The sequence below is a fragment of the Strongylocentrotus purpuratus genome, unplaced genomic scaffold (assembly GCF_000002235.5).
Source record: "Strongylocentrotus purpuratus isolate Spur 01 unplaced genomic scaffold, Spur_5.0 spur5_scaffold_7, whole genome shotgun sequence".
In the NCBI taxonomy this organism is placed as follows: domain Eukaryota; kingdom Metazoa; phylum Echinodermata; class Echinoidea; order Camarodonta; family Strongylocentrotidae; genus Strongylocentrotus; species Strongylocentrotus purpuratus.
The window spans coordinates 30,751,907-30,819,176 of NW_022145613.1; the positions used below are offsets into that span (position 1 = coordinate 30,751,907).

A 67,270-nucleotide genomic window follows, 5' to 3' on the forward strand; every position below is an offset into this window, starting at 1 on the left:
AATATAAGAAAAAAAATCAACACTGTCTGAAAAGCATCCTTAAAAAAGTTATTGTTCATTTTGACGCAGTTGAAGTCAGACAATAAAGATCAGTTGCCTTTGTAGCATGGTTGCTTGCAAAATATAAGCAGAATGAAATTCGCGAATCAAATCTTGTAGATTTCTTTTTATTTAAATTTAGTTCTTTATGATGTATGATTTATATATATAACCATATTTTGTAGGTAGGTGTTTTATACAAACGAAACTCAGTTCTCACGCAAAGCCGATCTTTATCATCGTTCCACAAAATAGATCGTTAGTTTTTCATTGTGATAATGATCATTGACAAGTTTTATGGCTAAGTTTGGTTTGTGTGTATGTTTACTTGTCTGTTTGTTTGTTTGTGTGTTTTTCTTCGTATTTATTTTTCAAAAGCGCATTCAGCATAGGGATGGCGCCGGCATAAGACACTGCCAATCTCGTTTTAAGGCTCAGAAAATTAGTTTCCGTTTCGAATCTCTCAAGCCCCGCTAAAGAAAAGAAGGGAGATATGAGCATTTTTTCCTATCCAGATTCTCCTAAACTAGCTTGAGAAGGGAGGGTTGCCAAAACATGCCGAGCTAAATTCTCAGATAATGCTACCCAAAATAAAATGAAAACATAGAGATTTTGTGTACAAAACTTACCTGAATAAAATGGAATTATTTAATGTATTCATTTCATAAGATACAAAGATATAATTATTATAAAACTGTTCCTCAGAAATCACATTAGCCCTAGACTTGTAAAGGCCAGTGGCTTACACACAAAAACCACCACTGTGTTTCTGCTCCCCTGATTTCCCTATTAATCTTGACCTCATGTTAAGCCCACACCTTCTCTACCCTGTTCTCCACCGTGACCCCCTCTGTCTCTTTCTCTCTCCCTCTCTCTCTCCATATATATTTCTCTTTTAATCGCTCTATTATCACCTCTATCTGCCTGTCTCATTTTCTGTATCTCTTCACAGTTTGCTCTTACGAGGGTAAAATTCATAACTTTGATATTGTTGTAAATCAAAATGAAGCTGAAAAAGCTCTTGAACGGTCTTACCACCAGTTCCATAATATTCTCTTTTTAATTTATACCCGTATTTGTGTAAACGATTATTTAAATTGATAGTCATTCGATAACCATTGGTAGGAAAAATTGAGGCTAATAGAATCAATCAAGTACGAATCAATGGAAGAAGAAACAATTATTGATAGGACAATGTATATTCGTCCTCATAAAGCAGGTCCTACAACCAATTCAACTGATAATCGTAGATAAGCCATTTATCTAAATTATATTTTTGATAAAGGGAAGCCTTTCAAAACCTTTTCAAGCTTAGTAATAGCGAAAAAGAAGGTGGGCTCAAATGTAATATTTCATCTTCTTCTCCATTTTTTTTTTGGCGAGACACCCACGAAGATACACAAAAAGGTAGAGGTTGTTTACCTGTTAAACAGTTTTCATGTATTTAATATTGTCTGCGTGAAATGTATAGCCCCATTTAGGCTATTGTCCAGCAAGAGATTACACGTGTGGGACTATTATAGCAGGCGATTGAACCATTCGACCTTGTGCCATTCAAACGCCAATTGGCGGTGCTTAACTGGTACGAAAAGGAGCCCAATTGCAGTTACAACTCCACAAAACTGACGAAATCCGACTTAAATTGGCATATTTAAGTACCTTATTCCCAAATGATATCCAAATATCCTGCCTTATGCTGATTAATGGTCTATTATCATTTCGTCAAACTCATTAACGTCCCATTTTCCACGTCCGATAGAAATTCTTTTTCCCGCCATAGGTGTCGAGGGATTTCAACTAAGGAGTGATTTTAGGGAGATAAAAATGAGGCTGGTCAATAAGATATTCTAGAACTTCTTTTAATGACAGTGTTTACCCCCAGCTTTACGAGGGGGTGTTTGGGTTCTTGTTTAAAATTGTTTTATTAAAAGAAATTGGGGATGGTTGAGGGAGAGGATATAATTACATCTTTAACTCCCCCACTTTGATCGTCGTGAAATTTCGTTTGAAGTCTGCGCGCATGCAAGCAATTGGCTTTAAGACGTGGGGTGTGCGGATTTACCTAGGAAACTGTTGCAACTTCATTATTTAAGAAAACGCTATAGATGTGGTTTCCAGCCTGTAATCATGTTTTTCAATAATTTGTTTTGTCCAAAGACCTAATGAGAATGAAACTCTGAAATGAAATGAAATTATATACCAACCCCAGAGGACGATGAAAAGGTTTATATTTAAGAAAATTACCGTTTTCGCACCCTCTTAGGAATAATTGGATAAAATCTAGGTTCATAAGTGCCCTCTATTAGGCAGACCAAAGGGGGCATTTTCTTTCTTTCTTTTCTTTCTTTTATTATTGTTCGACTTTAACTAAGAAATAATTTACCCTATTTTTTTTTTCCTTTTCTTTTTTAAATCAATATATCATAACAAACATGCATCACTCTACTGGGCACTAATTGATTCAGTATATGGCAAATGCGTATAAAGTAAATGTAAAGTAAATGCGAGATATACTTATCTCTCCGTTTGGAGGCAAAGGAGGAACATATAAAGACACTTCAAGTATTGTTTATTGCCCCTGTCCCTGTTTCGGAGACATTCGGCCCCATCTTTTGATGGAATTCTGGTCCCCCTCTCCAATTGGAATCTGCTACCTTATTTACAATATAGTTTCTGTCTTGTTGTATTTTGTTGACCTTGAGTAGGCCTACTCATGAAATGCTTTAAAGATGACTTGAATAATTATTATCACAGGATCAGTCGTACCCATGCGCGATATTGGATTTTAAACTCTTTTAACTTTTATTGAAACACAAAATTTCATTGAGCACATGCACTGCGGACATTTATGCTAATAAAATTGTGATGAAATTAATACGTCATTGATATTCCGTGCTTGAGAATTTTCATATTCCAACCAAAGACAAAGCAAAGTGATAATTAATTTCAATTGGTTAAGGAAGGTGATTCTATAAATCTATGCAGCATATGTTCTCCCTCATATAAATCTGAGGGTATCAAAGCCATTTTAGTAGTCAATGAAAACGGGAGTTAATAGGTTTGTCATTCTTCTATCATTAATGATTCGTTAAGTTAGCTATACACGATGTGCTTGAAAATGTAATGGGTATTCGTTTAATTTCCATGCATTTGTGTGAATAAAATGGCTGTATCGATGTTGGCCTAGTCATTCAGTCACTCTTTTGATGTTTGTCGGAAGCGCTTTTATTTATTGAGTTTTAACCAAGAACAGACGTGATAGTGCCTGACGTAGGCCATGAGGTGTGAGAATTTGACGAGTTTATTCATAAATAACGAGACGCGAGGAAACGGAGAATAATTGTCCTGAATAATCCAAAATCACAGCATTTTCCCGCGGGACTATTTTGTGGAGACATGTTAACTCCGCCAGGGACCCAAAGCGGTCCTTAGTTTTCACACCCCGCCCCTCACGGGACTCCACGGAGTTACCAATGCGTGTCCAATCGCATGCTGGATGCGGTGCGCGAGTCGACCGGGTTTTTGGAAACGCTGGCAAACCGATAGCTAGCGAGGCGGTTCCATGGGGGCTGTGCTAGCCGGCGGGTCCGATACGCCATCAAGTGCCCCTGAGTTGGGATTGGGCGAGACCGAAGGAGGCTTCGGGTCACATCAGTTCACGAAGCTTGATGCTCAGCTGTCTCTTAAAGATACAATCACCTTTTCTCTTCTGACATCCATGTTACTTTGCTCATAATTCACATTTTCTTCTTTTGCACTTTCGATTTCGTATTATTGATATCCGTTACAATTTCGAATTGTCCAATCTTTCAATATCACCTAATGGATTACCATCCCCAGGCAATGGGTTTATTTCATTTATCTACAAAACTACTGTTGCCTTACACATTTGATGACTGGAAATGCCAAATAATTCTCAGACCTGGGGGGTGTTTCACAAAGATTCTAAGTCAAACTTAACTCTAAGTTGGACTTAAATATTATGGAGAGCCATTTGTAGCTTTATAATGAAATACATTCAAAAGCAAAATTCAAGTATTTTAGACTTTTCATAATTTCCACATCAAGAACATGAAATCTCCCAAGATTATAGAAAATATGAATGATTCGAATCAACATTTTATGCCTTTAAAATGATTTTTAAAATTTTATTTCAATGATGCTAACAGCTCTCCATAAGTTTTAAGTCCAACTTAGAAATAAGTTCAACTTAGGATCTTTGTGAAACACCCCCTGACCTAAACCAATAGACAATGATTCCGGTATTTACTCCAATTTAAAATAACGTTCGATTTTTTTTCCTATTTGATACCGTTAATCAGACCTAAATCGAGCAATGTTATAATCAATCTATCAATCAAATAAGTATTCACCGACAATGAAAACAAACAACAAAATGGCGTCTTAGTAATCGTCATTATAGTGCTCAGATATTTAATCTTTCATTTAATTTTCCCATTCAGTTTTCCAACTTTTATATTCGAAATTGCTCGTTTCCTCAATTTTCACATCTATCTTTCCGTTCTATGGAATCAATCCCCGTAATTAGCACTGAATACAAACAGACACTGTTTCTTTCGCTATACATCCCCTTTGGCTAACTATTAACACAATTGCAGGCAGTCACAGCGGCGCGTGAGGCGTGAGCCCTTTTCTATCATTCCTCTTTAAAATATGGCTCCGTTACATACTGAATAGAATTTAATTAGAGTTAGATTAAAACCACAGGTTGACCACTGCCCCTTACTTCTGACCACCACGGTCCCTTTCTTGACCATCACCATCTCCCAAAATGAATAGCCCAGAGACAAATATTGCCCTTAATTAACGACTTATTCGATTTAAAAACAATTCATTGTGCATGTAATGTGACACCGGTTCCAAGTGCAAATAGATTTCTTATTAATTGTGCGGTTTTCCTCGGTTTTCACGGTGTTGGTGTTATTAGCTACGTTAGTGGCTGTCCTTTATTTTTCGCGAATCGTCACAAAATGCTTTCATTTATCATTTTGATATATTCAGTTTGTACGAAAATTATGTTTCGCATGAACCTTTTAGTCTTGAAGGTCCGAATTAGTGTCAACTCAAATTATTCTTCTCAAGAACTCAATCACTTTTCATATGAAGTACGATACCATAAAGGATTGATATAAGATATTTAGGCTAGTTATGTTACGTTTTACTTAATGAATATTTATTATTTTGTGAATGATTATTTTCATTACGGTCCGAAAGTGCCAATCAAAATTGTCTTTGTTTTGTACAGAATTTGATGAGAGTAACAGGTTTCAGGATTCATGCTAGATGACAGCAGACAAATACGCTAAAAAGGCTTTTTCATCTTGAATGGTCATTCGAAGCAATCATGCGATTTATATGTTTTTTTAATAATAACATTTTTGTATTGCTTTTATTTAGCTAAAACAGTGGGTGCCTGCTATAAAGAAATATAGCTTTTTTCCCCCACTCTCATTTTTCAGCAAGCATCAGCCTTAATATTTCAAAAATTGAAGAAAATCTCAGACTCTGTCATCTCTGATTACAGAAGTGAGTGTATGGTAACATTAAAATGCATGCAGACTTTCCTTTTAATCGACCAAGTAGTAAACTTTAAAACGTTACAATATTCTTTACCTATTCCAAGCAAGATAGATCTTTTTCGACATAGGCACATTTAATGAACAAAGAGAAATATACATCGTAGAAAGGATAGGAAATTTCAACATAACTGGAAGGCAAAATTAAAAAAACATAAATGGAAATATTGGGATGTATTTTCGAACAGAAAAAAAGGAGAAGGTCACGGTTTTAGGAGAGCACTCCTCACCTGTAAAAATAAAAAAGTAAACGTTTAGGTGAACATGAAATAATATGACAGGCATTTTTACGGACAAAAAGACCGAGAAAGTAAGAATAACTGAATGAGAAAGATGTAATGAAGAAAAATGAATGAACGAAATAAAGAATAAATGCATGAATAAAGAAAAAAAAGAAAGAACTAAAGAAAAAATGAATGCATGAATGAAAGAAAGAAAGTTAAGAAAGAAGAATGAAAGAAGGAAGGAACACATTAAGAAAGAAAAAGAAAATGTAGAAATGATGGAAGACTGAAGGAAAGAAAGAAAGAAAGAATGAAAGAAAGAATGTTAGAAAGAAAGAAAGCGGTTATAGGAGAGCGCTCGTCACCCTTACACCTTTGGGATTGCGAAAAAGTCAGCGTATCTTGGCTACGGTTCCGGACGGTGTACGCCGCCTAATGCAATATTAATATATTCATGATGCCAGTGCCTTGCCCATTCCTCCTGTGGGCTATATGTTAACCGCGTAAGGCGTATCCTTCTCCCGATCCTTCTCTTCTTTCTTGATCAAAAATAGAGTACGACCCCTCAACTGCCTGCCGATTTTTCCTTCTACCAAAGCTGAATAATTGTTCGCTCTGAGATTCATTTCGTCACCCTCGTTTTCTCCCTCCTCTGTGGATAATATGTTGTTTGTACCGTCGTGCTTTCTCTTTTAACCTGATTTTATATCTCTACCTCGTTTTCCCTTCGCCTTTTTTTCGTTCTCTCTCTCTCAGGCTTCTCTCCCTTCCCCTCCCTCTTATTTCACTCTCTGTAATCTCTTTTCAGTGCATCTATATCTAACAGTATGGAACAGAAACCCTTCTAAAACTGTATCATGAATACATTTAAGAATATATACACACAATTTCTCCTCGAATGGTAGACGTGCCAGTGATAAAAAGAAAAAAAAAGAAAAGGGATAATGAAATAGGTTTTTATGTTGGAAAGGAATATATATTTATTTGTGTAATTCAGCGTATTCCAATCTTGAAGCAAAATGTTCGATTTACAACTAATAAAAAAAGGAGTTATTCAGGTGATGACGATGAAATGTTACAGGGATGATACTCTTTTCTCACTTTAAAATATATACCATGGACCGCTTTTGTCTACTTTTGTCATACTCACAATGTACATCGACCTTAAATAAATAGGGCGAAACGGGTCGACTCTTTTTTCAAGCCAGGGCCCCGTCGTATACGGACTTGCGATTGATCCAATTCAATCGCAAGTTTACAGTCCCATACCTCTTATGTAAATATTTATGATTAATATCAAACGCAAATAATTTTGCGATTAATGTCATCTCCTTATAGAAGACGGGAGCCAGATCTCTCTATTTCATCTTTCATTATACGGTTTTGCCCGCAATTTATAAGCTAGGACGTGTCATCTTAATTAAGACACCGATATCTTAGACCACGAATGCATATCTACGTTTAATGAATCATGGACCCGATATGTTCTTTTATTGGTTCATTATCAAGGCGTGCACTACACGATTCAAGCCAGTGCCTCCTTCATCATCCCATCCCGTTTAGATCCACCTTAAACCCTAATTTCGTCTCATCTTTAATAAACATCGTCTTGCCCTCCTCGAGCGTCTTTTCATCTTCCTCACATTAAACGTTCTCCTTGAGCGATCTGATACTTAATATCACACACCTTGTCAGAGACTATTACAAGCTTGCTTAGTCTCTGGTGACGGTTAATTTCGATCCGTTGGCTGTTCTATTTTTCGAAGTCTTTATTGTTACTTGTTATTATAACAAGAGCTTTCGCCGAACTCATTGGGCAGGCGTAAATGTACTTTGTATTTCATATGGTCAGAATGTATTGTGTAGTTTATTGGTATTGAAGTTATTAGCAAAATACAAAGAGTGTTGTGTGATTGAATTGTACAATTAATTTCCCACAGGCTTGAGTAATTTTATAATGGTTAGTTTTTTTAATTCAAACTTTGAAACCAGTACTGAAGTGAGAACACAAATATTGAAGGTGCTTCTTACTTTCTACTTTATCTATGCGCTTATTCCACTTCAATATTATTGTTTTCATTTAAAGAATTATAAATGTATAGGGTACGTGAAATGTTCATTGCATGCTAGTTTAAACAAAATTTAATTTTACCCTAAATCATATACATCAAAACAGCTATTTCCACTTCAACTTTATGTAATTGTTTTAATTCAAAGAAGTGAGAACACAAATATTGAAGGTGCTTCTTACTTTCTACTTTATCTATGCGCTTATTCCACTTCAATATTATTGTTTTCATTTAAAGAATTATAAATGTATAGGGTACGTGAAATGTTCATCGCATGCTCGTTTAAACAAAATTTGATTTTACCCTAAATCATATACACCAAAACAGTTGCCACATCTTAAAAGGGCTCTGACAAGTGTAAAGTAAGCTTAGAATATGGCATTGAAAACAAAGTCAGCGGAGGAAGTGAAATAAATGTTGACCTTTAAATGGAAGGAAAACATGTTCAAATTGAGAAATTAACAAAGAAAATGAAATGGACCTCCCAAAAGGTATCGATAAAGATAAATACAGAAGAAGTACATGGAATCGTAAAGTAACGTATTCCTAATCCCTCTCGTGCACAGGTGAGACATGCATTACCCGGTCCGGTGCCCCTGATTTTCATATCCACCAATCAAGCCATCTGCCCCCGTCGACTCGCCCCTCGCCAGATCAAGGTTATTCGATGTACATGTAATGGTCCATTTAATACATTATCCCAACATGGTCGACAGTCATGGAAAGTGAGTTTCAGAGGTAGAGGACGAGGACTGTGAAGACAAAGGGGATGGAATTGCAGACATTGTAGTAGGAAAGATAAGTACCTATTAATGGACATGTCGTAGTTGAGTGGTTTACACACTTTAATCGAGAAGGTACATTGTAAGGTCATATGTTCAGCCCCAAGCACGTCACTTCTATACGGCTTTTCTCTACCCAGGTGAATAAGTGAAATGCCCAGTAGAATGCAAACACAACAAAGATTGTATTAGTGTTTAACTGGTATATAACGTGATCGCAAAGACTGAATCAAGCCGAGGGCAATTTCAATACCCTAATTTCATTTCACTTCATTTGATTATTTGTTAAGTCCAGGGGGGTGTTTCACAAAGATCCTAAGTAGAACTTAACTCTAAGTTGGACTTAAAAATTATGGACAGCCATTAGCATCTTTGAAAATATTTGGTAAAAATATTTTTGAAAGGCATAAAATGTTTATTCAAATCATTCATATTTTCTATCATTAAGGAGATTTCATATTCTTGTTGTGGAATTTATAAAATGTCTAAAATACTTGAATTTCTGCTTTTGAGTATATTTCATTTTAAGGCTCCAATGAATACATAATAAACTCAATATGCATTAAAACAAACATGGAGAAATATAAACTTGTTTTAAAAAAAACTGGCCAGGGTTTCAAGATAAGCGACGCTTAGTGCCTTGTGAGCCCTGACAATTAAGTTCAAGCAAAAGGGATATATTAATAACTAATAATAATTATAACTATTTCTTATATGGCGCTTTTTCAGGAGGGCCCTATCAAAGCGCCTTACAGATATATATACTATTACCCCGGTCATCGGATTCAAGGCTTACCCGCATACAATGTATGCACATTCTCCACTCCCTGGGGAGCATTCCAGCCAGGCGTCATTTTTAAAAGCGCAAACACTTGCTAATCTAAGCACATTAGCTTTCGCATCCTACCGGGTATTAGATTCAAAAGATGCAAATTATTGATTAATATTGAATATGCCGAGGATTGTCTATTGAAATCACTTTACGATATAATTGTCATGCTCGCGCGCACAAAAGCTATCAAAATTGCAAAATGTTATTTCTTGAAAGTTTTGGCGATCGTGTTAAATGACGACTGATTGGAATGCTCTCTTTGGCAGCCGAGATGTTGGAAGGATGTGCGGAAAAGCAGATGAATCTAATGACCGGGTTAATAACAATTAGTTGTAAATCCGTTAGAAAGGAAGTATTAAACGCTACATAAATATCTAACTTTTACTACGTGTTTGGCACTGCCCATTGGCGCACAGAGAGTTCTTAAACCGAATTATTAAACCTCGATAATCGTTTTTTCTTCTTACAATGTATAAGTAAACAGTGACAAAAATGACAGGGAATGAGTATTTAATAGGAGATAACTATCAACGAAAAATTAATATAAAACTTTCTAGTGATAGATCAAATTCTACAACACGCGTTAATGTCTAGACCCATGACATGAATTGAATGTCTGAAATCTGTACAATAGACTTTAAAAGTAACTAAACTTGGTGCAAAATCAAATAATCGTTTATTAAATAAGGAGTGGACCAAATATGATTTTAACACTAAGTGTTGCCAAAAATAGGCAATGAGAAATCAGAAAAGACATCAAAGAAAGCAGATAATATTTGAAAGCAACGAACAATCAGGACATTCACTTTAAGCAACGAACAATCAGGACATTCACTCACTACACATTTTTTCAGTAAAATAAAAAGGGAGACACATGCGACGTAAACTTTAGGTTAGATATAAAAGAATAGATGTATAATTAGTAGAAGGCCAATAGATAGAGGCATAATTAGTATCATTCATCCTGACACTTTATTGTCTTAGTTACAGGCCAACATCTTTAACAGTTTCTTAAATAAATTCGTGTTTTTTTCTTCTCTTGGAATTTCACTATATCTCCAAATTTGATATTACTCTCCGATTGACTTTGATTGACTTAATATGTCTCTCCATTTTCCCAACCGCACTCCCTTCTCCTCTTTCTCTCTCACACTCCTCTCATCCGCACACTTATTTTGACGGAAACTGCATGTATCTATGCTTTGTTCGTTTTGAAAGGGAAAAAAAAGATCAATTTTCGTATCTCTTTTGACACTTATATTCCCCTCTTTTTTTTTCTTCTTCTTTTCAACTCGCACGTACCGTATGAATCATGAGCCAAGCTTATCGGATTGGACAAGCGTGCTCTGTGCGGTTAACACTTTCACTTGCTCCCCGTGTCAGCTGGCCCAACAAGCTCTCACATCCCCGCTAAGCCGCTTGCATCACCGCTATCACACGGGCAGGCGAGCGCAGCGCACACATACAAGCAGGCAAGGCAAGGGGAGAGTGAGGGGGCATCGAATGAGGTTGATAGATCGCGAATCTTAGTGGCTCGTTATCGCATTGAATAATACGGTGATTTATCAAAATGATGAGCCACCGCCATATCATGATAGATCATGGTGGATGACATTTTGAATAAAACGCCGAAGCAACCGTAAGATTTTAAGGGTAGGATTACGTGCTGTGAAAACTGATGCGCCCGATGCCGTTCTGGAGAAAAATAAGGGAAGTTGTTTAAATGATGTCCCTTTTAATTAACAGGTGCATTCTGTCACGGCCTTAAACTCGTTCCTCATGTAAATTTTAAAGTGATCTATTCACTTAGAGACAGTTGTTGATTTTCTCTCCTCGATTTGTTTTCAGTCTAGTGTCCTGCAAATGCCAGACCACAAAGTGAAAAAAACATCTCCTGACAGAAAAACGGACGACAATTTATTCACATTAACATCTGATAAGAAATCTACTTATCGGGAAATCCTTTACGCAGCACACACTATGTCTGCAATTTAGTGATGTATCACTTATGAAGTGAACCACTGAACTATCTTAAATTGGAGGATAATATTTATACATTTGTATTGGGGGGGGGGGGGAGAAAGAGGGAGTGGAAAAGAAAAGAGATTATCTAAAACGAAGGGCATCTTATATGCTCCAGAAATGTATCTCACATTCTATTTTTTTAAAGTAATAAATTAGCTTTTCTACTAGTTTAATTCTTAAGATTTCAAAACGTAAATAAAAGACAGCGTACTGTCTGTTGAGAGCCAGAATGACGTTGACTCTGTTTTAAAGTATATGCTTCAACGCCCTTCTGGCTCCAAACAAAAACGTCACAAAGGAATTTCATGTGGCATACATAAAAGTATTGACAACATCTTTTAGAACGAGAGGCAAACATAACAGAAGAAGAAAACTTGGCCTAGCGAGTTGTTTTGAAGAATTGTAATATTAGACAGAAGAAAAAATTTGGCCTAGCGAGATGTTTTGAAGAATACAAATCAGACAGCTATTGATTTTTTTCATGACAGGGGAAAGGGTGCTCTCTTTCGTTGCTTAAAAATGAAATTTTTCATTTTTACAATAAATGTTCAGCTTTTTATATTCATGAAAGACAGACAAACATAATATAAAATCAAGCAAAATTACGGAGTCTTCGTTCAAGTCGATAATGTTGATAGTCATCCTAATTACATTTGTATCCACCTCTAGCATCAATAAGTTGTATAGGACAAGAATATATGAGAAAATAAGATTTGGTTGATTAATTGCATTAATTCCATGTGTAATATTCCTGAATCTTCAACGTGTTTTAGTTTCTTATTGATATACAAGAGTACAGTGGTGGATATAAGTGGGGACGATGGGTGCACAACCGACCCATGCCCTTATTTAAATCCATGATGGCAAACGTTTTGTCTACAAATAATACCCCTACCGTTATGTTTTAGAGTGCCCTTCTAATTTTAGACCAAATTTAATTATGGCGGTGGTGATGATGATAATGACGATGGTGATGATGATGATGATGATAATGACGATGGTGATGATGATAATGATGATGATGATGGTAAAGATGATGAATATGGTGATGATGATGGTAATGTTGATGATAATGATAATGCAAATGATGATGTTGAAGATGATGAAAATTATAACGATGATGATGATTGTAATGATGATGATAATGATGGCATTTTATAAAGCGACGGTATCCGTTTCTGCTGGCCGCTCACGGCGCTTTCTCTACAGTTTCTCACCAAATGTCTTAGTCAGTGTCTACATACAAATTTATGCTGACTGAAGTGAAGTGCAGGTTGTGTTTGATTTTGTGAAAGCCCTTCTTTGTGAAAGAAACTTCATTAGAAAAGTAAAAAAATTAAACATCAACCTCATTTTATCTTTATGACTAAGATTGCTATAATCGAATTATTAACACATCTATATTTTATTACAGACTCCACATCATTTCATCAGTTGATTTCTTATGTTATGTTATGCATAGGCGCAAATACTTTTTCCTTGGTCAATGCCCGACTTGTTTAACTTTTACATTAAAACAAGCTTTTATTAAAAGGTCGAAACGTAAATGCATCCAAAATATCATTAATTCATCTTTTTTTTTACATAACGAAAAATATTTACTCATCTAGCTGAAACCAACCATGTTTGATTGAAAAGGAATACGAGCTGAGACGGTGTTTAAAAACGCGTCATAATGCCTTTAAGTTTTCTCACAAATGTCGATGGGCTAGTTGGTTGCGCTTGGCCGAGCCCCACGCGTCAGAAGGCGTCAAAAGAAGTAATTACTTCATCCTCATACCATGGAAGAGGGCTGAGACGAGAAGCTCCCCATTACTAAATCATTAACTCCCCAACTTCTCATATCACACAGATTTACATTTCCTCACTCCGCTCAAAAAGAAACTGCCAAAATGAGAAATGTGAAAGCCGGCGAATCATCATTACCACAGACGTTTCCACGTTATTTTTCATCGTTAACGGATGCATTTTTTCATGCGCGGTAATACACTCTGGGGAATATTTTCCACTCATTTTCATACATTTCATTTGGAGAAGTTTGACAGGGTCGTTAAAATCAGATAGCTCTCGTGCTGCGCTTGAACGATTAAGCATATGCTTCTCACCGACTGGGGTTTGGTGATTGGGGGAGAGAGCGGAGAGAAGCTGGGTTTGACGGGGCGGCGGGGTAACGCGACTTGGGGCGTCGTGGTTCCCCTACGCGCATGATAACCCCTTGGTGCGTGAGGCGTGAAAACTCGTCATGGCCGCTCCTCGGATAAGGCAGCAAGAAAATACACGCGGAATGTCTTTATGGGGAATGAACGAACGAAAATCATGTATCATGCCTATGTCATCATCGAATATGATCATTTATTGAGGAGTTCACGTGCAGTGGTCGAATGCTGGCGCTATTAGCCGATACTTTAAGACCCAAATAGCAATAAACGTTAAAAGAACATGAAAAAGCAAAGTGGACGGGTAAGGGCGGGTAAGGTCAGCTTTTTTTGGTCACCCATTACCACAAATTTTTTTTCGCAACCACTCATAAAAAAGTTAAAGGGGAGGTGTTCTTGTTATCAAGAAATAATTTTATGTTGTAAAGCAAAGGTAATTCTTGATATCAAGAATTCGATTTCGTGATATCAGGAATTCAATTTCGTGATATCAAGAATTTAATTCTTGATATCAAGAAATATGTTTTAATGATAAAACTGCTTGCCATAAGATCGCGCCAGCTCGCCACAACTCGAGGCTCCAACTCGGCTAAGTGGGAGCCCTGCTTAACGTTTGTCAGAGACAGACTCGTAGTTCGCTCGTTATGATCGACAGAGGGCATTCTACTTGAAATGACTAGGTGTGAAATTGATTCGCAGCAGATCTATTCAAGTTCAAACCCCCCAATTCATGAAGGGTGTTTAAAGTCAATGATTTAAATCACCGATATTTGGTCGATCAATATTATTGAGACAGACTAAACAATAACAATCACAATACAAAAGGAGGGGCAAAAACAGAACAGACTAAAAAGAACACCCGCAGACATCTTTGCCCCCCCCCCCTTTTTTGTGTTGTTGTTCTCCTGTATTTCTGACGTCAAAGTGTTTTTCACATTTTGGGGGACTTCTTTGCTGGGTATCTTAAACTTCATTATCAGAGTCTCAGTTTAAATCATATTCTTGAATTCGGATCAAAGTATTTCGTCTTGTGTAAATATTTCTTTATTCTATCGGACAGCTAAGGGTGTTTTATTTGATATCATCTTGATTGCAGAGGATTGAATAAAGGGATTAACCCACCTCACAATGACAAGTATGCATACAAATAAAATCCCTTACAAATTGACCTATTTCGGACTCGAGAAATGTTTGTTAGCACTACTTAATAGGTCTACATGTATTGTACATTAAGTCGCCTTTCCAATTTGACATCACTAACAAGAGAGAAAGTCATATATATTATAGAAATAATTAAGTAATGGTGAATCTTTGTTCAATACTTTCTATTTCATATATAAGCCTTTTAATAATAAACCCTTATTGAATTGAATTGAATTGAATTTAACTTCCTTGCTCAAAGCGATAACTCAGTTCGGTCCATGTGATATATAGTTTGATGTGAAAGCCAACTAAAGGAAACTTAAAATGACCGAATGGGTGTGGTTAAGTTTGTGTGCCTGTGTATAAGAATGAATGGGTATGTATAGAATGTGTGGTGTGTGTGCGTTTAGTACGTGTGTGCGCGTGAGTACGTGCGTGTGCGTGAGTGCGTGCGTGTATCTGTGATTTGACTTTCATAGACGTCTACCAATCAGATGTGATCATTGTCGGTGTACGCGTGTGTTGGGTTTGCCTCTTATAGACGTGTACAATCAGAGCTGACTATTTTCGTCTGGGGAACAACCTTTTAAAGTTGCTCATGTGGGGGTATATAGAGGGCAGAACAGGAGGCAATGTTTGCGAGATTTCAAAAATTGACTTGCGCCAAAGTGATGCCTACAGTATGTGATATGTTGGGATTAAAGTGAGAGAATGAGATGCATTGCATATGCTTTTTGCAAAAGCAAAGTCACACATACACACACACGCGCGCACAAAATTATGTTCGTCAATATTTGATATTCGATGTTTGATATTTGTGGCATGATCAATTTTGGTAGGGATGTTATTTGGATCTGCAATAACCGAATTAATACCCAAATCCCCATTGTTTTATTCAAACTACACATAAGCAACTTTGCGGCAAGCCGATTTTTGCACTTTAGCAAACAATGCGTCCTGTTCATCAAAGCGTGAACACACACCACACAAAAATGATACTAAATTATTCCGGATAAAACACTCTTTCATAAAATGTATAATAATTTACTGTTCATAGATGATTGATAAAATAATAAGCAATTTCCTAGGTGTAAACTTTTTTTTTTGACTCACACTGTAGTAAATCTCTATCATCAGAGTAGCGTATATCACGACCTAGGATGATATGGCATGCAGGCACGCCTTTGGATACGCTTCTAGCTTTTAGTTTTTAGTTGTTATACAATTTAATACCAAATAGTTATAATTTACTTAAACGGAAATTATGAAACAATCCCTTATGTTCATATGATGATGAGTAACACGAAAATCTTTCATTTGTTCGTAAAATGCAAACACACAAGATTGTTTTTGTTCAGATCTGGAGACTTAGATCGAAAACTTGACAATGTTGATTTTTTTTTTCTCAACAATTTCGTGTTAATTAAAGGTTATGACTTGAAAAACAAAATGTTCAAAAAATTGAATTTTCTTATCATATATTATGCATAATACGTAATTTATCCAACATTTATGCAAGCAAAAAAATCGCAAACTTATGTTTCACAGAGTCTCTGTTCTTAGTTTTTTTTTCAAAAGATTAATCTTAAACCGTTTAAAGATCGTAAAGGACTGTAAACCAAAAAAGTTATGAATTTTTGAAAACACTGTAATTTAAGAAAATGAAACATGTTTTATGTGAATTATGTGAAGATGCTACGATGTTATTTCAATTTGATTGTCTATGATTGTTTGATTAGTTCAAAAGCATATATTTATCAAATTAAATTTACAAAAAACAAAATAATGATATGATCTGGCAAATATTGATAACGATTTGATTGTCCTTGAACAGCAATACCATATAATCAATAAAATGTTTGTCATATCTTTTATGCACATATTTAGCCCACAGCATAATTAACAGTAGCTTAGCTCTTAAAGTTAATATTCGACCCAAAATATGCAATTATGCTACGGAATATTACGCTAAAGCCTCATTAAAGCCTTTTATTAATGACATTATAACTCAGTTAGTTAACTACGAGTAATATTATTACTCTTCAAAATGTTAATATTTATAAGTAATGTCATTAAATACTTAGAATAGCCTTTAAAATATGATAGTATATTGTTGTGTCATTGCGTTTCTCTAAATACTGTATATATATATATATATATATATATATATATATATATATATATAAGATAAGATAATTTCTAGAATCAGAACGCTCATATATATATTCAATTTGATATCATTTCATTATGTTTCTGAACCTGAGAACATGTATTTGCTTCTTGCATGGGATCCGTCATACATATATCAGTACGAATACAATAATGACATAGTTACAATGTCAATTCCTGATAACCTGTTGTAATACCATTTATGTGTCGGCGTACGAGGAGGATATTTGTCAAAGCAAGTTATATCAATTTTCATTATCTTGTAGGAAGATTCTCATGCACTCCTGACTGATGTTCCCACCGGAAAGGATCACACCAACATTAATGACCTCTGCCGGAAGTGACGCAAACTTTTCGCTAAAGATGGCGGCCAAAGGGACTCCAGCACACGGTTCAACGCATTGTTTCAAATAATGCCAGACGAGGAGAGTAGCATTCTAGGAAGCGACGGAAGGAAAGACGGAATTTTGATTAATTGATGGCTTAAATTCAAGTCATAAAGGATTAACGCAATCATAGTCACAAGTCACAACTTTTCCATGCCCCCTTTTAAAACACAATGTATATTAATTAAGTATACATTGCCCCAAATGCGCCAATTGTTAAATATCAACCCCAAAATAGCATCCTTAAAATATGATTTTCTTTTTCTTTCTCTCCTTTAATAACAAAAGTTATTTTTTATAAAGCACCTTCATCACTTTTTTTTTTAATGCACGAATCAAGTGGAACCTCTCCATTTTTTAAAAGACCTTACGTAGAAAAATGAGGTTATTTGTACCAAATCTTAACTACGAACTGATCGGTTAGAAAATCGCACGGGCATCACCTTGATTTCATCTTCGGATACCGATATGACGTCATCGACGTACTCCTTGATGATTGGCCAGGTATTCGAACCAATAGAAACTCTCAATCCATCTGCAACGGTTGAGTTTGCCTTTTCTACATGATTTAGTTGGCAGAGATTGCCGTTACGGAGTGAAAGTTCGCATGAGTTCGAGAGTGAAGGCTCTGCTCCAATGATCAAAATATTGGGTTTTATTGCCTGGTATGAGAGAAAGTAAGATAAGTGAGTCATCCGTAAATAGATGCATTATATAGTTTTTTACATGAAAATATCATATCAAATTCGGGTGTAGAGTCTTTTCTCATTCTCCTAAAACGAAAAAACTTAGTCTGGCTGTGCTCTACGTTTGCAAGCAAAATTATTTTCTTAAGGGTAATACAAAGTTTTGGGAAATTTTGAAAAATGGGTTGATAGTGATTCTTTACAATTTTGATATATTTGGATGCCCCTGTGGATGTATTAAAAGCACTAGAAAATTTAGCCCCTGAAACACTTCTGCTTTCGAGAAAAATTGAATATAAAGATTTACCGGTGCTCCCGGTAAATTTTGATAAATTTCAAATAGCTTCTACGGCCGTACAATGGTAGCTGCGACCATGAAAATCTCAGAGTATGTAGTTGTGGTATTATAATTTCCAAACGAGAATAGCTAATCGGTCGATTTTATTCAATAAACATTGTTTTATAGCTTAATTAATATCTTGACCTTGAGAGGGAGCTATTCAACATAAAGTGTTTATTATTTACAATTTCATATCTTTAGAGTCGATTTCGACCGCGACAACGATCACTGAATATTGTAGGATCGTATATGCTTCCAATATGATCATTTGAACCAAATTCATGACCCCATACCAAAACTTTGTATTACCTTTAAGTTATTTATGTGAATCTCAGTCATCATCAATTAAAGATATTTACAGACAACAAAATCGAATATTTCTATCAATACAAGGCAAAACCGTTATTGGATTTGTGTGGGGGTAAGGTAAGGGTGTGAAGGAATAACATACATGTGCCTTTTGTGTAATAATAGTAATAAAAATAATGGTAATAACACTAGATTGCTTAGTAAACGCAAAATACCAACGAGGTCTCTCTGTGTGTTAGAATATCACCGTATTAAATGTCACGAAAAAATTAGATTACACATTCAAGAACGATAGCGTTTTCAATTCGGATTTAAGTTCATCTAACTGAGTGATATTCCTTAAATTCCGTGGGAGTTTATTCCAAAGTTCTGGTATCTTGATCGATATGTGTCTCGATCCGTATTAATACGGACTAATAGGTGACACAACCGAAACAGCACTTTTATTTTACCAAATATATTATCCTCACCTCCATTTAAATCGAAGCATCAAGACCTAGGCGTGGGGTTTGAATCCCTATCGCAACATTATATTGTCCTTTGTATAGTCATTAATCTTTATTAGCTATGCTCTCTATCCAGGTAAGTTAAATGGGTACCTGGCAGGAATTAATTCCTTCAAATGCTTGAGCGAATTATATGGCAGCCGTGCTAAACCCCGGGTAATAATAAAAATGAAGCGCCAGGAGTAGCATTGTGCCAAATACAAGAACTCACACTAAATATTAATAACCAACCTTAGCAATCGTTGCTATGCCAGATATAAGTCCTCCTCCACCTACTGGTACCACAATCGCGTCCAATTCAGGGACCTGTTAATAACATTGAAATCATAATAATAATAGCAACAATATTCCGGGGTTATATGGCGCTTAATTAGTACACCGAAGATATCTCTAAGCATCTAAGATATATTATTACCCGGTCATTAGATTCAGGCTCGCCCGCACAATCATAATGTATGCACATTCTCCGTTCCCTACGGAGCATTCCAGCAATAAGCTATCTTTTCAGACTCTCACAATGCTGAGCAAAGTACAATGCCATTGGCATCCCAGCGGGTACCCTTTTTAACGCCTGGGTGGAGAGTGGCGAAAAGTGGATTAATGTCTTGCCGAGGGACGTTAGTGTCGTGCTGGGATACACAAACCTTTGATTGAGGTTCAAGTGGATGAGCCACTGTACCATGATGCCTCCACAAAGACAAACCAAGATAGAAACAAGCATTGCCAGGCTGCAACAATGTAATCTGAGATTCAGATTTTTCAAAATACACAGTAGCTATAACATGCCTAGGCCTATTTATATTTTAGAAAACTCGAGTTGGAAACAAACATTAAAGGTAAAGACCAGTTATGGTCATGCGATTGCATTGTGAAAGAAACGTTGTGGAATCGATCAGAAAAGGTTGATCATCTAGCATCTAGCATCTGCAAGGTTCTGGAATCATCAAAATGATAAGAAATTTGGCACATTCTTCGTAAAGTTACAAGCGCTATACACAGAAAGATGTATATGGGACTACCCTATATCTCTCACAGACCATGAGAGAAACAAATTTACCAAATATATGAATTAGTAGGCGGTTTCCCGGCAAATTTTTTATCATCATGTATTAGTCAAAACATGTTCTTTCACATGATTGGTAATGAGAGCTTCCATTTTCCAATACTGGTCTTTACCTTTAATTAAGAGGAGCACAATCCATTCATGCTAACACATTTTGATAGGGCCCGTAATTTGGTTAGTTATTTTGTATGTTGTTATGTGCTCTGTCGTTTGGATCAATCCACAACAGCAAAATCAAATTTCGTTTGTTTGTTTGTTCGCACTTGTGTACCGAATAGGAAAGCACTGTGTTTACGTCATCGACTTTCCTCAATAATCTAGACCCTGTGACAATGGCAATACCAATATCGCACAAATTTCAGATTAGGCGGATTTCCTTAACACAAAAATTAAGACGATTTGTGCGATTGCCTCTGAAAGTAGGCCTACATATAATGAAAAGTATTCAACAGTTTAAAAATGAACTTTTTAAATATTTTTTTTAATTCATTAATATAAATGCATAAGGAGTGCTAAAGAATATCAAAATTAACTAGAAAGAAGAGAACATATTATTGCTTTCAAAATGAATCGAGTATATCTCCTTGAGAGGTAATGGCAAGCGCTTAAAAGTTCTATCGTTCTTTTACCAGACAAGTCCTTCGTGCTTTGTAATCATTTGTTTTTCATCTGCGTTTTATTATTTGTTGAATAAATAGTGAATCGTGAAATAAAACATGAAAACAAAATGAGATAGATAACATTTTGGGACTTTCGAACCTGGCTTAAGAATTCCAACCCAACAGTGCCTTGACCAGAAATGACGTCATAAGTTTGTCCTGATGATATGTATAAAGCCCCTGCCTCGACAGCCGATCTTGGCTTGGCAACCTAACAGTGATGATATTGTAAAATACAAATTCAAGTTTAAATTTATTTTGTCCACATAACTCACAAAAACAAATTACAAAATGGGTAAAATATGTAAAAAGATAATCATAACAAAATATTAAAAATATTAAGATAAAAACCGAAACATGGAATAAAGAACGGTACATGTAACGGTAACAAATACACGGAGTATGCAATTGTATAGCATACAAAATTAATATACACTGTCTTGAGAGGTTCTGGTTTAAAATATGGCAAGAGGTGACTCCAATAGTACTATTGGAGTCATCGAGAGCCATAGTTTTAACCAGTACCTGGAAAAGAGGGCATGGTATATTTGTTTTATATCCTGCATCAAAACATTGTTTAAAGAATTATTTTAAGAATTTGTTTATATAAAAAAATCAGAGTTTCCTTGACTAATATTAAAAAAGCGCTCCCGAATGGTGTTATATTTCACCGAGGCCGCAGGCCGAGATTAAAATATCATCGCACGTGAGAAATTCTGAATTTGGAGTTGAATAAAAGAAGCGCCATAAATATAAAACTGGGGGTATTAGCGATCATTTGGAGTCAGTTTCTCTCGATTACACTTTTGGTTGCCTTCGCGTCAGATGCGCGCGAAAACAATGCAAACAATGGGTCCGCAGGGAAGAGAAGTGCGCAGTTTAATTCACCTTTTTAAATGAAAATAAAATACATAGCTATGTGCATCGCAAAATGATGTATGTGCCACAGACGATCACGACAAATAAAGAATTGTTTGCCTGTGGCCTCAGAGGTGTTTCTCAGTGTTACAGACTTCACGGAAAGATAGGTATGACAACTTCCTAGCCCCCCCCCCCCCTATGTTTGAAAACAGTCTTTAATACGACGACCCTGTCTAAAGTCTGGTTATACATTATATGAAGCTCCTGTTTACCCGTTCTTGGTCTCCGGTGAAGAGCTGTACTTTAGCTCCTAGTGATTCAACCAGTGTCTTCTTCAGGGGCGAGCAATCTCTACTCATAAGGATCGTGCAATTCTTGATGCCTGTGGATCCGGCGGCCACGGTCAGTCCTGCTGCAAAGTTCCCTGAACTGTATGTCACAAGGTTGACGTCAGAGGGGTCGATACCTGTCTCCAGTAGTTTTGTAAGGGCAGAACGAGCACCACGAACCTGGAAAAGAGATCGGAGAGGTTTGATATAGTTGGGCACCTGGTACGGGACTAATTTCCTCGTTTCAACAATTCCTCGTTTCAACGACATCCCGCCGGGAGGAGATCGTTTTACCCTCAAGCATTGTAAAGGGAATATCTGATAATTCTTTTCTACGGTTTATTTTTATATATATATATATATATATATATATTTTTTTAAAATTTATTTCTCTATTTTTTCATTTTTTTTTTTCATTTTTTTTTTTTATCATAACCCTTCTTTTTTTCTCTGAAGGAAATTTAATAGGAAAAAAAATATTGTGGAAAAGAAAAGAACAACTTGAAATTTATACGCAAACTGGTCATAGTACAAACTTTATTTGCGATTTGTTTGAAATGTGAAAATATAATTTTTTTAAAAATATTTTTCATCTGTAAATGTGCAACTTTGTTTGTAACTTTGTATGGAAATGTAAAAGTTCAAATTTATTTAGACCTATGTGAAGATTATTTTGTTACTTTGTATACAATGTTATAAATTATGTACAATTTTCTTTATGAAAGGAGAGAATAAAAAAAAGAGTTTATACTGATTTGTACATGTTATATGGCATGAACGCGGTGCGTTTCTTCTTTAACCTTGCTACAAGCCCATGTATAAAATATCTTATTCACCTACAATACTGTGAAATGATATAAAGAGTGTGCCAGTCCATATATTATGGTATACGACTAATGGGGATCGGATATAGATTTGTATGATGATGATAACGATGATAATTGCTATCATTATTATCATCATTATAATCATTATCATTATTAATATATTATTATTATCATCAGCGTCATCAACATAATCATTAATACCAGTTAATATTGTAGTAGTACTACAATAGTAGGCCTAGTAGTAGTGATATCATTTTACTTGTTATTATCCTGAGGCTGATTATCACAATACGTCATGTGCCAAGGATGTATTGCTATATACTACATCCAAGATGTCTACCAAAACTCTCGATTCGTTGGTGAAATATATTATCAGGAGAAAAGAAGAAACATTAGAATACACATTTTTAATTCAATTAAAATATAAGGAAGGAATAAGTAGAGAAAATCATGACAATAGACATTATGTCATAAACTGTTGTCTTTAAGCTTACCTTTATTTGCATCTGGTATGAGATTTGCTTGGTCATTTTCAAACTTGACCGACACATAGGGTTCTAACTACATGTAACAGGAAAACATCATTTAAGATTGTGTCTAAGGATGTGGGGGTCATTCCAGTTGTTATCTTAGTTGTTTCGGTTTGTTTTACCATTCAGTGTATGGTGTGTTGGCTCAGTCAGTAGAGCGTCCGCCTCACAACCGGGAGGGCGTGGGGTTCGAACCCCGGCCGCATCATACCAAAAGACGTTAATAGACGGGAGTTGCTGCTACCTTGTTTGGCGTTCAACAATAAGGGATAGAGCAACGTCGATCTGGCGATGCTCAGTGGCTGCCCGAGTGGCTGCCAGGCTCACGATCAATTGGGCAAAAAGAATTTCCATTTTCGGTTTAACTTTTAAAAAAATTGGAGTGGACTTTAAAAGATTATTATTATTATTATCAAAAGATGGACAATACATCCACGCAATTTTGGAAAGTTGATCTAGGCCTAATCACTCTGTGATATATCATTTTAGGAACCACTCTCTACGGTTATTGGCGCTTGGGTTTAGAGGTATGAATGAATGGCGACACAGCCCTACCTTAAAAGATCCTGTCTTCTGTAAGTGTTCGCATTTAAAAAACACTTTCCTCCCTCGGGTCTTCTGATCCAGCTTCGACGACGTCATCACCGGCGTCTGATGGATTTGACCAGCGATTCTCTTCGCGCTTGCCCGGACAGATTCCTCAGTAACAGAAGTCGTAACGCTGAACGGCAATGGTGAGCCCTGTCGTTCTGACGCCATGACTGATCTGAAAACAAACCAAATATTCTAATTTACTATGTCTAGGAGAATTTCGTTTTTGTTTTTTCTTTCTATCTTATGTTTGTTACATGTATTTTTCTCTAAGCGCCATGAGTAATGAAAGGTGGACCTGGGGGTGTTTCATAAAGCTGTTCGTAAAGCACTTTACGAACAGCTTTATGAAACACCCAGGCGCGGATCCAGGGGGGGGGGCCGAGCGGGCCTTGGCCCCCCCCCCCCCCCCCCGGCAAAAAAAAAGAAGAAAAAAAAAAGAGAAGAAAGGAAAAGAAGGGAAAGGGAAAGAGGAGAGAAAGGGAAAGAAAGAAGAGGAAGAAGAAAAGAAAAGGGGGAAGAAGGAGATCGGGGGGGGGGGCCAAAGGGCCTTGCCTCCCAGGCTGTCGCCCCCCCCCCCCCCCCCACCCATCAAAAAAATAATAGAGAAGGAAGGAAAGGGAAAGAAAAAAGGAAAATAGGAGATACTGGCGTACTGATAGAGGGGGGGGGGAGGGGGCTTGGGGGAAATCAAATTCAAACGTGTTTTATTTCAAATTCCATAATTGTGGATTACAAATAACGCTGAAATTACATAATTTCCGAGATTTTTCCTCACTTTTTAGTAAATTATACTTTTTTATGCGTTTGTTGGAAAATGACAAATTCCTAAATTTACAGCCAGGCAAGAAATATAATTCTTGAGATTCCTACATGTCAGGGCCCGAGGAACGGCGGGAATCGGGAGCCTCGAGCCCCCCCCCCCCCACACACTTTAAAAAAAAGTATATTAAAGAGAAATTAAAAAAAAGAAAGAGAGCAAGAAAGAAAGAATAGTTAACTGCCAGTGTTAACAAATAAAGAGGCATCAAAATAAGATCATCTGACCGTGATTAAATGCCTAAAACCCCTAAGCTTCCGGGGGATCTACCCCCTGGATTCCACCTAGGTCCCTAAGGTGGGCCCTTCGATGCTCATCTGACGGTTACTTAATGCCTAAAACCCCTGATTTTGGGGGGCTCCCACGCCAAATAGTGTCCTGCCAGTGACACAAAATAATAAGGATTATAACAAAATGCTCATCTGACCGTAAATAAACGCCTAAAACCCCTGAGTTCCGGGGCTCTGCCCCCTGGATTCCACCTTGGGCCCTAAGACGGGCCCTTCGATGCTCAGTTGACGGTAATTTAATGTCTAAAACCCCTGATTTGGGGGGGGGGGCTTTGTCCCCTTGACCCCACGCCTAAGTGTCCTGCCAGTGTGACAAAATAATAAGGATTATAAAAAATGCTCATCTGACCGTAATTAAACGCCTAAAAAACCCGAACTTCCGGGGGCTCCACCGCCTCGACCCCACTAGGGGCCCTACGGCGGGCCCCTGAATGCTTGTCTGACCGTAATTTATTGCCTTAAACGTCTGAGCTTCCGGGGTCGGACAAGGTATCAACATGTGTTAATCTGACCGCAGGCGCGTAGCCAGGGGGGCGGTGGGGGCGGTACCCAAACAATCACCGCCCCCCCCCCTAAAAAAAAGAGGAGAGAAAAGGAAGAGGACGTAGAAAGAAAAAGGAGCAGACAAAGAACATCTTTAAAATTCAGACAAAGATTAGTGTAGAGAACGGTACAACGCATCGTCTTCTTTCTCTAATAATTTAATGAAACGTAAAAGCCCCCGCGCTTCGCGCGGGAGGGGGAAAACTGAACTCAGACGAGGATTAAGCATCAAGAACGGTACAAGGAATCGCCTTGTTTCTCTAATGATTTAAAGAAATGTAAAAGCTTCCGCGCTACGCGCGAGAGGGGGGGGTAACTGAATTCAGACGAGGATTTTTTTTCGAAAACGGTACAACGAATCGTCTTCTTTCTCTAATAATTTAATGAAACGTCAAAGCTTCCGCGCTTCGCGCAGGAGGGGTTGGGGGGTTGGGACTACATTTAGACAAGAATTAAGAGTCGAGAACGGTACAACGAATCGTCTTCTTTCACTAATGATTTAAAGAATCGTAAAAGCTTCCGCGCTTCGCGGGAGGGCCCGGGGGGGGGGGGCGAAAATGAATTCAGACTAGGATTATTTTCGAGAACGGTACAACGAATTGTCTTCTTTCTCTGATGATTTAATGAATCGTTAAAGCTTCCGCGCTTCGCGCGGGAGGGGGAAAACTAAATTCAGACGAGGATTAAGAGTCGAGAAATGTCAAACGAATCGTCTTGTTTCTCTAATGATTTGAAGAAATGGAAAAGCTTCCGCGATTCACGCAGGAGGGGGGGGGGTGGGACTGAATTTAGACAAGAATTAAGAGTCGAGAACGGTACAACGAATTGTCTTCTTTCTCTAATGATTTAATGAATCGTAAAAGCTTCCGCGCTACGCGCGGGAGGGGGGGGGGGGTAACTGAATTCAGACGAGGATTTTTTTCGAAAACGGTACAACGAATCGTCTTCTTTCTCTAATAATTTAATGAAACGTCAAAGCTTCCGCGCTTCGCGCAGGAGGGGTTGGGGGTTGGGACTACATTTAGACAAGAATTAAGAGTCGAGAACGGTACAACGAATCGTCTTCTTTCACTAATGATTTAAAGAATCGTAAAAGCTTCCGCGCTTCGCGCGGGAGCCGGGGAAAACTGAATTCAGACGAGGATTAAGAGTCGAGAAATTTACAACGAATCGTCTAATTGTTTCTCTAATGATTTAATGAATCGTAAAAGCTTCCGCGCTTCGCGCGGGAGGGGGAAAACTGAATTCAGACGAGGATTAAGAGTTGAGAAATGTACAACTAATCGTCTTGTTTCTCTAATGATTTAATGAAACGTAAAAGCTTCCGCGCTTCGCGCGGGAGGGGGGAACCTGTATTCAGACGAGGATTAAGAGTCGAGAACTGTACAACGAATCGTCTTGTTTCTCTAATTATTTAATGAAACGTAAAAGTTTCCGCGCTTCGCGCGGGAGGGGTGAACCTGAATTCAGACGAGGATTATTTTCGAGAACGGTACTATATGAATCGTCTTCTTTCTCTAATAATTTAATGAAACGTCAAAGCTATCGCGTTTCGAGGAGGATGGAGGGGGAAAACTCGCCCCTCCCTGCACCCACCCCCCCCCCCCCGCATTACGTCACTGCTGGTCACCATTACGTTCCAATTTTTGGCTCGCATAATTTCAATTTTGGGCCCCCCTCCCCCCTAAGAAATCCTGGATCCGCGCCTGGAAACACCCCCCTGTGCGCTTTACAAGTAGCCGTATTATTATTATTATTATTTAATAGTCGGGTTCCTTCGCTTACTTCAAATCATCGGGTAGCCGCGTCGGGTCGGGTGGTTGCGTTATACCCGACTTTATATTAAGACATGCCACTAATTTATCCACGAAATATCGTGGTTAATGTTTGTGAAATAAATCCCTCTCATCTACATATGGTCTGGTCAATTTACCATACACTTTGTGAAAACCCTATGACAATTCTACGAAAGGTCGCGTCATCTTCCGCTTTCGTTTCACGAAATGCCGTGTAGAAAGGCCGTGTAATGCGACTACCCCACCGGACGCGATGGCCGGGCCGATGATTCGAAGTAAGCCGATTCCTTAGGCCCAGATATAAATCTTAGTTTTGGGGACACTGAGAGGAAAAAGGCTCCAAACTTAATACAGATACTTAGCATGCCCAGAGATTATATTATCTCTACAGAACCAATTAATCCACTTTTTTCATGTGGTTTATTATGCTGGTTTGTGGATTTTGGTGGTATTAAATTGGCATTCAAATATTAACTCTTCAAAATGCATGTATTGATTTATATTCTTTTCCACAAAACCCACAAAATCAAATAGTATCCATGGTTAAATATTCGAATTTATGCAAATTTTTGTAATTGTGCCATTTTCTCCGCTGAGCATACTAATGTATATTGTATTCCTTTTGCAGCTAACATCAAATTCTGTAGAACTTTGCATGAATTATGAACATGTCACGTATGTCCTATCTTTGAAATTTAAACGTTAGCAGTGTCCTATTGTTCAAATTATGCAAGGAAACCTGTTTACTTTCTAGACTTCAATGTCAGACACTATTGACTGACTGGTTTTTTTTCTTTGGTACTAATATACATAAAATGAGCTGTAAAGGGTACATGAGCATCTAACGAACATTTTCAGCCAACATAATTGTTCTAAAATGCCTAATAACACTGGTGGACCCCTAACACATAGAATTTGGGCAATTTGGGCACCGATTTGTCTAAAATCAGTCGGTGGCATCGTTTTCAGTATTAAAGTTTACTTTGGAATACACATTTATAAAAATAAAAAAGTGAACACCGTTTTCTTGTTGGAGCCGTCTGTTTAGCCTACCTCACTATTTGTGTTGAAAGATGATGACAGAGACATATACAGCATAACTCGGGCAGATCAAGCCAACGGATTCTCCCTACCATGCAGCTCCTCGTTTATATACAGCTCTATAAAATCAAAATGCTAGACATAAAAACAAAAAAACTCACTCCTCCGAAAATTAAGTAGCAGGCAGCGCCTCACTGACAGATTCATCAAAGCAAAATCAACTAGCTAGAACTACAATCGTGTTAGAACGATATGCACGCAATTACGTCCGTATTTGCCGTTGATAATGATCTTGATACAGGTTGAAGATCTCGTAAGAAATCTGTAGTATGCAGGATAGTGGAGATAGAGGTAGATATTAATAAGGTGCTAAAAACGGATCCGAAACAGACAACAATGGCGCTTGAATAATTGAGCTGACCTGTCACGCATGGGTGATGTCGGAAAGGGATCAGTGATCACGAAGGGGTGCTATCATCAAACACATCCAAAAGACAAAAGACACTTCCGGCGCCTATGGTTGCTACGCAACTACCGGCGGAACAGCGGAATGTATGAAAAAAGTCGACGATTTTCGGTTGCAGTGTATTTGCAGCTTCTACGAAGTTTGAAAAGAATCGGGACAGAGAAACAAAATGAGTTATGGCGGAGGCAAGTGAAGGTCCTGTGTCGCGAACTACTCTGAAAGTTTGCCCTTTTTATCATGTTTTAAGTGGGTTACCTTTATGATGGATTTCTTACTTTTTTCCATCAACCAAAAGCGACTTTTATACTAAGGGGAACCGCTGTGTTTTATTGCGAGCCACTGGCTTTTTATTGCGATTTCACAGAAACAACTATACTATATATTATATCTTTGTATTTTATGAAACTAATAATTTGAATTGAAGTGAGAAAAGAAAAAAAAAAGCTAGATGACTTTTCAGAAGTTTTCATTATCCAAAGACAAAAGGTATCACACAATAATTCTATGTTATTATATAGAGTATGGTTTGCTTGATCGTTTTTATTTTTAACTAAGCAAATCACTACACCACTTGCTGCCAACATTATGCTTTCATGATTATAACCCAAAAAAAATCAAATATATAACTGAATATACAAACTGAACAACATAACAACTCTATCATTGTAGCCATATTTTCTTCAGGTACTTTATTATCTTTTCTTTTCATTGGTCGTGCAATGAATTCTGTTCTGCAACATACACAACTAGACTTCATCTCTTTTACTAGATATATTTGTACATAAATACACTTTTCAAACCCTTCTTTGTATCTTAATAAATGGAAGTCCAATTCAACCTTTAAAATTGTTGATTTTATGCTCATTTCATCCATTTCATATACGATATATATTTGTATTTGTTCATTTAGTACTTGTTAAATATGAATCATATATAAGTTATTCAATAACAGCAACATGTTGAAACTTTGCCTCCTCAATTTTTTTAATACAAATAGATGTCAATTCAGCTTAACTCTTTACATGCCACACAAATAAATCCCTTGTCCCACATAAAGGGATAGGTATACCAAAGCCGTCAAGATTTATTTCAATTTTTTTTCAGTGCAAGATTGAACTAGAAGACACATACCGTAGAAGTAGGCTATCATGGGGAATTTCACACCATTTGGGTATTTACCCAATAACAGGTTTTGTCAATCGCCAGGATTAGCCTTCAGTATAATGACCAACCTGCTTTATGTAATGCTCTGTCTTTTCCCCATATGGTTCAGTCCTAATCTGACATTTGCATCACCCGAGGACTCAGAAGAGTGGGTATTTCTTGATTGGCCTACAGGGTTTGTACGTCCATTAATGGTATCCACCAAGTCTGGTGTCAGCAGATTATGACCTTCTGCATATGGAAACACCCTCTTGTCTCTGGGAGTCTTCGGGTGATAGGAGGGGCGATAGGAGGGGTGATAGGAGGGGCGATAGGAGGGGTGATAGGAGGGGCGATAGGAGGGGTGATAGGAGGGGCAAAAGCTCAGTTGGTAGAGCAGTGGTCTCGTAAACCAGCGACCTGGGTTTGAAACCAAGGCGATGTGCTAGTGCACTTTGGTAAGGCATTAATCCTCATTACCAGGTCCCTCGGAGAGGACCTAAAGCCGTCGGTCCTGTTATTGCTTACTAACAAGCATTTATTCTTTCTTAGCTGTCAGGTAAAATAACCACCACTACTACACTACTCAATCCATTTAATCTATACCAGTTTTAAAAAGGGTTGTTATGAAACTAATCAAGACCAGAAATAGATAATTCAACAAAGCCATTGTGTTGCACAAAGCAATAAATGATATAAGAATGATACCAAAATAAATTACAAATCATACTACATATTACACAGTGCAAACTGCTTAAAGAGAAGGTTTAGTTCTGGGAAGAAATGAAAAATAATTTGGGAGCGTTACCATTGTTGTTATACAAGTGTGGAAGAACATCAGATAAAACATGTTCACTGAAAAGCATGGCTCTTCAAATGCCTCCATATTCTAAATATGTCATGTAACATCGTAAAAATCAGGACGGATTTTTACGCCACGTGTTCGTGTAGTCCCCATATACATCTTTCTGTGTACAGTGTTTGTAACTTTACCAAGACTTGGCCAAATTTCTTATCATTTTTGATGATTCCAGAACCTTGCAATACACATATGCTAGATGATGAACCTTTTCTGGTCAATTCCACACCGTTTCTTTCACAATGCAATCGCATGACCAGAACTCAACTTCATTTTTAAGAACTAGACAGAAACGTGCATCAAAACAAAAGGAAATCAATCAAATGTAGGAATTTATCAAATTTGTTTTTCAGCAAACACTTTTCTAGAATGTGTGATATTCCTGCAGTGGGTGCAGTGTCAATGAAATCCTGAGTGCGAGTCCACTCATATAACCCAGCATTTGTTGGATTAAGCTTGCACAGAATATATGATTGCATAGATTATGTAACTTATCCTTCTAAACTGCTACCGGTATATATTTGCATAGATTACCTGCCTTTCTAAATTGCTAAATATATATTTTTGCTCTTGAGACGGTTTCACTGAAGATATTGCTTTACTGAGCAGACTACTTTAGGCATTTTCTTGGCTTGTAGTTCACTGTCATAATGACTGAATACACCTCACTATAATACAGTTTAGATAGTAATCAATAAATCTTGTTATGATCAGTGTTTGTTTATTTAGAAATCTAATAACAGTTGAAAGAGGCGAAACTCTGGCCTAACAATAAGAAAAAATAGGAAAACATTTGACACCAGTAATTGTATATTTTCAGTACACACACTCCATAGGTACAACAAAATAACACTGACTTATCCGAGGTCTGGTGTTATCATTGAATCACTTTCATGCTACAGTAGCACTTCCACTTTACATTAGTATTGAACATGAATTAGATGTGTTTGGAGAGAATAAACACATATGTCACACTGAATGATCGTATGCATACGTGCTCAGTCAAACCTGTCTATAGCGACCACCCAAGGGAAACACAAAAAGTGGCCTTTGTAGACAGGTTCCTTTAGTACATGATTCAATGAGAAACCATTTTCAAGGGAAACAAAAAATGTGGTCTCTGTAGGCAGGTGGTCTTTGTAGACAGGTGGTCTTTGTAGAAGGGTGGTCTTTGTAGACAGGTGGTCTTTGTAGACAGGTGGTCACTAAAGCAGGTTTGACTGTATATGTATTGGCTATCTCCTTCCTCTTGAGTGGTTCCTCTCGAATATGTCTTGGTTCCCTCCCGAATCCAAGGCATGCAGCAATGGGAATGAAGGACAATCTCGATATGTGCTGTGCACAGCCATCACAGATATTGATCAGTGAAAAAAAAGTATCAAATGTCACAGGATGAAATTGTACCCAATAGGATATGTGCATACATAGACCCCATTTTACATAGAGTAATATGACAGAGGTCTGCATCTATCACTTGCTTGCCTGAGCTATTCCCGATGTACCATCTACCTCCAAAGAGTTGGAAGCTCAGGAGTGAACAAAATTATCAAATGTCACATGATGTTTTGTAACCTATAGGATATGTGCATACATAGACACCATTTTACATAGAGTTATTTGACAGAGGTGGTCGGCATCTACCTCTTGATTGCCTGAGCTATTCCTGATGTACCATCTATCACCAAAGAGTTGGAGTCTCAGGAGGCCGTCTGCTTTACGGCATCATGTGGAAGATTTCTGACGTACAGGAGGCAGTCAAGGGTCAAAAATTTGATTAGAACGGATCTGCGGAACAGATGCAATTACTCAAGAATTTGTTTTCTTTCTTCTGATCAACAACCTAACGTACTGTAGGATGTTATCTGTTGTGTTTCAACATACAACTCACTATCATACTAGTAGAATTTTGAATCTGTAACATACTGCGCTACACATCTTTTCATATTTTAGCACACAGAAATGACAAAACTGTACAATCCATCTCCCTTTGTGATGAACATACACCAATGTCTAAAAGTGTAACACTTTTCTTAAAATATTAATATCTAATTTCTTTGACATTATATTTAATATCTTATTTTTTAAATATATTTTGATATTTCAATATTTCAATATTACAACTGAACCAAACCGTATGTAATCCTAAGCAACATACCAAAGGGTATCTGAAAATTTATCAATTTAGCAAAACTTTATGAATCTGAGTTACCGGTAAACGTTTAATACAAGGTTGGAGTTTGGATTTCAGTTTTGTAATAGATTAAGTGCAAAGATATTATAGCAGGAACACATGTTGTACAATCACTTTTACAAATCTCTAAATATTTTAATATTACAACTGACTGTATGTGATCTAAAGCAAGATATTATGTCCATACTGTTTAAATTCACAACATATCATAGGGCTATCTAAAAATTTATCAATTCTGCAAAAATTTAATTAACTTGGGAAGGAGTTTGGAATTTAGTTATTGTAAGAAATGAAGTGCAAAGAAATTGTAGCAGGAACACATATCCGTACAATCAATTTTATAAATGTCGGAACTTTTGTCAAGGATATAAGTTGATTTTGTTGCAAGAAACTGATGAGTTTCTGGACGGGGTCAAACTGTGAGAGGCACTTGAGGCTACCGATCAGAAGCAGCTTGTGTTTGGCCCTCGTCATGGCAACGTTTAGACGACGGAGATCATTCAGAATAGATCCACCCTGCAGCATCAAGGAAGAGAAGGAACAGAAACTTTTTAAACTAGATAGAACTTCGACTGCACGCAGTCGATAATGATGCCTCCGTCATAGAGCAAGTTTACAAACCAAAACAGAAGAAATTCAAAAATTCAAGTTTCATTGTAATCCATTAACAGGTTCTCAGAATATCGTGATTACAAGCGATTTCTCATATACATATATGACCCTTTGATCTTTGACCTCATGACCCTAAAATCTACTCAGTTCATTGGCTCTGCAAGATGTCCTGAGTTAAATAGTAATCCATCTGTCAGTTCTAATGAGAATGCGTTCACAAGCTATTTTTGCATACATAATGAGCCCATGACATTTGACCTTTGACCTCATGACCCAAGAATCTACTCAGTTCATTGACTCTGCAAGATACATATATGATCTAAGTTTGGCAGGAATCCACAATCTGTTCTAATGAAAATGCGATCACAAGCTATTTTGCAGACATAATGAGCCGCATGACCTTTGACCTTGACCTCATTACCCCAAAATCTAATCAGTTCATCAGCTCTGCAAGTAACATACATGACCTAAGTTTGGCAGGAATCCATCAATCGGCTCTTGAGATAACGCGATCACGAGCTGTTTTTGCATATATAATGAGCCCTGTGACCTTTGACCTTTGACCTCGTGAGCCCAAAATCTAATCAGTTCATCGGCTCTGCAAGATACATACATGATCAAAGTTTGGCAGGAATCCATCAATCAGTTCTTCAGATAACGCGATCACGAGAACGGGACGTACGTACGGACGGACGGACGGACAATCCGAAAACATAATGCCTCCGGCTACTTCGTAACGGAGGCATAAAAAGTGCCAATCAGATCTATACTTGAATTAAAGTAAACCTCACCCCAAGAAATAACTTTACTTATTCTGAGAGATTTATTATATTCTTGCCCATTAATCTACAAGACTCCCCACCAAAGTGTAAAGCAAGAATAATGTACATTACGGCAGCACAACATGGGCATCGCCATTTTCTTGATAACATGACATACTATGTGAAGTCATTTACCAAGTAAATGTATTCAAATTTATGGACGATTCCTTCCCAGGTGTGTGTGGTGATGAAGCACTTCATTCACCAGCTAAAATATTTTGTACTACAATTGCCAGAATGCAAATTGCATAAATAAGTTGGTGCTTTTCTGAGGTACAGGTATCTTATATAAAATGAAATAGATTTGTCAACTGCTATATTTTAGTATTTTAAATGAATTAGTTACCATTGTTCCCCTGTTACATATTTTTCACAATAATATAAGTTCTACCTTCTCAGCTATCTTTGTTTATATACACTGTATCTCTTGTACAGTTTCGTAAGAAATATTGTACATCATAGGGCAGGAAAACATGTTATTTTTCAGAATACCTACACTCATGCTTTGGTGTGAGTTTCCTTTATCAAAGGGGGTGTAGCATGACGAGCCTACGTGTCTTTCTCGTAGCCCGACTTGGGGCCAATCGGTTAAAATAATAATGTATAAAACATACACGAAACTGAAGCGCGAGGAGAACTTCGGTCTGTTTCGCGAACGCTAACGCACGTTGACCTTTTATCAAGTCCATTCGTTTACATGCAGTTGTCCAAAAGAAGACGTAGATGGCGTTAACCAGTATTCGCCATGCTACACCCCCTTTAAAGCATAAAGTTATTACCGGTAGTCAGCAGAATAGTTTGAAAGAAATATGTGTTCCATTTGATAAGGAATTTTCCCAGATTTTTTTCTCCTAATGTAATATTTGAGTGCTACACAACTCATTAAAATAAAGCATTTTTAGATCTGTTGTTCTGGAATTGTTGTTCTGAAGTTATTCTGAATTGTTTATCAGATGAGCAACCTGAAAACAAGTGGATCAAATCTTGCCGAAAATCATAAGACACAGGAAATTTCCAACAATATGCACAACGGGACCTCATACTGAATTGGTGACAAAACATTTACTTTATTTCTTCAAAGATAGAAGGTTAGGGTGAGGGTTGCAGTCAGGCTTTTAGTTAGGTTTGATATTACGGTTAGGTATAGTGTTAGGGTCAGGTATAGTATTAGTACTGATCACAGTATCTCCATGATGGTTATCAAAATTTCCAGAGAAATTGACATTGTCACAAAAATAACAACCAAGTTATACCTGTGAATCGGTCTGGCTGTGAGAGAAAGACATTACAATGACATCCTTGTCACGACCTTGATACTTGTCCACTGTGTTGACCTCCAGTGACTTGACCTTTGAACCTAAGTCAGCAAGAGTGGAGGTGAGTAGTTGACACTGTCTGCGGTACGGTGAGATGACCCCAATCTGAGCAGCAGTGCAACCAGCCTGAATTAAGATAAAGCAGTATGAAAAATTAATTCAGCTTTCATGAAAGATAATGTGCACTCAATGCCACAAGTGATCATAAAACAAAGTACAGCATAAAATGATGGTCTTTTGGATATAAACAAAACCTTTATAACTTTTTTAATGTCAATAATTCTCTAGTTATTATGAGAAATTTCAAGTCATATCAAGCTGCAGGAAGACAGTAACTTCTCTCTTACCACTTGTAGCCTAGACTTTATGATTTTCCCATTGATCTGATCATAATTCTTATCTCATAAGTCCTTAACAGCTTTTCAACAGCAGCTCCTGATATGCTATAATAGCAATGGAATAACAGATGAAATGATCTTCATGTAATCTTGATATAATTCTTGAGTTATCTTACCAACAGAAGGTAAGACCAGGGGGTGTTTCACAAAGACTAAGATCGACTTTAAGTTGGACTTAACTATGGCAGGCAGTTCATGCCACTGTTTGCTCTAACCATTTACTGGCATTGGTCTCTGAAGAGAGGTATAAATCGTGGTCACAAATCTACAGAATTTACATTTTTTTGTAGTCCATTATTGAAGGAAAAAATATCATCTAAAGATCATAATTGAGAGACCATTGGTGAGAGCAACCAGTGGCAACAATGGCCTGTCATAGTTAAGTCCAATTTAAAGTCGATCTTAGTCTTTGTGAAACATCCCCCAGATATTCTACAGTCTCAAGGTACAAAGATATCGTGTTGACATACTTGCATGAGGCTCTCTACGATTCTCCTGACCAGGATTGCTTCGAGTCTGTTGGTGTTGCTTGGAGAGGCTGCATCGGTTGGACTCCAGGCTTGATCGGTGTTGAGGAAAGACACTACTGTTGAAGGATTCACTGCATCTTCCAACCAAGCGTCTGCACAGGATTCCTAGAAAAAGAAAAAAAGATGAGGGAAAGAGTGACAACTGCAACTATCAATATTGGAATTCAGAAGAGACAACAATATCTTTGGATTCAATGAGTTCATCAACCAGGAGATTGCTTGGGATTCCAAGAGAGGGGATGTAAGGAAAAATGAGAAAACTATCAAGATCATTGATGAGAAAGGACACCACTGTCAAAGGGTTCATTGCATCTTCCAACCAGGAGTTTGCTTGGGATTCCTGGACAGCAGATGAAGGGAAAAGATAAAAAAGTTGAACTATCAAAGAGTGGGTAATGCAGGATAACGGAATACATTTATATGAATATTACAGTAGCAAAGAATATTGGTACCAAATTATAATCTTAAAGAGATGGCATGGACACACATGGACACAAAAGCGTACTGTTTATAGATTAGTATACAACATGACAAAGGACACCAGTGTACTGGTATACATGTGTATTAGATTAAATGTAAAGCTGCTTGTCTGGAATTCTATCAGAATTTTAAAGCCATGTATCAGTCATTAAAAACTAAGTGAGTCTGAGATCACCATTAAAATTGCTTTAACAGATTGTTTCTGGTGGGTGAATATCCTATTACTGCAAGTAAAGGTAATTGTCTTTCGACTCTCTTAGCTGTGGATATCAATTGTGTATTTAAATCGAGATTTAGATCTTACCTTACACCATGCATCCCAGTTTGGCAAAGAGATGGTTGCCTTGGCAACTTCATCATTGCCACATCTCATGGCTCCATCATACACCATGTGATTGGAAATAGACATGATCTCACTGTGCATCCTGAATTGAAGACTTAGGCTTGTAACACTTGAGGTGTGAGCAGACACCAGTCTCTGGAAGAGGCTTTCATCCATACCCAGATCCCTATGTTAACAGAGAAGGAAAGATGAAACAAGAATTGAAAAATTTCACATTTTGGATATGATTTTACAAAGTAGTAATTAGATCATATCATCAATTTTAGTTCTTAATTATAGAACATATAATATCGAGCTTGCTCAATGTTCTGAGACTCTTTCTAAGAAGCAATGGCATGCAATCTGACAAATAAATTAAAATAAATACGCAAAACTCCATCATCTGGAGCTTAATCCAGGTCAAGGCTTAGGAGCAAAATTTACCAATGGAAAAAAGAAATGTAAGTACTTGACTCACATAATGTCTACCATGATGGGCCCACTTGTAATAAATAGGGATGGCATACTATGGATTAAACAAGCAGATACATGGACCATTACCTGGCTCTGGAGCTCTGGACTAGAGGTGGAAGCTGGCACTGGTCTCCGACCAGAACAAACTTAGAAGCAGAGAAGAGTGGTCCTAGACAGACCGGCTGACTGATTTGAGAAGCCTCGTCTACAATGCAGACATCAAAGCTGTGCCGGGTTAAGAGAGCATGCTTCATCCCCAGGCTGGTGGTGGCAACCACTTTCTGTGAGAAGCAGTGAAAATATACACGAGAGTGATTAGTAACGCATTTAAGCTCTCTCTGGTAACTTCAAAAGAGCTCTAGTAAAAAAAAAAAAAGGGGGGGGGGTATTAATTAATTGTAATATGTAATATGAAAAAAAATGTAATATCTTTGTTTACCTTTCTGTTGGAAATGAAATAAATATGAATATGAATAATATGAATTAGAATTTAGTGAAGGGACAGGAGAAGGAGAGGGAGAGACATAGACAGGGAAACGGGGAGGGGAGTGGTGAATAGGGAAGAGTGTAGGGCGGGAAGGGGAGGGCGAGGGGAGGGGAGAGGAGAAAGTGGGAGAGGAGATGGGGAGTGGAGGGGAGTAGAGGGGAGGGGGACAGGGTTTACTTAAACTATGCATGGGTTTTTAATTCCTAATTGCAAGAGCAATCAGTTCTGATTCCATTATTTCATACCTTTCTCTCCATCTGCATTGCTAGCTGTGATACACCTGATGCTTCCTTCATCAGCTTGCTATCAGAGAACTCTCTTAATTCGGGATGGATGTTGTGCTGGGCCCCAAGACGTAGAATGTCAATTTTGTACTGGGAAGAGAAAAAAAAAGAGTCACACAAATAAGATTTTTAAATGCTTTCTTTTCAAACAAAAAGACCCAAACATTTATAAAGGTTTATTTAAGGCCACGGTCTCAACCGACCTCTACAGTGAAATAAGTGTATATTGCCTGTTCGTCAATGAGGCTACACATGTATGATCCATACATAATAAAGTAAAACGTCCTTGGTGAAAGGCGGCCTTTGAGTTGGGGGTCAGTACTCGGTCGTGCCTATTCTTCAAATATCTTTTTGGTAAGAATTAAGCTCACATGTGAATGATTCATTTTAAAAGATGCTTCCCCTTTGATACTATTAATTTTGAAACATCACTATATATGTATGAGCATCAAGCATGTCCAGAAAAGCTTATGATATGATCCTAGATGCTCAAAATGCAATTCCATTAATACCAGAATGCAAACACAGACTACATTCACATACATGACAAAATGCAAATAAAGAGCAAAGACTGTTTAATACCTTGAGGAGTTTGAGTAAGATATTATCCACTGCTGAGTGAGTGTAGCTGGTTAGAAGAACAGACATGCCACAAGCTACGAGGATCCTCACCAGGGCGACGATGGTCGTTGTTTTACCTGGATGGACACAAACAAATTAGACAACATGAATATGACTGCTTCTCCAATATGGCTCCACCTATATTCAATCAATACTTACGATTGTTTGATTGATTTATGTTTATTGATTATATGAGTTTACACGTTGGATTGGACAAGTTGGTTATGAAGCACAGAAGAACTGTTGTATACTCTGAGGTTTTGGAATCATCAAAATGACAAGGAATTGCCTCAGTCTTGTTGAAAGTCATATGCACCGTACACAAAAATGTGTGCATGGGACAACACAAACATATGGCATTAAAGTTTGGTCCAAACACTTTGGCTCTTCCTTGTCATATTTTAAATATGAGGGCTTTCGGAGAGCAATTCTTTTCAAGAGTTATTTCATCTATGATATTCTTCTACACTAACCTAAAAAGAATGGAATAGCTCACAAAATATTGTTCACCTTTCCCAGAACTCTCTTCTTTTTAAAGGGATTGGGTATCTTTGTCTCAGATTCTGTAACAAAATCCTGGATATAGCTCATGCAGCAATCATAATTATAAACCTTTAGGTCAGCCTATGACTTTTACAAGCCGATCGCCTGTCTGATTATCAAGATATTTTGATTGGAAATATAAATCAAATTTTGAGTTTTCCTAATGGTTTTAATAACACCTAGAGTCTATTGGGCGAGTATGGTAAAACCAGTCACTCAAAGATTTTTACTTTTTTGAGGCACTTTAAGATCATTTTGAAGCGCAATTTTTTTAGGGCTTCAATATTACACAACATCATAGACATTGAAAAACATGTTGGGCCGTGCATCTCAGATTTAACATTGTTAAACGATCGATGCCTTTAATGAACATTGACTCTCGATCATTTCTATTCCTCTTACCTGTACCAGGCATGCCGATGATGACTGTGTAGTCCTGGCTTCGAAGCACAGCCTTGATTGCAGCACGTTGGTCCTCGTTCAAGTCCCTCATGATCGTTGCTACCTGACCTCTGGCACGGGCCGGCAAGTTGGGTTTCTGGACGGAGGTCGTGGCCCGTTTATCAATCACGATATTACGTAACCTGAAAATAGTTCGCCAAAAATGTACAGAAGATGATAAGATTCAATGAAATGATTCACAAGTGTGAATGTTTTGATCCCAGAATCTTGTGGCTAGAGAGAGCTAATGTCCTCAAAACCCTTACAAAATTTGCAACATAATACTTTCACACGTCTAATGACGGCCATATTCATTTCAATAAATTTTTGTTAATTTCCAAAATTTTGTATCGTAAATGTGATCAAATCATTCAATCAAACAAATTTCATCAACTTAGAAAGTTTGAGAAAGTTTCATGTAAGCAAAAGTTTATTGTTTAATAAAATAGCAGTTTCTATTTTTGTTTTTTGACAAATTTGTATAACACTTTTATTAAATCCAACATGTTTTGTAGTTTGATTAGTTTTATGTAAAGTTGATTCATACATACTTGTTATGTTCTGGTTTCATGAGCTTGGTGAGATTGACTAGACTAGCTGCCATGCTGTTGTAGCTATCATCCTTGTCGATACGATACACAGGGTTTCCTCCACCATCTTTCTTCGGTTGGCTGGTGTAAAAAAATTAAGGAGAGAAAATGATAAACATACAAGCTACAAGATTTTATTCTGGATTCTTCATTTGGCCACGCCATCAATGTTTAATATACCTTTGATAGTAATACCCTCGTATCATTAAATGACTGGTACCTACACGTATCCACACCCTATTCCATCCACTCTTACTGTATATGGAAAGACCAATTCCAATCTCTGTATGCAAAGGCTCAACAACGAATGTACTTCCTGCAAAAACTGAATTTGTTTCATGTTGACGATGTAAAACAATTTAAATCTGTGTTTCCATATGAATATGTCATTGTACATTTGCTACTGTGTATGATCTATTTGTTTATATTATTTTCTATCGAATATTGTTCATGTGCTTTTTGTAATGCCAATATCTGAATTTCCAAATGGACCAATAAAGTTAATCTGAATCTGAATCTGAACTTGCCAAACAACCTACTTTTCTAATTCCTTCTTCACTCTAATACCACTCTATTAATCACTCCATTCCCCTCTCCTCTTCCCTTCATCTATCTATCACTCCATCCGCCTGATATTAAATACACCTGTATGTGCTGATCTTGATATCTGCTTTATTGACTGTTTTTATTGACTCCAGTCTTCCCTTCTTCACTCGATAACCATCTTATCCATCAATCATTCCACCCTGTTCTCCCTCTGTTTATCTATCTATCAATCCATTAACTTACCTCTCTGACCTGATCTTAATATCTGTTTTAATAATTGTTTCAATTCCATGAATCCTACACAGCCAAAAACGACTCTCCTACTTCCTTCTTCACTCTATCACTTGTATACCAATCACTCCATCTTCCTCTCCTTCACCTATCTATCAATCCATCTGTCAACCCACCTGTCTGAGCTGATCTGATGGTTTCAATGAACCCAACACAGATAGCGACTCTCCTACTTCCTTCTTCACTCTATCATGTCTATACCAATCACTCCATCTCTCTCTCTCCTTCACCCTTCTATCAATCCATCTGCCAACCTACCTGTCTGAGCTGATCTTGATATCTGTTTTACTGATCGTGTCAATGAACCCAACACAGATAGCGACTCTCCTACTTCCTTCTTCACTGATAACCACTCTATCTCCTCCCTTCATGAAGCATTTATCTAGGCTGGCCTCTGAAAATCTGGAAAAGAACACAGAATGAGTATTGCATAAAAATGTAAAATGCTATACAAATGTTTACTATCAACGTACTCCCCAAAAACCTGTCTACAACAGATTACATGTGGTCACTAAAATAAACTCACATTGATGTATATTTGACCGAGATCTAATAAATAGTCAATTGTCTAGATTTAGTCAAGAAAATATTTTGTCCGTTTGGAGCCAGAAGGGCGTTAACTCTGTACTTCAACATAGAGTTAACACCCTTCTGGCTTGGAACAGACCATTTACTGAGAAATCTTCTGCAGATGATGTAGTCCTTCAGATAGGATGTTGCATAGTCTCAGATCCCCTGGCTGCATCCATACTAAGCCTATACATGTACTTGTTCTCTTATCCCCCTGGTGAAAGATATACAAATTAATCAATCAAATGATATAAATGTCATACATGTTCAGTACATGTATTGACTTCTTAAAACTCATCCTTATGACAAAAGCGAACAAAACGTTACCCTACTAAAACCATGTATCAAGTGATCTAATCGGGTCCTTATCATGAATATACACTTAATCTTACCCTTTTTTTCCTTGTTTTCTTCTGAAGATCAGTGTAAATCCTCCACTCTGTTGGTCTTTTGGTGTAGCACTCATGAACTCCATATGACTCCAGCACTCTCCATCCTTCTCTCTGCAACAGCAAAGACATTTGAAAATTACTACTCATATATATTTTCAATCTTGGCCACCTTCTGGAATACAAATTAAATTCTGAACACCTCTTTTTCTCAGAATAGAAAATCAGTTAATGCCAGATCTAACAAGATAGTGTGAGGGAGGGAGGAAGAGCGAGAGAGAGAGAGAGGGAGAAAGAGAGAGAGAGAGAGAGAGAGAGATAGGGAGAGAGATTTCTTTCATCTTTTTTTATTATAAAACAATTGGGATTAGCTAGTTTTTCTATACTTTAACCATCTTTTTATACGCCCCCCCCCCCTTCTTTACAGTTATAAAGCATACATTTCACAATACAAAATATGCCTCGATCATCCTCTAACTACAAAGTCTTACATGCTTTAAATCAAATGCATCATACATGTACCATAGAGAACACACAAAGCATTTACCAACCTTTCAGTAGACTCCTTGCACCAGATGTTTTTACTTTTATTCCTCTTCTTTGTGGCCTCATGTTCCAGGCAGCACAAGAGATACCAGTGAGCAAAGTACTGGAGGTGTGAGTCTGGTAGATGCTCAATGCTTTCAGTGAAGAGCTCTTGTACAGATGAAGCTAGCTGGGTAGAGGAGCCTTCCAATCTGAATGACAGAGAGGAGGGGAGGGGGGGGGTATGTATTGAGAAACAACTTTACATTCAATGGAATTCAAGTTTGCTTGTAACCTTAAATTCACAATTTCTATAAAAATATATATATATATATATATATATGTATCTTGTTATCTATAAGTCACCGGACACAGATTGTTTTTCAAAACAGAGCAAGTATGGTTCCCGCTCTCGAGTAAAGCTGGAAGTCTCAAATTTTCATAATAATAATAATAGTGTAAACTTATAGAGCCCACACACCGTCCAGGGACGCTCATTGCGCTACCTCAGCATCAGTTCTCTTTTATACGGTAAAGTAAATGTTTATTTGATAATAGAGTTATATCATCACAAATTAAAAAACAATTTTGCATCATTTGTATCACCCATTTCAATCCTCAGCTCTGCCCGGATCACTTTTCTTACAATGACTTCCTTCAGTTTTGCAAATTATTCACTATTCTGATACAATATCAGTGTTTTCTTCCATGAACAAAGAAATGCATGAGGCAAAAAATTGGCATGCCATACTTGTGTAGGCTGCTACAGGCTTGCAGATGGGCACATCGTTTACAGCTGAAATCATCTCGGATGGGTTCCGGGAGAATGGGTGGGATGAGAGAGGGTTTGGTCTGAGAGGGCCAGTCAGCCGAGGAGGGGGCGGTGGGTGTGGTTGTCGACCTGGCGGTCCGGGAGAGGTAGTAAGCCAGCTGGTTCCGCAGGTGAATGAGTTCTGTGGATACAAGAAAGGTAGATTTGGCATGGATACTAACACAAGATAATTGGAAAGATAGTCAAAGCCCTCTGGTGAGATGATTAGAGCTGTGGTCCTACAGTGTTCATGCACAGTTGTGGGTGTATTATTATGTAAAATACAATAAAATTACAGCAGCAAAACAGGGGAAAAACATTCCCAAAACCAACCAGGGAGACTGAAGAGAAAGATCCTGCAAACTTGTTCATTTTATGAATAAAAAAAGTGGCACTTGCATTTTTTCTTATTTACATGAGAAAATAGTTTTTAAATTGTTAGTGTTATTCTGAATCTGGGAAGTCAAATCACTTGTCCTCAGACCCCAATCGGTGTTGAGCCATACAATATGCATTATCAAGCTAGGCAAAACTTGATGAAAATTAATACTCAACAATTCAGAAATCCATTAATTTCTGGAATTTTACATCTTTCTTTGTTGACAGATTTATTCAATTACGTATCGGTGTTTTATGTAAGCAGAATGGACTATTAAATTTTCACCTCTTTTATCAATATGTCTGGCAGAAAATATGGGATCCCTTTTTTAAAGGAAATATTGAGCCCCTACACTATTGTTGGCAAGTACATTTAACTGCATATCAAAGAGGTATGTAGGCAGAATGGACCAATTTTCACCTTTTCTATCAAGTTGGTTAGCAGAAGGATTCTTCTTTTTTTTTTGAAGGAAATATTGCACCCTTATAATGCAGTAATACAATATTTTGTTACCAAGAACTCATAACTGGAAATTAATGTGTAATGTAAAAAATGATTCTGACCTCTCTTATCAAGGTGGTTGGCAGGAACAGCTTTCATGGCTGATGTCTTGATGTATAGAAGGAAGCCCAGGTCAGAGGTTGGCTGGAGGTCACCCAACATTAGACTGTACAGGATCAACTGCAGATGAAAGATGTGCAAATACAAGTGATAATAAGAACAATTTTACAACATGCCACATATAATATATTCTCCTAAGGATATTTAAGTGGTGCACTCCTCATCCTAATTAATTAGGAAAAAACTTCTAGAGTTAAACTTCAGTATATTATTACACAATTAACTCTAGATGCTGATAATTTGATTGTTGGACTCTATTATGTAACCCCTAAATCATCATCAACACCATCATCAAAATCATTGATTCATTCCTTGCTTGGAAGGAACCAGGATTGTAGAGAAACAATGCAAAATAACTTATTATTATCATTACCATCACCATCACTATTATTATCATCACTATTATCATCATCATCGCCTTCATCATCATCATCATGGTCACTATTACCCCATCATCACCATCACCATCATCATCATCATCATTATCTTCACCATCATCATCATCAGCATCATCACTATCATCATCATCATCACCATCACCACTATCACCCCCACCATCACCATTACCATCATCACTATCATCACTATCATCATCATCATCATCATCATCATCATCATCCTCATCATCACCACCACCATCACCACCACCACCATCTTCATCATCATCATCACTATCATCACTATCATCATCATCACCATCATCATCATCATCATCCTCATCATCACCATCACCATCACCACCACCATCACCACCACCATCACCACCACCATCACCACCACCACCACCATCTTCATCATCATCATCACTATCATCACTATCATCACTATCACCATCATCATCATCATCCTCACGACTATTATTACCTGGCTTCGATGCTCAATGGAGTTGGTCTCCTTCCCTGTCTTCAGCTCTAGCGGCATATTAGCATGCTGACCAGGCTGAGAGCGGGATGGTCTGTGGATCTGATTATTAAAGATGAAACAAAAAATACATGAATATAACACATATGGTGTTAAATAGGGCAAGGTTATCATATCAAATTATTTCAAACAGTAAAGTTATGGACTGATCATGAAGATGAAACAAACAATACAAATATATTAACACATATGGTGTTTAATAGGGCAAGGTTATCACATCAAATGATTTCAAACAGTAAAGTTATGGACCAAATTTGTGTCAAACCTTTAAAAGATATCAGAATGGTCTTATTACAGAAATGGCACATTTGTGGCCACCATAGAGAGTAGAAAGCCTTCTTTTCTCCAGGAGGAAGTTCAGACTGCCTATATAAGAAACTCACACTCAACTCTAATTTAACTCAAACTCATATGTAATTTACTACATGTATCTATGTGCTCCCTTCATTTTTTTATTAGATGGCTGCTACCCTGTTCATACTTAGACATCTCTTTTTTTCTGTGGCTTTGGGGCCATGACCTTTCCTTGACACTGTAGAATGTAGTAAGTCTTCTTTTTCTCTAATAGGAAGTTCTGACAACCTGTATGGAAGTACATATGTGTGTTTCCTTTATTCTATAAGATGACTACTACCATATGCTCACACAATAACTTCTGTTGTATTTTCTTGGTGATTAGGGGTCATGACCTTACCTTGACCTCAACTGTGAGGTCAACCTTGCCCTTCACACCCCATCTTGGCGACCAGATAGACTCCTCAATGTCGGTCACCTTGCTAACACTCACGCCACAGTTCTCAGGCTTGAAGGAGCCAGGCCTGTGGGGGGGACATGAAGAAAGAAATTTAATCACATAAATGATTTGGAAAAGAATAGACAAGAATGAGTTATCACGGATGAATCTGGTTCTATTAGATAATAAGGGTACAGTATGAACTTTACTCTACTCTACTATACCCTAGCCCTTGAAACCATCCATTTTTCAAAACACTTTAATTGAAGAATCAAAAATCTTCCAATTATACAGCCAATAAATAATGGTTCTTTTTTCGTACTTCTTTTAGGAATCATCTCCAACATACATGTATTTGAAAAATACAGGTTCAGACAACAGAGCAATACCAGAAATCTGCCAACCATGTTTTTTTAGCATGATTAGACTACACAAAGTCAAATACATGCTTAGACCAAGTAACAATTTTGTTAAACACTACAGAAAAATAAATGAATGCCCTATGTAGGAAAGTCATACCATTTGATGTCAACACTGCCTCTAGGGTTTGATCCTAGATAGGTATCACTCCATCTCTTGATAGTATCTGCATACTCCCCTACCTCCTCCAGGAGATTATCCTCATCCACCTTCAACGAGTACCTGTCATTCAAATCAAATCAAATCAAATTAAATTATTCTATAAGATGATGATGAAATGACTGGTGGAGAGTGTACACGTGAGCAGGTAAATATTTTGCTTACTAATAGTAAATATTAATGACCGGTCATTAATAAATATTAATGACCTGTCACTAGTAAAATCATGTTATGAAACATCATTTCATAAAACATACTCTTATAAAACAAATAATACACATCATGTTGTTCGGGCATTAGTCAAATTACTCACACTCGGTACTTTCAAAACAGTCCAAACACCCTCGGCTATCGACTTGGGCATGTTAGACTGTTCCACAGGTACCTTGTGTGGGTAATTCTTACTAATGCCCTCACTGCTGTGTATTATTTGTATATTAATTCATCAATCCGATCATTTCAAATCAATCTTAAAAGTGTCTGCATACTCCTCTACCTCGTCCATTAGGTTGCCTTCATCCACCTTCATTTAAATCAATGTATTCAATTGAGATCAGTTCAAATTAAATCATAATACATCACATCTGAACATATGCCAATATATCAATAATCTAATACAAATAATCCTAATCAAATCACATTAAAATAATATGAACCTACATGTAGGTAATACTCTGTAGGTTCCCATGGTGACCGAGTATTCATAATTGTAGGTTTTTGGTAACACCATGTGCCTTACTGAAAAGAGTGTTGATATATTCTTTCGCCAAAAGATCCCACTTAAGGGGCATTGACAGGTATTACGGAAAAGGAAATGAATTGAAAGAGAACGGAAAGGAAAGAGAAAGAAAAGGAAAGAGAAAGAAAAGGAAAGAGGCGATAATGGAATGAAATTCTTGAAATTAAATATGCTTTGTATCCAAAGGTACTCACATGTCACAGAGGAAAGCTGGCTGCTTAAGTATATCACTGGCAATCCGCATCAGTTGAGCTTTCTGAAACTCTTTCTTTAAAATGGCCTACAAACAGAAATGAATCATCAAATTTGAAATTACTGAAGAAATGTTTTTTTTTAAACATCATGGATTATTGAAATCCTATTTGATTCGTGAATAGAATGTGCATTATGTCTATGGGCACTTTGAAGTACATGTGTATGTCTTTCTATAGCACATACATATATATGCTTAAGTGTGCCACTGACTGTTTAAACAGACATGCCAGTATCAACCTTACTGGAGAAGCACACATGCGTCTTAAAATGCGTTTATAGAAATAAGATGCAATGCTGTTTAACTTTGTAATCATCTTCATCATCATCATCAGCACCACCATCAATATAATTGCCATTGTCGTTATCATCACTATCATCATCATCATCATAATAATCATCATCTCTTCAATTCATAGTCATACATTTGAGACTTACCTGGTCAAAGACTTCATGAAGAAGTGAACCGAGGAGCATGGCACGATTTCCTCTCTCTAAGCCCTTTGTAAAAAGAGACAAGAAATAGAATACAAAGATATGGTGAAGAAGGAAAGCAGTAAATTTTGTCTAAATGAGGGGGATGCTAGAGACAAGAAAAAGTGGAGGCAGGGAGTGTCATCATGGCGCGAAAATCAGTAACGCCTCGTAAGAGGGAAAAAGCTTACTTTAATAAATGATGATGATGATGATGAAACCACCTCTGAAATAAAGTCAATAATTCCACTTGCAGTTGTACACAATCATCAGGAAAATGTGTTAAATTATTGGAAACACATTAAATTAAAGACATGTGCCTAGTACCTACCTTGAAATGTTCACTCAAAACAGATCTGCAAAAGAGAAGAAGAAAAATTTAGTATTAGGCATTACATTCGGGGGAGGATTCATAAACAATCTAATTTCTCAGAATTAAAGTGTACAAAAAATCCTTTCCTTGATTAAATATTATAGTATGATTGGCATTATCGTGAAAAAGCAAGAGAATGATAGAGAGAGAGAGAGAGAGAGAGAGAGAGGTGAATGGTATACAAATATTGACTGCTCATGAGGATGATGGTGGGAAATATCACTCCCAAGGTGGTGTTTACACCACCGAGGGAGTGGTAGTTCCCACCATCATCCGATTACAGAGCAGTCCATATTTGTTTTATATACCTCATCCTTTTTATTGATTCATGATTAGGTCTAGCTGTAGGTCTAGATCTAGCTCTACATGTAAAAACAGGAAACGAGATCAAGAGGAATTTACTAACCCAAATAAGAAAAATCCAACATCAAGTCCAAGGCAAGAGTATTGAATTCCTACGCGCTGTGCGTAACCGCGCGATTGCGGTAGCCTAGCAACTCAAAAAATGTGTGTGCGCAACTAAGTCGCGGGAGGGGTTAGGGGTCCTATCCCAGGGTTTGATAGTAGCTATCAACCCCTCTGACGTAATGATACTTGATAGATCGAAATGCTCCTTGACATGTGATATAGTCTTGACCAATCAGTGAATGACAATCTATGTATGAGGTATATAATATCATATTTCATACAATTTTCATGTCTTGAGAATGACTTCATGCCAAGCAGAGTGTGGGATTTTCAAAGGAGTTTGTAGTGAGATGTTGGGAAAGAATCTAGATGCTGTATAAATTAAAGTCATGAGCTCTAACACAATATATTTTCTTAGAATTCTCATCACAAGGTGATTCATGCCTTTCATTCTTTAACACCAAGAGGCACATACACCTGCTTCTTACACCAATATGACACCATGTGTTATCTAACACTAACCTTCTCATACACCTGATGCTGTTTGACACCGCAGTCCCAGTGAGTAGATGATCCGGATTGACAACAAGGTAGCCAGATTGGTTGTTAAGCTCACAGACACCATCAGCACCGAACGTCCCATGGATTGCAACTACCATGCCTTCCTCAACAAGTGTTCCTTGCCTGTAGAATAATGTACAGACAGATGTCATTAAAAATATTATTACTGCCTTAATTATTATCACTCTCTGGTTTGGGGATTGTCTTTTCTAAAGTATACACCTTTTATTTGATTTAAATTATAAGCATCTCTAACCCTGTAAAAAACAAGTCTTGGAGGCTCCTTTAGAAAGATACAAAGAGGATAGCTTTGATAAACATTGATAAATTTTGTGATTATTATCATGACATTTAAAATGATCATCACTGCTACCATTATCATATGTAAAAAGGTTTCAATTCCTATGAAATATACAAAACTTCAATCACATTCATCATCACCGTCAAGTAATCAATTTTCAAAGGTAACAGGATGAAATATCTTCCAACCGCTAACACAAATTCCTTACTCATACTTTGTCTTTCAAAATGACAAGATATTTAAGAAACACTTTATAAAATAACACATTAAAAAGAATGCAATTTATTCATTCCCATGTTTAATACTGTTTGAGGAATTTATCAAAAGCTGGAAAAAGCTGAAGGACCATGATTACATTCAATCATCTTACCAAGTGTCTTTGAGGATACAGATCTTGTCTCTTTGATCTGACATACTCCTAACACTCATCTTCTTCTCACTGTGAAAATGAAATAACAACAAGAGAGTAAAAACAACAATATGAGATGGATTGATTGTATCAAGGCAATGTTTAAAAGCCACACTACTCATCTGTAACCCCCATATGAAAAAAATGATTACAGAAAAATATAATCTAAAACCCGATAATCAACAGAAACAATTGATCTTGTATGAAGCAGGGCTCCACACTTTTTGGAAGGGGTCCAGAGTGAACTTTTTAGAGTCTGTATGATGGGCCCTACATAAAAATTCAGACTTTGGGGGATCCGGACTTAGAAGTTGGGCGCCCATGTTACCCCAACACCTGCTAGTGTCAAGCACTGATGGATTCATCGTATTCACTATTAAGTCAACACTGTCTTAAATTTGCATGGGCATAAAGGTATAATTTGCAAACATTTTGACAATCTATTACAGTACATATCTCATTTCATTATCAAAAAATATTAGAAAAGATACCCCAAAAATTACAAATAGGGCACCTCCTTGCTTCAATAAGAGGTCAAATAACCCATAATTTGGCTTAATTCAACATTTTCAAAGGGGCAGCACCCCCCCCCCCCTCCCCCTGTCATACCCCCTATGATTACTGGTATGAATGTTTTGCCATCTTACTTGTTGCTGTCCTGAACACCTGTCACTAGGTAACGGCAAAGGTCCGCATGAGGCTGGTTGAGCTTGCTGCCCGCTGCAGGTTTCTTCTTGAAAGGTGACATCTCGCCAAACTTCTTGTCAATATTGGAGATGGAAACTTCTTTCATCTGGAAATTAGAAGTAAATAGAAAAATATGTATCTTGGAGCAATATACAAATATAAAGGAATAATTATCAATGGATATTAAAAAACAATGAAACATAACTTGATTTTTGCTTTGACAAACGTACATCGGGATTCCTTGAGACAAAAGTACAAAAAGTAGACACTTTTTTAAAGGAATAATAGTAGTGCCATACAAGTACATGGATGTCAAAACCTAAACTACATTGGATATGGGCTTTTCAGGATATGAACTACGTCATCAAGTCCAATAAATAGCATATTTGCCTAGTCACACAGACAAAACACCAGAGTGAAAATAGATCAAACAAACGTTCACATTGCCTCCAATGGCCAAGAATGGATCAGTAAAGAGTCGCTTTAGAGTCGGTTTGGCCATGTGACTCGGGTGTGAGTATATGAATATTTTGAAAGCTGCAAACGCTACTTCAAAATAGTCAAAATATCAACTCCTTGCAACATGTTGACCTCAACTGAATGGATTGGAATAACAAAAAGTAAAATCAAAATGAGTTAAGTTCCTCCCCCCCCCCCCCTTCCAAAGATACATTTCTCATTAAATTTTAATAGGAAGAACCCTGGATGTTGAAATACTGGGACCCGTTTCACAAAGCTTTTTTTCAATGACAAAAAACAGTGACAAGTCTGCTGATAACCAATCAGAAGCAAGGATTTCAGTAGCTTGTAACAAAAACTGTCATTTGTCACTGATGACAAGTTTTGTGAACCCCCCCCCCCCCCCCCCCAGGACTTACCTTGCCATCTTGCATGTCATTCAGTTCATCCAGATTGATATCATCCAGAAATGAGTCGTCTAATCCTTCCAACAGAGCAGCTGTTCCTGGACTTGTCACATTGGTTTCATGATCCATGCTTTCATGTTGAGCTTTTCCTGGAGTACTGAAGTCTTTTGAAGCAGTGATTAAAGGAGTGTCTTGCACAATGTCGATTTCAATACCTTGCAGCGCTGTCTCATCCATTGCTTGGTCATCTGGACTCTCTTCAAGCTTGGACCCGCTACTTTCCTTGGATTTCCTCGACCTCAAGGCCATTGTATCTCTAGTATCTCTAGAATCACCCTTAATGGGTTTATGCAGGGATTCCCCTGATTTGTCCTTCTCATTTTCTCCTCCAAATGCTCTTCTCTCCTGTAGAATACTTTGATGCCCTGAAGTTAAAGAAATCTCATTTTCGTTTGCAGTGTTTGTTTTAGATTGCACTTTGTGTTCAAATTCCTGAGAAGCTGACATTTCCTTACTTGATGTTCCTAAACTTAATATCCGATGGACAGGAGAACTTGGATCCTGAGGGGTTTTCTTTTCTGGTGTGTCCTCTACAAGAGGGCAGGTATCTGGAATGAGGAGAATGTCCTGTTGTCTTGCACTTGGTGTTGGGCAGGAATCTGGTATGACGGAGACAAACTCCTCTAGCTCTGCCCCTTCTCTGTTTACCATGGATTCTTTGAAGTGAACTGTTTCTTTTTCTGGAGAAGAGACCTTCTCCAACAGTGGAAGACTACCTGAAGATCCTTCCGCAATGGAGCTTGCATGTTCCGATTGCATCGCATCGTTACTGTTACTAAACAGCGACTGATCCGAACTTGTCAAGTGGTCAGCTGAATCTCCATTACAGTTTGACTCAACATCTCCAGATGACATCAATATGATGCCTGTATCTTTTGAATTATGTTTCAGAGCATCTGTCACACTGGCTGCATGATCAGTTTCCTCAGGACAGGCTGGCATTTCTTTGATTGAACCACTGTCACTGCCATACTCGTGGAGGAGAGATTTCCTAACCCTCTCTATTCCATCATTACCATTACTAGGCTCTGTTTCATCCGGGATATCTTCGGAATCCTGGAATCGCTTGGAGTAGGGGGAGTTTCCTCTGCTTGGTGATCGCTTGACAGCTCTGATGCTCGTCTCCAACAAGTCCTTCTGGACTTTCTTGGATAAACTCAACCTTGAGGCATTCTTCTTAGAGGAGTTCCTTACCCTACACACAGCTGGTTTGATCTCAATCCTGCTATCTTGACACTCCTGTAGAAGTTTTGCACTTTGTCCTTCCATCTCTGCCACCTTGGAACCCTCATTTTCAAACAAACTTGCGGGTTTCTGTGCAACCTCCTTGTTCAATTTTACTAACTTGTTGCCCTTTCTTGACAGCCTGCTCAGTTTTTTGGTCTGTTTTGGTTGACCATCTTTTGGGTTACTAGCAATCACATTCTCTACTCCGAAAGAATTTGATTTCTTTTCAACTTTTGAGCAATCTTTATCAACCTTCTCATCTTTGTTGACCACTGAGCCTTTTAAAGTCACCTTCATCTTTGGTACTTCTGAATTAGTAGCACGTAGTAAAGGTACAAGAACTCTCCCGACGTCTTTTCCAAATTTTACTTTGTTTGACGAATCCTTCTTGCCGCCATCATCTTGCTTGAAGGTACCACTTGAGACATCCCTGCTGTGGTTCAGGAGACTGGTAAAAGGCCTCTTCTTGGGTAATACATTCTCTGGTGTGTCTGGAATGATTGCCTGTGAGAATGGAGAATCGGTCGTATCTGGATTGTTGACCTTGGGTGGCGAATGGAAACGATCCACGGGACTTGGCTGCATAGAGTCTGGGGTAGCTGGTATTACTGTTGAGATTGCAAGTAATGAAATGAAAATTCAATTTAAAAAAAAATAATGACACAAAAGTAAGAATGAAAATGGGGTTGTACTTGTAAGTTGTAATGATATTGCACCAAGGACCATTTATGTTAATATTATTCAGGGGTTTTTTTTGGTCATACTTTATTGATCCTCATCATTTGTAACATTTCAAAAGAAACGTAACATTACAGAGTTCATAACAATAATCATAATAATGAAATTTTAAAAAAGCTACCCAGTATGTAAAAAAAAAATCTAAGATATGGTAAACAAAAGGAATTGGGAAGATAACAAAAATTCAACTGAAAATTAATTTGTGAATACTGAATAATGATACTGAAATTCAAGGTTGTGCTAAAATCCACTTTGCCATCAAAATCTGATATGGTGTGTGGTGTGTGTAATGTAGTGTGGTGTAATGTAATGTGGTGTGGTGTAATGTAGTGTGGTGTAATGTAGTGTGGTGTAATGTAGTGTGGTGTAATGTAGTGTGGTGTAATGTAGTGTGGTGTAATGTAGTGTGGTGTAATGTAGTGTGGTGTAATGTAGTATGGTGTAATGTAGTGTGTTGTAATGTAGTGTGGTGTAATGCAATGTGGTGTAATCTGGTGTGGTGTAATGTAGTGTGGTGCAATGTGGTGTGATGTATTGTGGTGTAATGTAGTCTGGTGTAATCTGGTGTGGTGTAATCTGGTGTGGTGTAATGTAGTGTGGTGTAATGTAGTGTGGTGTAGTGTGGTGTGATGTATTGTGGTGTGATGTATTGTGGTGTAATGTAGTCTGGTGTAATCTGGTGTAGTGTAATATAGTGTGATGTGATGTAGTATGGTGTAATGTAGTGTAGTGTGTTGTAATGTAGTGTAGTGTGTTGTAATGTAGTGTGGTGTAATGTAATGTGGTGTAATGTAACATGGTGTAATCTGGTGTGGTGTAATGTAATGTGTATAACAATAATCATAATAATGAAATTTTAAAAAAGCTACCCGGTATGTAAAAAAAAAAATCCAAGATATGTTAAACAAAAGGAATTGGGAAGATAACAAAAATTCAACTGAAAATTAATTTGTGAATACTGAATAATGATACTGAAATTCAAGGTTGTGCTAAAAATCCACTTTGCCATCAAAATCTGATATGGTGTGTGGTGTGTGTAATGTAGTGTGGTGTAATGTAATGTGGTGCAATGTGGTGTGATGTATTGTGGTGTAATGTAGTCTGGTGTAATCTGGTCTGGTGTAATCTGGTGTGGTGTAATGTAGTGTGGTGTAATGTAATGTGGTGCAATGTGGTGTGATGTATTGTGGTGCAATGTAGTGTGGTGTAATCTGGTTTGGTGTAATGTAGTGTAGTGTAATGTAGTGTGGTGTAATGTAGTGTGGGGTAATGTAGTGTGGTGTAATGTAGTGTGGTGTAATGTAGTGTGGTGTAATGTAGTGTGGTGTAATGTAGTGTGGTGTAATGTGGTGTAGTGTTGTGTAGTGTAGAGAAGTAGAGGAGCATTGCTTTTTATGATACAGGATACTAGAATATCAATCAAGTCAAATCATTGCATTCACAGTCTCATACATTACAACCCAATGCCTAAAAATATTACTGTGCATTATGTTTTTATTAAAGAGTTTAGGGACAAATCATCTTCAATCTCCATTCCTATTTCGTCCTTTACTTTCTTTTTACTTGTCTTTTGCCCTGATTAGGGATGAGCATAACACACCTAATACATCGTGCTGGTCTGTCCAAGGCAGTGACGAGGCAGGCTGTTGTTTGAATACCTTGGCAGTGGTACTGGGGGCAGGCTTCCGAGATGATATACCGTCTTTCTGCTTCTTCAAACCTATATTTAGGCAGTTCACAGGGACTCAGTGTAAAGTGCATGTAGTCATAGTCAAAGAGACAAGACATATCTTGTGGAAATGAATGAACACGTCTCCATTTCTACAAAATTCATTTTCTCAAGAACCCCAGTTCTTTTAAGTCATGATTTTAACGATTAGAATTTATCTTGAATACAGTAGTTGTTGCCACAAATATGTATTGAGTCATCAAGAGCAACAGCCATACATCAAAAATGTAAAGAATTGTTTAAACTGGTACAGCAAGTGGTGTTATATAACAATCTGTGTGTACACTTTGCATGGAAATGAAATCATAACACTTTGAGGTGCTGATCAGACAGGTCAAATAAGGAGACATAAAAAAACATCTAAAATAAAGTCTTTGAAGTGATCCAATGCAACATGATAATAATAATACCAACAATATGGTAGAATCATTGAACAAAGCGTGCATTCATTTGAAATTAGCAAAGCTTTGAAGTGAAACATTGCAGTACACAATTAAGTGCCTACTAAATTCTGGTATTAATAAGGGAAGTTCAATAGTACTTACTTTTCTGAGAAGTTGAAATGACCTGGGTGAAAAGAGGGGATGGCAGCTCTGATTTCTAGAAAAATAAATGAAAAATTATACAATATTGTATTTTCAAATTCTGGAAACAGCACAAGGAAGAGTAAGATCATAATCTATAGAAATCAGGGGAGATTGGACTGAAGTACTATTCTAGAATTTTATAATGACCTTGCCCAAAATTAGTCTCCAAGAAAATAACTAGCAAAACACCTGAATTTGTAAGCTGAAAAATTGAAAGTAACTTGTAACTTAGTCAGAGATATGTTTCTGTAAATTTTGTACAACTCTTTTCTCTGAAAATTTCTTTGATTTTACTACATCAAACAGCAGGCATAGATCTGAAATGAAAAGTTATTTTCTCTACCTTTCTGAAGAAAGAATCCAATGAAGATTGATGTCCATGTTTAGACTGACTGTCCCCCTAAAAGGAAAAATATAAATATATATTCTTCTTTGCTTAAAGAGATGAAATGCAATAGAAGTAAACATAAATTTGATAAAGCATCAATTGTTTTCAGGTGATATTTCATTTGATTAACCATTTTCTGACTGGGCTGTTTGAGAGCAAGTTTGTGTGGGGGTTAGATTTCGGCCGCGGAAGGACCAATTTTTGTATGGATATTGACACCCATATAAAGAGGCCAGTTACATAATTTTTTTTTCAGGAAAAATTGCTGATTTACTTCTTTGATATAATTTATTCAAATTAAACGGCTATTTTTTAAACATATTTATTGACATTTTGCTTTAAAATAAGGTAGAAAGGTCAATTTTCTGAAGAGTTTGGCCGAAACTTGTCTTGATTATTTCATTTTAATGCATTACTTGCTCTACATACTGTATATACCGTATATGGCTACTGACTATTCATCTGGGAATTTTACCCTGATCCTATTCTCTCAATAAAATATAATTTGTAAACAACCCTCAAACAAAAGAATATAATAATAATGATAATAAATAAATTAATAAAATATAAATAAATAAATTATTATTTCACAGAAATAAAATGGAAAAAATAAATATAATACAAGTCAATGGTCAAAATGAGATATTTTTCATTTTCATGGCTTCAATAAAAGTTCCAAGAAATTATGTTGTTAGACACGCATTTGACATAATCCCTCCACTGTACCTGCGAGGAGCGATTTGTCAAAGAATTAGATTTCACCTTTGAGGGTTGTCTTGTCTTTGTTGGTTTACCCATCTTGCTCCTAGAAGACGATTACCCAAGTCAGAAGGCGATGCAGCTGCAGACCTACTGTAGCTCTAGCATCTGCAGAATAAACCGGTCATGAGACCTGCATGAGACAAATCAAAATCAGCAAAATTATGAATATTAATTATTATATCAGATTAAAATGATACCCGTAACCCTGCATTAAGAGTAACTAATGTTGACAAAATCTCATTTGATACATAACAGTCTATTTATATTATTCGTATTACTAAGCAAGGTGAATGCGCAGAGTTTGCTGAATTTAGTGAACTCCCTGTGTGTGCACTCCAGCAAAGCATAGAGAGTCAATGCTATTACGTATTGACCTCTAGCACTGCATGCTTGCTGTGAGGCAGGTATTATTAGACCCATACACAAATACACACACCACACAATATTGCATAGACTGCATACAATCATGCCGATGCGGCTGTAAGTAAAGTTTGACAGTAGACTTATAATTTGAATTTTTAAATTATTCTTTTTAACATCTGTAAGTTGAAAAAAATGTATTTTACTGCTATTTAGGTGTCATCAACTTGTATGATCTAATGCAAGTTAACATTTCATATTTTTTAATCTTAAGTATGTTGAATATTAATTTAAATTATTTGTATGCGCCTTGAGCATCTCTAGAGATGGATATGTTGCGCTTTATAAATATTGTTATTATTATTATTATTATTATCAATTGTCACTAAAGTACCGATTTTGAGTGAAATCAGTTGAGTTTTGTACAGTGGTGTTTGAAATTTGTTTAAAAGCACTTTTACTACACAGCCAGGAGAGTGATGCTCTTATGTGTGTGTGTGTGTGCGCCTTTTTACATTTATCGCTCTTAAATCTTATAGTTAAGTATCAGATTGGCAACGCAAAAACAGGGGTTTGATTTGTACACCGCATGTACGTAGGCTTTCAATTATGTAAGCAAATACGCTATCGATCAATCCGGTATCAAGTTTTCACTTTTTAGTGTGATTTCTTGACCGATTTCAAAGCGCTTTGTAGATCTAGACTATGTAAGGAAAGAAGAGTCCATGTCCACTACAGCACTAGTAAACTCACCTTACCAAGGTTTCAAAGCCAGTGAGCAGTTTGCAAGGTTTGTTAATATTGGGTGCGGGGTGCGCTTATGGCGCGGGAAGGCCAAACTCTGAAGTGAAGGGTCGATTGCCAACAACCAGCGACAAAAATTTTACTGACGCATACTTTTAGGTTTTGTTTACATCACTTTTCACACAGTGGTTAAAACTATGGGTGCCAATTAGGCTAGGCAATACTAATATCACATTTAATATCACCTGCTGACCTAGATCTAGCCTAATGCTAGGCTTGAGTTGAGGCAAACTCCACACAAACTTAGTTAGATCTAGTTGTAGTTGTACTTGTACACACACTCCAGCAAAGCATAGAGTTAATGCTAATGCGTATTGACCTCTAGCAATGCACTAGGCCTACGTGTAAGCAGAGCTACCAAGTGTCATGCATTAGGCGTGACATCACACATTTCGAGGGTCTGAAAATGCTCTCACGCACGACGTTCGCGCTAGATTTTTAAAAAACGCTAGGTCTAGGCTATAGATTCTAGGACGTGTGTTAACCCTCGCACGCGGGTGCGCGCGCCGAATCATGAAAATGTCACGCATTGCGGATCTTTGAACTTGGCGTCTCTGCTCTAGTCAATACACTCATATTCATAACACACATAGGTCTAGAACTCTAGATTCTATGCACACAATCATGCGGATGCTGCTGATCGGCAAGTTTGACACCAGGCAGTGGACTCACATTTTGAATTTTGAATTATTCTTTCCAACATTGGAAAGTTAAACAAATTGTATTTTAGGTCTACTGCTATTTAGGTGTCATCAATCGTCACTAAAGTTTAATACTAATAATAGCACAGCTTTTTTTAATACACAGCCAGGATGGTAATGCACCTTATGCTATGTGTGTGAACACAGTGCAGTCAAACTAGATCGAGATCTTGATTTAAGTCCCACTCGCTCCAAAATATGTCACATTAAACTTTATGTTATTGTTTTAATAACCTCTACATAACATAACATTCTTAGGTTGAAAAGAAAGTCTATTAACTCTAACTTCTTACCTCCTTGATACTCATTGTACACCCTCTTCGTAAACTCGTTTCCTATTTTTCTTTTGGAAATCGGGTGCATCAAGAGGACATGAATGACGAAATTCAAAATTGAATCACGAAAACGAAGAGCAAAAAAAAATTAAATAGCGCGCGCGCGTATCATATGTGATAGCTCTGTCTGCCGTAGCTGGGGCTGTAGCTGAAAGTCTAATAGTAGAGACGGGAGTAGAGAATTAAGAGAGCCCTCGAGATATAATTATGTATGAGCAAGACTTATTTTGTTTTACTTTGCATTTGGGGGTACTAGTAATGCGTGGCATGAATTGGTATCCACGTAAACCTCTTGCAAAAATATTAAGAAATAAGATGGGATTGGGTGCCACGCACATTTCTTTTACTAACTCATTTTTTGCCCAAAATTTGAAAGAATGTTTAAAAAAAAATCATGATTTTTAATCGTTTGACACTTTGACTAAATATGTATAATCTGATAAAGAACTTTCAATTGAAATGACATTTATCGCGATTTTGAAGTTATAATATAGAGATATCTATATAAGGGTTTGGGGTCGAACCCCCCCCCCCCCCCCCCTCGAATTTTGTTTATGTGTGTGTGTTTTGGAGGAACCCCTCCCCTATTTTTTAATTTTAAAAATAAAATTAAAATTAAAAATAAAAAAAATATGCTAATGGTGACCTAAAAAGGTGACATTACCCACCCCCCCCCCCCCAAAAAAAAGAGAACGAAATGTCGATCAATCAAATTGTCAAATTTCGGAACAAAAGAAAAAAAATAAGGACATTTTTGGGGGGTTGCTTACTAACAAAACAAGCATTTAAAGCCCCACTGTCCTACTTGTAGCTACTTGCTCCATATATAGAAAACTTCCCAAATCGGTGCCTGTTGGTCCCCCATGATCCTCTTTTTCTTATGTTAGTTGAGAGCTGAGTTAATGAGATAGCCACCTGTCAGTGACCTCGCTGTGTGGTCTAATCCCTTCTGGCCCAGTAGTAGTGACGGTCTTTAAACTTTCTTAGCAGTCAGGTAAAATAACCACCACCAGGCTGATATTTGCCATTTCAACTCATATACATGTATATGACAGAGGTCTAGAGTGGGAAATAGAAATTCCATCCATGCCCAAGCTCCCTACTGATACTAAAATTTACCTCCTAAACTGATATTTACAACCCTTCGGACTGCCCACTAAATACCAGCAAAGTAAAAGTGAAATGTGAAAGAGGTATATTGCTTGGTTTTAATATAGTTTTGCAAAGGAAAGTACTTTTGTAATACAACAAAACTTCAAAAACCTGTGAGGGGGTAGTCAGTGCCGTCACCTTCCCCCTCTCGTTCACAATGCTCCCTCGTTCCTCGCACTGGCGTAATGATGGGGTCTTGGGGGGCAGTTGCCCCCAAAAAGATTCAAACGTTTTTCTCACTTTTTTTGTAAATTATACTGTTGTATGCGTTTATGGAAAATTCCCAAATTTACAGTCAGCCGAAAACATGCTTATTTAGAAGCCTACATGTCAAGGCCCGCGGATCGGGGGGCTCGAGCCCCCCGCTCCCCCCCCCCCCCCCCCCCCTCTTCCCGCCCTCACTTTTTTGAAAAAGTATGTTGAAGAGAACCTGCCAGTGTCACAAAATATGAGGTATCAAAATATGCTCGTCTGACCGTGATTAAATAATTAAAATCCCTGAGCTTGCCGGGGCTCCATCCTTTATGCCCTACAAGCAGTGGACCCTATGGCGGGCCCCTAGATGCTTATCTGACTGTAATTAAATGCCTAAAAACCCCGAGCTTCCAGGGGGCTCCTTGGCCCCACTCCAATTAATGACCTGAAATGTGCCCCCCTAAAATTTCCAAGATCGGTTGAACTTTTCTAGACCCCTTTTTGTTTTACCTCGATCGATAACATGTATGTTCCCCCTAAACATCGAACTCTGGCTACGTGCCTGCAGATAAGCATTTTTTCTCACCGTCTTTCTTTCTTTTTCTCTTTAACATACTTTTTCAAAAAATGAGGGGGGGGGGGTGGAGCCCAGCCACTTTGCAAACCATGACATAAAGGCTTCTAAATAAGCGTATTTTTCGCCCGACTGTAATTTGGGAATTTCTTATTTTCCAACAAACGCATAAAAGGGTCTGACTTACAAAAAAATGAAGAAAAAATACCGGAAAATCACGTCATTACAGCAACATTTGCAAATCACTGGTATCGAATAAGAAATACACCCCCATCTGTACGCCAGCGTTCAGGGGCTCATGTCTTCTCACCCCTATAACAAAAAAACAGACACGCTTTCCAGTTCTCGCACTGTCCACGATATGCGCGTATCGCTATTATAAAGACCTCCATAAATAAATACCGTATAGGTGGCATGCGCAATGTTTCTGAAATGTAATTCCTGTGAACTTTCCTTTTCTTTGAATGGAATTGTATATGTGATTTAATTCAGATTTGTATTATTGTTATGTTCTTTGGGGTTAAAAATACAATCAATGTTTACACCTTCACTGCTTTTTTTTTGGGGGGGGGGGGGGGGGGGGGGGGGGGGGCGTTTTTTTTTTGGGGGGGGGGGGGGGCAAAAATGCGTTTTGCCCCCCCCCCCACTTTTTTGGTTGGGGCCTATGCCTGACAGTGTCACAAATAAGGTATCAAAATATGGTTATCTGACCGTAATTAAACGCCTAAAACCCCTGAGCTCCACCGGGGTCCACCCCTTGACCCCCGCTGGGGCTTTGCCCCCTGAACCCAAGCAGTAAAGGCTATTATATTATCAAACAAATCTATACCATTAAACTTCAAGCTCACTCACACATGATATATTGCGACACTTTAAAGGCTACTCATTATTTCAAATTCATGCACTCATTATTTCAAATTCATGCATATACAAACGGCAACAGTTTCAATATAAAATGTAAGTTCTTCTCACTTAAATCATTGGTCTGGAAAGAATTGTTGCATATTGTATTACATTTTCACTAAAGATGAATTTATATTGTAATGCAATTTTCAAGTTTCCCACGTTTATTTGGAGAATAGAAGATTGATATTGTTAAGTTATTCGATAACATCACTAAATTTGATTTGATTGGAGATACAGCTCAGTAAAGGCTATATAGTCTCAAACAAATCTACACCATTAAACTTCAAGCTCACTCACACATGATATATTGTGACACTTTCAAGACTACCTATTATTTCAAGTTCATGTATATACAAACGGCAACAGCTTCAATATTGAATGAAGTTCTCCTCACTTAAATCATTGGTCTGGAAACAATAATATTTGCCCATTCTTGTATATTATACAACATTTTCCATAACGATGAATATACATTGTATTGTAATTTTCAGGAAAACCATACGTGTCTCTTGTTATATTTCTTATATGATACTAAAGCAAATCGTTACGCTTATAGATAGGATAATGTGAATGTCGAATGATAACATCATTACGAGTATTATTAACCGGATAGACATGTAAACAAAAATTTAAACATGCATACACTTTTGCCAGCAAGCAAGTTTTTCAACAAAGAATACAAAATTTGAACAACGTTTGACAACTTAGTCAGGACAGATTAGAAGATGCTTTGAAGCATGCCCTACACTCTTAGTTGGACTGTAACAGTTGTCTTCTAAAGTCTTCCAAATTATAAATTTAAAGGAGGTCAATACTCATTATGAAATCACCACTCTCGTTAGGTTGACACATCAATATATATATATATTGTGCACACATGTAACAATTTGAAAATACTTTTTCTTTTGGGGGGATGAGGGCGGGGGCAATCCAGAAAGGGACCGATATGTGAAAATGTGGGCACTAGCCCATGGACTATGGCCTAAAATGGAGGTTTACTGATAGGTCACTTCACAAAAATGCCATACGTAGTCCTTCTTTGTGAATACTTTTTTGAGAAAAACACAAAGTAGGTGGAGCCAACGTCTACACACGTCACATCGCACCCATGGAGGTTTTGTGTCTGTGTCCTTCCCTGACTTTTCACGCGACACATATATTTCCTCATGTTTTTTTTCGAGATGCTCCACCTTCTGAGGATCTATTCTCTTCGACACAGCTAGAGCGTTCTGCAATTGAAAGCGAAATGTGCGAGTCAGGGGCGGCAATTCCGGGGTGTGGACACTTCCCCCCTCAATTTTTAGAGGGGGATCTGAAGGGCCCAAGAATGCAGCGTTTAGACTAATACAAATGCAAACAATTTCTCGCACGGTCGCTACGCTCCCTCGCATAATATACGAGTAAATATTGTAGAAAATATGTATTATGTTGGTACTACGTTAGCACAGTTTACATTGTATGTTTACAAGATTAAGAGTTATAGAATAAGATCTGTGGTACAAAAATGAATATTCAGCTTGCTCTTTTAAAAAGTCCCTTCCTGCCTACTTACTAAAATTTACCTAATAAATATTTAAAACCCTTCGAACTGCACACTAGATATCGGCAGAGTAAAATTGAAATGTGAAAAAAGTATATTGCTTGTTTTTATACTATAGTTTTGCTAAAGATATTTTTAATACAACAAACCTGTGAGGGGGTAGCATAGAGCTATATAATAAGACTTATCATATAGCTCTATGAGTCATCAAAATATGCTCATCTGAAAATAATTAAATGCCTAAAGAACCCCTGAGCTTCATGGGGCTCCGCCCCTGGACCCCACGCCAATTTAAGCTTTATGCTTCGCTCGCTTTGCTACCTGATCATAAATACTTGAGCGCCACCCCCACACCCCAACGGTTCTGCTCATTACGACACTGGCCCCTCTTGCTCACTATGTTCCCTCGTCCCTCGCATTCCCCCCCCCCCCCGGTCATGAAAAGAAATCGCCGCCCCTGATTAAGATTGTAGAAGCCCTAATTGATTGGAGAGCCAGCCAGCTAGCTTAAATCTATCCTCTTCTCTGTCGTCGTGTATTTCTTTGTTTTTCCTTCAATCTATCCTCTTCTCTTTCCAGGGGCGGATCCAGGAATTTCTTCCCGGGGGGGGGGGCACACGGTGGTCCCAAAAAAATTGCAACGACGGTAGTGCGCACTCATTTTTTTTTTTGGCCGGGGGGCACATGCCCCCTGTGCCCCCCCTGGATCCTCCCTGCTTTCGTTATGTCTTTCTTTGTTTTTCCTTCTCCATATCCGCTCCACTCTCCTTGTGTATTTCTTTGTTTTCCCTTTTCTATTATCTTCACTTCTCTGGATATACGTGCTTACACAATTTGTACCATATTGCTGCTGGTGGTTGTAAGCGGTGTGCACTGATGACTAAGACTCTTTAACCAGAGCACTTCTAGGAATATTTTTGCAAAAATGGCCAAACAGTTGTGTAAAAAAAATATGCGCTACTGGGCAACCGACGAGATTTCCTTTGGAGCTCAGTGTTATATTGGTCTGGTTCATAAAGTTATGAGCCAGAGCAATATAACACTGCATGAGCTCCTATAACTGGATTTCGATATTTGCACATTATTTGTTATGCTCTTTCGGAAAACGAAGGAGACGTCACACTTCACCACTCTTATCATCCAACTTGGGAATATTCATGTTTCAGCTCACATAACGTGAGCTATCCGACCTGGGGGTGTTTCACAAAGATTCTAAGTCAAACTTAACTTTAAGTTGGACTTAAAAATTATGGAGAGCCATTTGTAGCCTTAGAATAAAATATATTCAAAAGCAAATATTCAAGTATTTAAGACTTTTTATAAATTCCACATCAAGAACATGAAATATCCCATGATAATAGAAAATATGAATGATTTGAATTTATGCCTTTTAAAATAACTTTTACAAAATATTTTCAAAGATGCTAACGGCTTTCCATAATTGTTAAGTCCAACTTAGAGATAAGTTCAACTTAGGATCTTTGTGAAACACCCCCCCCCCCCCCGGTGTCTTCTATGTTTGTAATGATTTATTAATGGATTGAACTCCCGATAGTCCCGACATAACAAAAAACGGATCGCTGTACCTTTAAACGCTTATTCAAGGTGTTCCTCTTAAACATACGTTACGGGACTATAGCTCCATGCACAACGAAATGAATATTTGCGTAGGTATACTATTTATTCAATGAACTGGGTTGGACAAGTTTTAAGTAATTAACACGATTGAAAAAAAACCACCCAACAAACAGAAACCGGAAAATAAACAGGCACTTCCGTCAGCAATGCCTATAAAATTCAACGGTTGTTTCGATTTCAGTACACGATATTGAATTGAATTGAATTGAATTTATTAAACCATAATAGGCCTACACATGTACATGTAAAAGCAAAACGTACAATATAAAATAGAATACATAAAACATACAAAATACAAAGCAAATATATGGTAAGGACCACAGAGAAGCAAATTGATTATTATATATTTCGCTCTTATATAGCGCTTAATACATCTAAAATGGTCATTGGATTCAATACTTGCCCGCACACACTGTGTGCACAATCTACACTCACTGGGGAGCATTCCAGCCAGGCGTTACTTGACGCTCAAAAACTGTTTGACCAGCAATGACGGTCGCATCCTACCGGGTACCCATTTAACATCTTGCCAAAGGATATTAGTGTCGTGTCGGGATTCGAACCCTCGACCTTCACATCTCCAGTCAAGCGCCTTAAATTACTCGGCCACGACACTCCCATACACTGGCGTACTGGTGGGGGGGGGGCGCCAGCCCCCCCCCCAATAAAATTAAACCATGACTTATTTTCAATTCCGTGATGTATAGATGTTCGTGATATCACATTATTTTCAACAAAATGCGCGTTTCTCTATTTCTGTTGCAAACTGACACATTCCCAAATAGCCAGGAAGAGCATATGTTTGTTTATAGTCACTAAGGGGCCGTGGCCACTAACAGTAACACTTGTAAACAAATCCTTTCCAGAAGCAACTGTGACAAGCACTGCCGGGCGTTCCATACTTACATCGTGTAACACTGCATACGTACCTTCATGGGGCCCAGCGGG

The 67,270-nt window shown here is 37.5% G+C and overlaps 2 protein-coding genes across 4 annotated transcripts; both read right to left on the bottom strand.

Moving 5' to 3' along the window:
- Positions 1-17,064: 17,064 nt before the first annotated feature.
- Positions 17,065-29,188, bottom strand: LOC105443552 (serine racemase-like). 2 transcript variants are annotated; one of them, XM_030974859.1, is made up of 7 exons: positions 28,775-29,188; positions 24,088-24,298; positions 22,119-22,355; positions 21,086-21,196; positions 19,495-19,569; positions 17,866-18,084; positions 17,065-17,473 (listed from the first exon to the last, which is right to left on the bottom strand). In XM_030974859.1, exons 2-7 carry the CDS (start codon positions 24,289-24,291, stop codon positions 17,282-17,284), a joined length of 1,038 nt encoding a protein of 345 aa, XP_030830719.1. In that variant the 5' UTR covers positions 24,292-24,298; positions 28,775-29,188; the 3' UTR covers positions 17,065-17,281. The 2 variants fall into 2 exon arrangements, with proteins under 2 accessions (XP_030830719.1, XP_030830718.1); XM_030974858.1 differs by having other exon boundaries at positions 28,626-29,188.
- Positions 29,189-32,213: 3,025 nt separating this feature from the next.
- Positions 32,214-60,432, bottom strand: LOC592140 (DNA replication ATP-dependent helicase/nuclease DNA2). Of its 2 annotated transcripts, XM_030974213.1 has the most exons (31): positions 60,276-60,432; positions 58,118-58,247; positions 57,311-57,367; positions 56,926-56,980; positions 56,252-56,371; positions 52,639-54,521; positions 51,721-51,866; positions 51,035-51,103; positions 50,325-50,486; positions 49,353-49,377; positions 48,986-49,048; positions 48,490-48,575; positions 47,497-47,619; positions 46,939-47,062; positions 46,188-46,286; positions 45,266-45,383; positions 44,264-44,465; positions 43,539-43,724; positions 42,991-43,101; positions 42,287-42,430; positions 41,153-41,272; positions 40,563-40,744; positions 39,579-39,694; positions 38,958-39,086; positions 38,313-38,506; positions 37,734-37,938; positions 36,890-37,054; positions 35,959-36,147; positions 33,642-33,788; positions 32,778-32,823; positions 32,214-32,616 (listed from the first exon to the last, which is right to left on the bottom strand). In XM_030974213.1, the coding sequence occupies exons 2-30, from the start codon at positions 58,151-58,153 to the stop codon at positions 32,779-32,781; spliced, it is 5,301 nt and encodes a 1,766-aa protein (XP_030830073.1). In that variant the 5' UTR covers positions 58,154-58,247; positions 60,276-60,432; the 3' UTR covers positions 32,214-32,616; position 32,778. The 2 variants fall into 2 exon arrangements, with proteins under 2 accessions (XP_030830073.1, XP_030830072.1); XM_030974212.1 differs by lacking the exon at positions 32,214-32,616 and having other exon boundaries at positions 32,623-32,823.
- Positions 60,433-67,270: the final 6,838 nt, after the last annotated feature.

Excerpts from the sequence above, each read along its gene's own strand:
- LOC105443552 (XM_030974858.1), bottom strand. The coding sequence starts at position 28,708 with ATGGTAGGGAGAATCCGTTGGCTTGATCTGCCCGAGTTATGCTGTATA. Across the intron at positions 21,197-22,118 it reads TCACCGGAGACCAAGAACGG|GTTGCCAAGCCAAGATCGGC; the intron begins GTAAACAGGAGC and ends CATCACTGTTAG. Across the intron at positions 17,474-17,865 it reads TATCCGAAGATGAAATCAAG|AATGCTACTCTCCTCGTCTG; the intron begins GTGATGCCCGTG and ends GTCGCTTCCTAG.
- LOC592140 (XM_030974213.1), bottom strand. The coding sequence starts at position 58,153 with ATGGGTAAACCAACAAAGACAAGACAACCCTCAAAG. Across the intron at positions 51,104-51,720 it reads GGTGTTCAGGACAGCAACAA|TGAGAAGAAGATGAGTGTTA; the intron begins GTAAGATGGCAA and ends TCATTTTCACAG. Across the intron at positions 48,576-48,985 it reads TTCATGAAGTCTTTGACCAG|GCCATTTTAAAGAAAGAGTT; the intron begins GTAAGTCTCAAA and ends TTCTGTTTGTAG.